The sequence below is a fragment of the Mytilus californianus genome, unplaced genomic scaffold, assembly GCF_021869535.1.
Source record: "Mytilus californianus isolate M0D057914Y unplaced genomic scaffold, xbMytCali1.0.p SCAF_8, whole genome shotgun sequence".
NCBI lineage: Eukaryota > Metazoa > Mollusca > Bivalvia > Mytilida > Mytilidae > Mytilus > Mytilus californianus.
The window spans coordinates 105,697,812-105,769,900 of NW_026262734.1; the positions used below are offsets into that span (position 1 = coordinate 105,697,812).

The window sequence follows — 72,089 nt, forward strand, 5'->3', positions numbered from 1 at the left end:
TATACACTTCCGTACATATTGTATGGCAAGCCTATCGTGATATTATTATGATATAACATCGTGCTATCATAGCTCAATATCACATACTTTCAACTGTACGTTGTGTAGTTTTAAATGAGCATATTGTATGGTAAGCCTATCGTGACATTCAAATGATATAACAACATGCTATCTTAGCATAACATCACCTAGTTTTAACTGAAAATCATGTAGTTTTAAATGAGCATATCGTGTGGTAAGCCTATCGTGACATTCTAATGATATAACAAAGTGCTATCTTAGCTTAACACCACTTACTTTCAGCTGTACGTGGTGTAATTTTAGATGAGCAAATTGTATAATAAGCCTATCGTGACATTATAATGATATAACATCGTGCTATCGTAGCTGAACAACACGTACTTTCAACTGTACGTCGTGTAGTTTTGAATGAGCATATTGTATGGCAAGCCTATCGTGATATTATTATGATATAAGATATTGCTATCATAGCTCAACATCACGTACATTCAACTGTACGTCGTGTAGTTTTAAACGAGCATATCGTGTGGTAAGCCTATCGTGACATTCTAACGATATAACAACGTGCTATCTTAGCTTAACATCACGTACTTTCAACTGTACGTTGTGTAGTTTTAAATGAGCAAATTGTATAATAAGCCTATTGTGACATTATAATGATATAACATCGTGCTATCGTAGCTTAGCATTACAAAATTTCAACTGTACGTCCTGTAGTTTCCGGTGAGCATCTTAGCTTAACACGTTGCATCGTGTTGTTTTAAGTCAACAAATTGTATGGTAAACTTTTCGTTTCAATATAGTGGTGTAGCATCGTGTTATCTTAACTTAACATCATGTACTTTCAACTGTGCATCATGGTGTTTTAAATCAACAGATTGCATGATAGACCAATCGTAATATCACAATGATATAACATCGTACTATCTCAGCTCAACATTTATTAATAACAAGTCAGCACCATACATTTTAGCTATTCATTTTATTTGTTATCATAGCTGTCGATGTGGATGACTGAGCAGTATCAATCTGCAAGCTAACATCATGCAACGTCAACTTTACATCATGTACTTTAAACCCAACGTTACGCGTGTTTGGCATATCATCACAACATCGTGACTTATCATTATACTTTCACAACTAAAGCACTTGTCATTGCAAGTCAACATTGCGCAAATTCAACTTAACATATTGTAATTTAGAGTTAGCATTTTGGTGACTCAATTCAACATCACGCTGTCTTAACTTTACATTTTAAGCTTCAGCATAACGTTTTGTAAATCTCTAATATATGACAGCTGAGGCTTTCCATAAGATTTTTCAAAGATCATTTAATTTAATAAGAGAACTTCTATTTGATACTATGGCGTGGTATTGTAGTGTACAGAGTCGAAAAATCATAATTGTCAACTGAATTGAACAGACCGTCAAACGCACGTAATTCATCAAAAACATCCAAAGAGTTTTTGACAATTCAAAAATATATATGTTAATTCCTTTATATTCATGTGCTTAATTACAAAAATTCATAACTAGTTCTTTGATAGAAGTAAGGGAACTAGTTAACAGTATAGAAAGGTTAGTAGTAGAACACTTACTAGAAGCTGAGATGAAACGAAATTTGAACGGATTTTGTGTAGTTTAGGGAACCAATACAAAGTAGGGACTTTTAAATTTTCAGAGAAGGCCTTGAAGCTGAGCTATAGTAGTGACATGATTATTTACTATTTGACTCAATGTGGAGCTCAGCGTATGGCCTTGCATGTAGTTGAATGTATAATTTCATTATTAAAGACTTCCGTGTAGTTAGTACATCATACCACCACCACAGTGGTGGTGGCTCCTTTGTCTGCCGGTACAAACTCAAAACGCTTTGCGAATACTTGAATTTTTTTCTAATCACAGAAACGGGCGTATGACTTACTCTTTATATGCTTTCTAGTGCACACACGTGTGAACAAAGCCAAATATACTACATTTAAGTGCACTCAAAGCGTTATCGAAACGTATAGTGTGTGCACATCTTCGGATAACGTCGACTGGACCTGCGCAGGTCTATTGGTAACGTCTATGACTTTTAAGAACGCCACAATAGCGCTCAGAAGAAACCTACTTCTCTGTTGTCTAAAAGGAGCTTTTACCTCACGACCACAAACATGAGCGTACATGATAAAACAAAACAGTCTTTGGAGATTTTGAGATTAGTTTTAAAGAAGAATTTCCATCAAGGACGAAGGTAAGTTGCTCTATCAACAGTCTTTGGAGATATTGAGATTTGTTTTGAAGAAGAATTTCCATCAAGGACGAAGGTAAGTTGCTCTATCAACAGTCTTTGGAGAAATTGAGATTTGGGTTTTGAAGAAGAATTTCCATCAAGGACGAAGGTAAGTTGCTCTATCTCACGAATAGACAGAAGATATAAGTTATCTGTCCTTATATAAATTGTTAGCTGTTTTGTTTGGTCTTGTCTTGTCTTGTTTGTAACTTATTCTGAACATTCGTCCACCACATGAGGAAAAAATCTGTAAAAGAACTAATTCTGAACATTCGTCCACCACATGAGGAAAAGTGTGTAAAAAACTAATTCTGAACAGTAAGGAAGAAAACGACAGAAGAAGAAAAACCAAGGGTTTTGGTATACCCTTCACATTTTAACTCGCTAATAGACCTAATGTTCATGTTTGTTCACTTTTATCTTGCTTTCCATGTTGCTCAACTGAAGTTTTCATCTTAATGTTATTTGTACAACCATGGGTTTATTGCTTTATCTTTTGCTGTTGTACTTCGGATTTGTTGTTAGATTTTAATTTATGCTTCGTTTACAACATGCTCTTAATGCCTGTTTAAAGTACCCCCTTTTTCTCTCTTAGGAATCTTTGTGATAATACACAAGAAGAACCACCAGACAAGCCTGAAATGTCAGACCAAGAGTTTGATTTGGAGTTTAACGATATGGTTGCGGATCAAGAATACAAGGACGAAGAAATGTTTTCCCAGTAAGTATATTCTTTTATCATGTATCCTGCAAGATGACACATAAGATAAGCAAATGCATCTGTTACTGTCGTTTATTTAGAAGAAAGGTACATGGTATGGAGTTCATTCTTTGAGAGTATAGAATGATCGATCATAATCAAGCTACCAATTTATTGTGGAAGATTGTCAAAAATTCTGGGAGAAAACAGAACTTGTCAATCATGCAATACTATAGTATTATTGGGGATGAATATCACTATCTTCTTGAATGTCAATAATTGTGATGCTTTGGATTTGAGGGGTATTATAACTTTTATAAATAAAAAAAAAAGTCAAAACGGATGGAAACTTGTTAATCTATTAGAATTATAAATGAAAGATGGGTTCCCTGGGCCAATAACTCAGTTCCCTGAGCTAATAACTCAGTTCCCCGAGCTAACAACTCAGTTCCCTGAGCTAATAATTCAGTTCCCTGAGCTAATATCTCAATTCCCTGAGCTAATAACTCAACCTTACATTCGTGTGTTACCTCTATATGATTATTGTTATAGACCATCTTTTTACATTTAAATGTAAAGCGATGCTTTCTTTGGTCTAGTAGATTCGTTACTACCACCACAATCTTTTTACATTTAATATTTCTTTCTTTGTATTATCATCTCAAGATCACTTGTATCTGTGTTTTATTTTATTTATTTTATTCAATGTATTTATTTTTGTCTGTATACCATTGTTCCAACAACAGTTAATAAGAATAAAGCATTAAAACACTTCAAACAAAAGCTCATTAAATAAGGTCATTGTTTTTCTTTTTTTTTTTACGCTGACTGCTCGCTATATGCACAAATAACCGTATTCTCGCTCTATGCACACACAACAAACAACGCTGATCCCTATATAGATATAAGAAGATGTGGTATGAGTGCCAATGAGACAACTCTCCATCCAAGTCACAATTTGTAAAAGTAAACCATTATGGGTCAAAGTACGGCCTTCAACACGAAGCCTTGGCTCACCCCGAACAGCAAGCTACAAAGGGCCCCAAAATGACTAGTGTAAAACAATTCTAACAGGAAAACCAACGGTCTAATCTATATAAAAAACGAAAAACGAGAAACACTTATGAACGCACAGGCAATAACACCCACAACAATGCATGTTGCATGAATAAACAGGCCATTTTGAAGTAAAAAATTAGAAATAAAAAAATAAAAACAGACAACACCACGACCCAAAGAAAAACGACGAAAAGACAAAAATATGTTTGTTGTTCATTGATGTAGTATAAATCAGGGCGTTGGATTTCTCTTGAATTGTTTTATGTTTAACATACTTTTTATATCTTACTATGCACGGTATGCGTTATTGAATATTGATCTTACGTCAGGCGTCTGTAAGACAGAAACTTAACGACGCAAACCAAAACTGAGAGTTCGCCACGATTGGAGAGTTTAACAATAGGTTGATGTTGGATATCGTCATGTGGGAAGTTAAGCAATGCGTTCTTTGGTCTAGTAGATTCGTTACTACCACCACCCATTAGCCGTGTAGTGTAAATGGAGCACCTTTCGCTCTCCTAGCAGTTACTGCCTCCCGGGCTCTCGGTCATGAAAATATACTCAGTACTCGGAGTACAAAATTTGTGCTTGAAACACCAAATCCAGGATTTTGATTGGTTGATTTCTGAGTCTGAGTACGAAAATCGTCCTCGAAAGTTTTCTGACCACAAGGCCCGGTCCCGGTTTAAATCAATTTTTGAGAAATATCATATTGTAAATGGCATATTATGAAGGTTTCCTTGTGACCAGACAATGACATTAACCATTATTGTTTGGTTCAAATAAAGATATCATAGGCATGCATTAATTAAAGATATTCGCTGTATACATGCAAAGAAAACATTTTCATAATTGACTTTTTGTTCAAAAGATGATGTAAAGTACATCAACATTTTGGAAAGCTTAAAATTGAGAAATGGGGAATGTGTCAGAGAGACAACAACACGACCAAACAGCAGAAAACAGCCGAAGACCACAAATGAGTCTTCAACAGCGAGAAAATCCCGCACCCGGAGGCGGGCTTCAGCTGGCTCCTTAACAAAATGTGTACACTCTAGTTCAATAAAAATGGACGTCACACTAAACTCCAAAACATATACATGAACTAAAATAAAAAAAAAACATACAAGACTAACAAAGGCCAGAGTCTCATGACTTGGGACAGGCGCCAAAATGCGGCGGGGTTAAACATGTTTAGTAAGATCTCAACCCTCCCCCTATACCTCTAGCCAATGTAGAAAAAACAAACACACAGCAATATAGTTTAGGTCTTCGTGCTAGTTTTTGAGAAACATGCATTCAAAAACTTAGAAGCATTGTTTGGTATGAATAAAGATATAATCGGCATTCATTAGTTAAGAAAACTGGCTGTATACTTTTCAACAGATAATGTATAGCATAACAACGTTTTGGAAAGTTAAATACTTACCCTTGTCCTCGTTTTGAGATACATGCATTTAACCTGCAAAAATAGAAGTCTCTGATTTTTCCATATGAATTGTATGGAAATGAAATAATGATTACCTGTATGAAAAAATACATGCATATAACGTAGTAACAAGAAGAGTGTCACATGTGGAGCAGGATCTGCTATCCTATCCGGAGCACCTGATACATGTATCACTACCAGTCTTGGTGGGGTTCTTGTTAGTCTTTAGTTATTTTTATTTTTTTGTGTTTTGTATACACTGTTGTCTGTCTATAGGTGGGTTTTCTTTCGATCTAATTAAAATATAGACCACTGATTTCGTTATACTACATAAGAGCTTATGTATAAAAATAAGAAGATGTGGTATGATTGCCAATGAGACAATTTATGTAGCGTAACGAAATCAGATGTTTATATTTTAATTAGATTGTTTTTCTTTTTCTTTTTTTTTTTGCCATGGTGTTGTCAATCTGTCTCTTCCGTCTCTATTCTACTATGAGTGTATTTGAGAGGCAAGTTTTCTAATAAAGAATATAGAAGTTGCTGGGAAGAAATCTAAATATACAGCATGAGAAAAAAGTCGGAGGAGTAAAACAATATTGAGGAAAAGTTCAAATATGTAAAGCTAACATTCTATAAGATTAGTCTCATATCAATATTACATACAACAAATTAGGTTTTTTTCTTTCAGGTCGGCATGGACAGATAAAGATCCAGAGTCAAATATTGAACAATTAAATATGGTTGAAGAAGAAATTAAAGAGAAGAATGAAAGAATAATTGAATTGGAATTGATGTTGGAAGAAAAACAGGATTGGTTTAACCTTAAATCACAAATGGTGAAGAGGCTTGAGGGAGAACTTAATTATGTCCATGCACGTCACCCAGAGCGTTTCACTTTTGATGAAATCGGAACAAGCTTAGCCCCAAAATCATTGGAACAAACATTCAAAGATCTAGAACGAGAAGAGAGAGAAGAAACATTCCGAGCAAAGTACATGCCAGTCTATCATAGAGAAATAGAAGTATTTCGTAAACATGTCCAATACCCGAAAAATGTCCCGTATTTTAACCAGGTTTCAGTGGCAACGGAATTCCTAAAACACAAATATTTAGAAACGTTTGGCGAATGTTTTTCCATGGATTACAAAAAGAAGTACTTCCCAATAAAACCAAATCCACCACCTCATATACACCTGAGACCATGCCAGTCATCGTGTATTCAACGAGAGGGTAAAAGAAAATTCTTGGTTTCCGGTCATCTTGGTAAGGTAGAGTTACTCCCAGCTGTCACAGAGGCATATGATTTGGAAAGGTTTTCCGAAATTCCTGCAAATCAGTCTTTAACCGGGTTGGATGTTGTCCAAGTAGTGTATTCCATAGAAAATTTAACCACGACCAAGAATAGTATGTATGATAAAGATTGCGGCTGGAAATCAATGATCTCGATAAACATTGCCTATGAACTCAAGTTTGATAGGCAAGTTAACTTTAAGGAGAATCAGATAAGAAAGAAGAGTGGTACCGGTGATAATGCTACAATATTAGGAAACAAAACAACCGAATCAGCTGAGAATAACTGGTGGGCTGATGGAGACAGTTATGACATGTGGAGAGCTACGAAAAGCAGACGGCGAGTTGTCATTAGAAGGAGGAAAAGGCCAAAGCGTGCACGCCCAAATACACCACAGCAATCAGATGACAGGACGCAAGGAGGAGAACATACTAATGCCGAAGAATTGTCCATTGGAAATAAACTATCTAGTATTGATATTGATAGTGGAATAAGCAAGAAACTTCCAACTGAAACATTCAAAGAATGCGTTACTAGTATTAAGAAATCTAAAAGTATGGAATCAGTTTTTGAAGGAAATGGTACGAAAATGCGTCACAGTTTTACATGGCGGATGGGCGATGAATGCGTTTCTCTAGAAAGGTACGTTAAAGTATATACAAGAAATCCAGAGGAATTATACGAAGCTGTTAAAAAAGGGGCTATTGAAGAACAGGCAGATGAAGACGACGAGGAAAAATTAATATATGAAGAAGAACTCAACGCAAGTCAAATTGGTACTGATAAAACTGAAATTAAGTCAAATTTAAGAATTCTGGATTAAATAATTAGAGAAGAGGAAGAACAGATAAAAGCAGTACTGCTCTACACTGGGGATGTTGGTGAGGCTGTAGATGTTACCCATGACGAGAAAATAAGAGACGAGGAGAAAAGGGTAGTTCTGCCACCAGTCCAACCTGGTAGTTTTTATGAGGATATAGACGGTACAGTTATGTCGGTTATGACGAGAAAATTGGTACTAGGTTTGACATAATTTTCGAAAAACCGAAGAAACGAATGTCTAAACCCAAACTCTCCTCCGAAAAAAGAAAAGCAGTCAAACTGATGACTAATGTCAATGACCAGAATATGAAAAGCAATGAAAACAAAGAAGATGTGAAACTGCAGGAAAAGAAAAATATCAGTTTTGATATTATGTTTGAAGGTCCAAAGAAACATATGACTAAACCAAATCTCACTTCTGGCGAAAGAAAGGCACAGTTTCAATCAAAACCTTCCATTGATGAAAAGAAAAATCACGAACATAAAAATGAACTTAAAGGTGCAACAACTGCTGACAGTGCAATTGCCGTTGGTGATCTTGATGGTGCATACAAAGAAAAAAATACTATGAAGAAAAACATAAGTTTTGATGTCTTTTTCGAGAGTCCAAAGAAACTGAAGTCTAAACCAAAGCTGACCCTTAGAAATAGAAAGCAGGAAAACTTAACCAAAAAAAACACTGGTGACCAAAAGAAGAGAAGAATGAAGAAGCAAAGTATGAAAAATCACACGAGGTACGAAGTAAAACAACAGAGGTAAAATTTTAAAATAGAAATCTCGGAGGAAACTTTACAAACAAAAGTTCGATTAAGAGGAGAGATGACAGTGAAGTCAGGTTTAGATTCTCGCTTCTTCATGGTACCACTAATATCCCAAGCAGAATCCCTGTAATGGTTAGGAGATAGATTTACAGAAGACTAAATAATGAAGGTACAAATGGTAACAAAACTAAAGGAAAGCCACGACTGATTTCAGCCAGACGCATTCCTTTCCGCGTATTGAGAATTACTGACACAAATCGGACAACATTAACAGGTCCGTTAGCTGTTAGATCGTTTCCGGAGGGTAAAATACCAGTAAGACGAGGGACTAATCTCAAAATTAATCAAAGAAATGCTAAAAGTCCGAACGGTGATGATAGTGGATCGCCTTGGAAAAGAGAGAGGGATACAAAATTACCAATAATCACAAGTAAATCTAGAATACCGGTCAGAATAAAGAGTTATGTTTGGAATAGTGATGAGAGTGCAAGATGTAGAGAAAAGCAAAAAAATTATGAAACTAGACGCTTCCTTGCACATGTAAGTAGAATTCCTATTCCGAACAAAAAGATACGTCGTCCTAGTGACTGCATTATACCCTGGCTCGATCCGAACGAACATTTACCCCAAAATTTTCGGAGTTTTTCAATGCGAGACGATCAACCTAAACTATCGGAAGCAAACCAAAAACCTGTTTCACCTATTCAGGTGGACATATCCGAGAAAGGCGAAAGAACTTGTCCAGGGTTAGAAATAATAGAATCAGAATTCCTGCAGTTACCGTCCATAATTACTAAGAATGCAATGGTAAAAACGAGGCATCCTTTATTAACATCGGGACTAACTCGACTAACGCAGAAAAATGAAAAAACGGAATACTTAGATGAAAACAGAATAGCATCCACTTCCGGTATTGCAACGTTACCACCAATAGTAAACAGAAATGACACTCATATAAACCGACCCTTGTCAGCCTCTGGATTCACAAAACTTCCGCCAATGAATAGCACAAGCAAAACAACAATTATGGATCGTCCGATGTCGCCTGCTCGGTTATTGCCTTTGTTAATTGCACATGAGAATACAGCAAACCGACCATTATCGGCCTCTGGATGAACAAAACAGATGGAAATATCGTAGAAATGTGCCGGCCTACGTCATCATTATCTGGGAATTCGCTACTCCCACCTATTACAAGATATAAGCTAGACTCAGTTGAGGAGGACAACGTGTCAGTTGAAGGATCGAACCGAGAGGAATTGGAATTAACATCAAACAGGGCAGAATAATTATGACGGGTTTTTTTTTGTTATTCTATGTTTCGTTTTTTCGAAATAAAGATATACTTTTTTATATAATGAATTTTTATATATATGAAAAGAAAAAGGTGAATGGTTGAAAACATACCGGGAACTTAAGCGTTTAGAAACAAGTGTTAATGGAACTGGAATTGATATCTTACATTTATTAGGGTCTCAAAGTGTGTCATTTCTGTACTTTTTATTTTTAGGCCATATTTCTCTATTCTTCGTTTATTTTGCCCATTATTCTCTTTCCCCTCTTAAATATAGATAAAAAGTAAATGATTTTGAAAGATTAATGACACATCTTATGCGGTACATGAACGTATATGTGAGGGTTTGGATGGGGTTTACAGAATAGAGAATAATGGGCCAATACTATACTGAAAAAATATGTGCCAAAAGATACAGAATAGAGAAAAATAGGCCAAAAAATAAACAATTGAGAATAGTAGGGTGGTTAAATATGAAGAATTGAGAATAATGAGTAAAATTTATAAAGAATAGAGAAAAAAATAAAATAACACTCTATGACTTTCGTGCGTCCGAAACGTTTTTCTTGATTTATCTTTGCCAAGAACGATCACGGCTAACCGAAATATATTTTGAAAGCCAGGGATGTATATAGATTACCGGCGGTAGATACGTTAAGAGCTATATAACATAAAGGGCCTATCAAAAGAATAGATGCCCTCCATGTTGGTTGTGCTGATATATATATGTATTTGGCGTAGATCACACGTCTCCATTTATTTAAGTTTGATAATTTTAACACTTTGTTCTATCTGTGGCAAGAAAGCACCCGATATCAATTCGGTAATTAATGTGATCTGTGCTTCTTTATATCGGTTTTTATGGGAGTTCCTATTGCCTCTCGATGTTGTTTACTGTGATCAGTGCTTCTTTATATCGGTTTTGATGGGAGTTCCTGCTGGCTCTCGATGTTGTTTACTGTGATCAGTGCTTCTTTATATTGGTTTTTATGAGAGTTCCTATTGACTCTCGATGTTGTTTACTGTGATCAGTGCTTCTTTATATCGGTTTTTATGGGAGTTCCTATTGCCTCTCGATGTTGTTTACTGTGATCAGTACTTCTTTGTATCGGTTTTTATGTAAGTTCCTATTGCCTCTCGATGTTGTTTACTGTGATCAGTGCTTCTTTATATCGGTTTTTATGTGAGTTCCAACTGCCTCTCGATGTTGTTTACTGTGATCACTGCTTCTTTGTATCGGTTTTTATGGGAGTTCCTATTGCCTCTCGATGTTGTTTACTGTGATCAGTGCTTCTTTATATCGGTTTTGATGGGAGTTCCTATTAACTATCGATGTTGTTTACTGTGATCAGTGCTTCTTTATGTCGGTTTTGATGGGAGTCCTTATTGCCTCTCGATGTTGTTTACTGTGATCAGTGCTTCTTTATATCGGTTTTGATGGGAGTCTTTATTGCCTCTCGATGTTGTTTACTGTGATCAGTGCTTCTTTATATCTGTTTTTATGGGAGTTCCTATTGCCTCTCGATGTTGTTTACTGTGATCAGTGCTTTTTTATATCGGTTTTTGGAGGAGTTCCTGTTGCCTCTCGATGTTGTTTACTGTGATCAGTGCTTCTTTATATCGGTTTTGATGGGAGTTCCTGTTGCCTCTCGATGTTTTTTACTGTGATCAATGCTTCTTTATATCGGTTTTTATGGGAGTCCTTATTGCCTCTCGATGTTGTTTACTGTGATCAGTACTTCTTTCTATCGGTTTTGATGGGAGTTCCTGTTGCCTCTCGATGTTGTTTACTGTGATCAGTGCTTCTTTATATCGTTTTTGATGGGAGTTCCTATTGGCTCTCGATGTTGTTTACTGTGATCAGTGCTTTTTTGTATCGGGTTTGATTGGAGTTCCTGTTGGCTCTCGATGTTGTTTACTGTGATCACTGCTACTTTATATCGGTTTTTATGTGAGTTCCTATTGCCTCTCGATGTTGTTTACTGTGATCAGTGCTTCTTTATATCGGTTTTTATGGGAGTTCCTATTGCCTCTCGATGTTGTTTATTGTGATCTGTGCTTCTTTATATCGGTTTTTATGGGAGTCCTATTTACTCTCGATGTTGTTTACTGTGATAAGTGCTTCTTTATATCGGTTTTTGAGGGAGTCCCTATTGAATCTCGATGTTGTTTACTGTCATCTGTGCTTCTTTATCTTTATATCTGTATTATGGGAGTCCCCATTGACTCTCAGTGTTGCACTGGTGTTTGTATTGCTTGGATATTTCGATGAGAGAGAATAAGTCGCGGACATAGAATGTCTTGGATATTTGGATGAGAGGGAATGAATTGAAGTGGAGCAATGGGAAATATTAATACTTTTTTTGCATTTAAATTCTGTATTTCATTCTGGGTAAACAATTATTTACTCCTGATCTGTTTATGAAGATGCTCTATATTAAATCAACTTTGGTATACAGTTATCGATATTAGAGTATAGGACGACTAGTCCAAATAATCATAACGTTTCAAAGAACTTTTTGTTTTTGCTGTAACGCCTTCCTACGACATACGTCATAACCTTGATAACGTCGAAACCATTTTTCGGCTGGACTTAATGTCCTCTCAATTTTGAGACGCAATTTTGAATATATAATAATTTTATAGTTTTACACCAGCCGAGATGTCAATATGTAAAAGAGTCTTTATCCATATATATGATTTATAGATTATTTTGTCATTTATTATAAAGACTTTAGAATTTAAGATTATACAACCATCAAGTTAAGTGAGTACTTCGCCTATGATCACTTTCACAATAAGAATAAGTTCAAAACCAATTACAAACATGTTAGTGTGTCAGCTCGTCAGTCCAATTTATAAAATAGTACAAGACAAATTAACATTACTATGATCAAATAAAATAAAACAGCCGCTACTGTTTTTGATAGATTCTTCTGCTTGGAACTGCGAAACCTAAATAGTCTCTAGTGGGCTGCGCCCCACACCCCCGCCTCGGTAATAACAAAGGTCAAGTTACGCCACTAGTGGAAATTATTGCAACAGCAATAAGACACTAAATAAGTTCAAATGGAAACGAATATTGACAAACAAACAAAAACAAACAACAAAGAAAACGAAAAGAAAGGAGTCCTTGCCGCCAAGCAGAGTAAGAGTGTGCAAATCTGTTTTCTTTTCCTTTTCTCTTGATCATATGCTTGTAATGAGTCCTTTGATAATGTTTTAAAATAACATGTTAATAGTGTATATAGTTTATTTATAAGAATGAGTCTGCATTTGTCTGCCGAATGCAAAAAAATAAATAAAAATAAATCAAATAGCGAGTATAGCGAGTCGAAAACATGTTTTGGATGATTTGATCCCAAATTATGATTTGTTTCGATTAAAGAGGAGCCGGGCGTATGCCCTTTAAGTCCGAGTCCCCTTCTACCAAGAATCTGCTACTAGCTACATGCATTCGGAAATACATAATAATTTTAGAACTATAGTATTATATGTATGTCTCTGGTGCAATGCAAAAATAAGACAATTGACTGTATAAACTGTGGCACATTCGTACAAAAAAGTAAGTGACCCTTGCTCGCCAACCCATCCTACTTGGACCTTGAAATTGTGGAAAAGGCATACAACATAAGGGTCTGGATGGGGTCTACAGAATAGAGAATAATGGGCTAATATAACAGAAAAATGGGCCAAAAAAGATAAAGAATAGAGAGGAATAAGCCAAACAAAGAAAGAATAGAGAATAATGGAGTGATAAAGTATAAAGAATAGAAAATAATGGAGTGTTAAAGTATAAAGAAAGAATAGAGAATAATGGAGTGTTAAAGTATAAAGAATAGAGAATAATGGAGTGATAAAGTATAAAGAATAGAGAATAATGGAGTGATAAAGTATAAAGAATAGAGAATAATGGAGTGATAAAGTATAAAGAATAGAGAATAATGGAGTGATAAAGTATAAAGAATAGAAAATAATGGAGTTTAAAGTATAAAGAATAGAGAATAATGGAGTGATAAAGTATAAATAATAGAAAATAATGGAGTGATAAAGTATAAAGAATAGAAAATAATGGAGTGATAAAGTATAAAGAATAGAGAATAATGGAGTGATAAAGTATAAATAATAGAAAATAATGGAGTGATAAAGTATAAAGAATAGAAAATAATGGAGTGTTAAAGTATAAAGAATAGAGAATAATGGAGTGATAAAGTATAAAGAATAGAGAATAATGGAGTGATAAAGTATAAAGAATAGAGAATAATGGAGTGATAAAGTATAAAGAATAGAAAATAATGGAGTGATAAAGTATAAAGAATAGAAAATAATGGAGTGTTAAAGTATAAAGAATAGAGAATAATGGAGTGATAAAGTATAAAGAATAGAGAATAATGGAGTGATAAAGTATAAATAATAGAAAATAATGGAGTGATAAAGTATAAAGAATAGAGAATAATGGAGTGATAAAGTATAAAGAATAGAGAATAATGGAGTGATAAAGTATAAAGAATAGAGAATAATGGAGTGATAAAGTATAAAGAATAGAAAATAATGGAGTGATAAAGTATAAAGAATAGAGAGTAATGGAGTGATAAAGTATAAAGAATAGAGAGTAATGGAGTGATAAAATATAAAGAATAGAGAGTAATGGAGTGATAAAGTATAAAGAATAGAGAGTAATGGAGTGATAAAGTATAAAGAATAGAGAGTAATGGAGTGATAAAGTATAAAGAATAGAGAGTAATGGAGTGATAAAATATAAAGAATAGAGAGTAATGGAGTGATAAAGTATAAAGAATAGAGAGTAATGGAGTGATAAAGTATAAAGAATAGAGAGTAATGGAGTGATAAAGTATAAAGAATAGAGAGTAATGGAGTGATAAAGTATAAAGAATAGAGAGTAATGGAGTGATAAAGTATAAAGAATAGAAAATAATGGAGTGATAAAGTATAAAGAATAGAAAATAATGGAGTGATAAAGTATAAAGAATAGAAAATAATGGAGTGATAAAGTATAAAGAATAGAAAATAATATGCAAAAATTCTAAAGATAAGAGAAAAGGGCTTAAAAACAGAATACAGAAATAAATGACCCCTCATCCAGACCCTAAAACATGATATAATACAAATCTTTATTATATCGAATTAATGAAAGATTAAAGCACGTACATCTTAGCAGTAGGTTAATTATTAATAAGAGGATTACGTCCATGTTATGTGCTGTGTGACCTTTCCCAGTGACCTATAGCTATAACTGGATTATATCCACATGTTTGCAATTACTGGCAGACAGTTTATCCACTCATTGTTTCAATAACTGGACAGGATAACATACAGAAATGCACTATTTTTACGGGTAATAACAATTTATTGTACATTTGATTAGTGTAAAACTTTAACCGATTATAACTGCTATTGGTCCCAACTGAATATGACAATATGATTTTAAAGTACAAATCGGATTTCATTTACTTTTTAGACTGACATGCTAATTCACTGACGTGATTGAAAATTGTCTGTCGAAATAGAAATGTATATTATCAAGAATGAAATTCGCAGACATAATTTTTTTTTTCCATTAATGCTTCTGTAGAATTTTACATGGCTTTTTTTAATGATGGAGTTTTGGTATCTTAGCCCAAGGAGGTTATATGATCTCATATAACCTCCTTGCTTAGCCCAAGGAAAAAAGCTCAGACAGAGACTCCTTATGTTTGATTACAGATTTATATCTCAGTTGTAAAAGCACTAAAAATAATTTAGGTTGGCAGTTTGAATCTGAAAAGAAAATGAAAACAACACTTTATAAAAATTATGCGTCCGAAGCGCTTTTATATATATATATATATATATATATCACAACATGTGTCATGGAGTAGAAGTTCCTTTACTAGTTCAAAACGGAAGAAATATTTGAGGATCTGTTCCACCTGGGACATACTATGAAATATATCAATATATATGGTCACAGGTTCCATCACTGACACCAAATTTCCCGGTGATTGACAAACTTGAACACACGATACACCTACAGACAACCGATCACCAGATTTACAGACACATCATCGAGCCGCAACAGAGAAAACACAGCGTTTTATTACTGCATTTCTCAGTGCCATTGAGGCAATTTAGTAATTAGTCCGCGAAACATTTTTCAAGACAAGTGCAAGATCGAATAGAACGGAGTAAGACCAGTTAAAAAAAATTTGCTTCATTAGTCCGATGATGTGCCTTTATGATCTTTTGTGATGTGCCTTTATGATCTTTTGTAGCATCTTAGTTTGAACTTGTTCACAACAATCCGTCATTACAAAAAGAGAGTATTATTTGATACACATTTTCCATCAAGTATTCATTTGTTCAATAAAAAAACATCAACAAAAACTACAATCCTAGTTGTATTTATAAGCTATAATAACTAAATTTTATATTTACCGCGCACGGAACTGTGGTGGGATGAAATATTTATTTTAGCAAGTTCGAAATTCGAAATTACTAAATAGTTATGACAAAACGAAACTAAAGAAAAGATAGGCGATATCAACAATTTTAAGAGATGTTTTTGATTAATTTACAATACACCAACCTAATTTAAGCTAATTTCTATATATATGATATAACAATTGATAATAATGACTTAATAACCTTTACGGCATTCGAAATCGTCAGTACACTATGTAAATCCGTAATTTATATTGACTGCACCAAATAACTGTTTCCCGTTGTTTTTGATCTGTCACTCGATATTGTTGATTGCTGATTTAAATCTAATGTCATTTAAATATCCAGCCATATGCAAGTTAATTACAACAAGACATCATACGAGGACTGGCTGGCACAAAGTTATGTGAAACAAATGAGTGGAAATCATCACAATAGACAGGCCGTGACGTGGAGGAAACTCTACCTCAGCAGGGCCAAGCTCAAAGCATCAAGTTCTACGTCAGCATTATTGTCAGGATTCGCAATGGTAAGAATGGAACTAAAATAAATGATTGAGATTTTCTGGATTATTTTGACCTTAGTGTGAAAATTGATTCTTTACCGTATGACACAGCTGTTCTACTGATCAATGCCAATGGGTCTTTTTATATCAATAATATAATTTTGTCATGAATAGAATAGAATAGAATATTTTTATTTCCCAAATCACAGGGCCCATAAAGGGCATAAAATCAGATACAATTGATTTACATAATTGGTAACAACAACAATAATAGTCACTTGAAAATATATATTTAGTATATTAGCATTGGTCAGAATCAGAGCCAAAAACCACATATATTGTGAATAAAAGAATAAAATTACATTATATGCATTCATTCTCAAATCATTTACTTGACTTAGTGTCAATATGCATACCTGATCTCCTTAATTCAAAACAGTCACAAATATAACAGCCCAGTTTTTCCATAAGAGTTACATTTTCTTGAGTCAAGAGCCATAAAAATTTAGAAGATTTATTTAAATTTTTAAAATTATAACAATTGTCAGATATGTATTGAAAAAAGTCTTCCCTTTGAGTATCATAAAGAGGACATTCTAACAAAAAATGAAGCTCATCTTCAACTTTACCAAGTGAGCAATTTGAACAAAGACGCTCAGATCTTTCTATATATTTTTTTGAATATCTGTCTGTCTCAATTTTTAAAGAGTGAGCACTTATTCTTAATTTACAAATTGACTGTCTTTTTTTAAAATCCTGTAGTTCTAAATATTTTTCTTTTTTAAAACAATTTTTTATAGAAAAATAAGTACCAAGCTTCCCTTTTTCAGAGTTAATTGTTTGATACTTCAGTCTATTCCAAAATGTTAAATAACTTTCACATAGTTTATTTTTAACATACTGACATACTGTCATGTAAATTGGCCCTTGTTTCATCTGTTTAAAAAAAAATATAAGATATTACATATTCAAAATGTAAAATATATTTTGAATTGGTTACAATTTAAACATTCATAGATATAAGAAGATGTGGTATGAGTGCCAATGAGACAACTATCAATCCAAGTCAAAATTTATAAAAGTAAACCATTATAGGTCACAGTACAGTCTTCAACACGGAGCCTTGGCTCACACCGAACAGTAAGCTATAAAGGGCCCCCAAAAATTACTAGTGTAAAACCATTCAAACGGGAAAACCAACGGTCTAATCTATATAAAAAACGAGAAACACTTATGAACCACATCAACAAACGACAACTACTGAACATCAGATTCCTTTTTATATGTAAAGGATCACTGAGCAGCCTCAGAGTGATTCATTCCAAAGGTGGATACATTGTACATGAAATGATGTATCTAGAGACAACCTGACAAATGCCTAAGATTTACGCAAAAATAACTCAAATCTCAAAAATAAAAAAATAAAAACCACATATATATGTAAGAAAAATGATTAAACATGTTTAATGTATCCTTGCTAGTGAAAAAAGAATGTTTTTGTTTATTTCAACATGAAATACTATGGAAACTTCATGGACTTCTACATAAGTGGGAAGCAAGACAAGTCGCCCCACTGCCAAACCGCCCCAATTTTTCACCAACTAGCCCACTCTTGTTTACCAACTCTCCCCACTTTATGAAAAAGGGTTAAATCCCGTTAAATTTACTCCTGCCAACTCGTCCCACTTATAAAAAAGGGTAAAATCCTGTCAAATATATAATAAAGGTCTGCCAACTCATGACCCAGTTCTGCAGAAGTTCGTCCGTTATGTCCACAAAACATGGATCACCAGCTCTTTCTACCAGATTACTACATGGTGTGTCTTCAACCAACCTACAAGGACAAACAATGACGTAGAAGGCTGGCACAGATGCCTCAACAAAAAGAACGACGACGAAAAGCCAGCCTTCTATATGACCTCATCCAGAAACTGCATGAAGAGTCGCAACAAGTCTATTACCCATCCAGATTAAGTTAGCGTCCAAGGGTAAGCTTACTCTGTACCAGGGCAAGCAAGCCTGCATTACCGGAGTTGGTAGGCCTTAATTCAGTACAATTTAATTCTTTTTTTCATTAGTGGGGCGAGTTGGTAGTCATTAATACAGGTAGATTTTATTCTTTTTTTTTCATAAGAGGGGTGAGTTGTCAGACCTATATTCAACGGGATCTTACCCTTTTTCATGAGTGGGGCAAGTTGGCAGGACTAAATTCATCGGAATTTTACTATTTTTCATAAGTGGGGCAAATTGGCAGACCTATATTCAACAGGATCTTACCCTTTTTCATGAGTTGGGTGAGTTGGCAGGACTAAATTCATCTGGATTTTACTATTTTTCATAAGTGGGGCCAGTTGGCAGACCTATATTCAATAGGATTTTACCCTTTTTCATATTAGTGAGGTGAGTTGGCAGACCTATATTCAACGGGATTTTACCCTTTTTATACGACCGCAAAATTTTTTGCGTCATATATTGGTATGATGTCGTCTGTGTCGTCGTCCGAAGACAAATTTGGTTTCTGGACAATAACTTTAGTTCAAGTGAATGGATCTCTATGAAATTTTACCAGAAGGTTCAATACCACAAAAGGAAGGTTGTGATTGATTTTGGGGGTTATATTACCAACAGTTTAGGAATTAGGGGCCAGAAACAAGAATTTTTGTTGTTTCCGGACAATAACTTGTGTGTAAGTGTATGGATCTTTCTGAAATTGTACCACAAGGTTCAATTTCAAAAAAAGGAAGCCTGGGATTGAGTTTGGGGGTAATTGCCTTAAACGTTCTGGAATTAGGAGCCAAAAACAAGCATTTTTCAAGTATCCAGACAATAACTTGTGTTTATGTGTATGGATCTCTCTGAAATTGTAATGCAAGGTACCATACCACAAATGGAAGGCTGGGATTGAGTTTGGGGGTAATTGCCCCAAACGTTCAGGAATTGGGGGCCAAAAAGGGGTAAAAAACAAGAATTTTTCTAGTTTCCAGTCAATAACTTGTGTTTAAGTGTATGGATCTTTCTGAAATTGTACAGCAAGGTACCATATGACAAAGGGAAAGCTGGGATTGAGTTTCTGGGTAATTACTAAAAGGGGGTAAAAAAATATTGGGGGGGGGGGGATTTTTTTTTTCTTAAAATTTTCCATTTTTGCATTTATTATATCTGATTGATATTTAAAAGCAAAAAATACTGATATGGCAGGAGATACACACCAAACATGACGTGTAAATTATATGAAGTATTGTGCAAGAGCACACTATTGCGCAATAGCACAATAGTGCCTAATTGCCAGAAATCTTCAATTGCATAATATTGTGCAATAGCAAGAAATATCCAATTGCACAGTTTTGTGCAATTGCAAGAAATCTTCGAAAATTATTACAAGTATTTCAACCCATTTCAAATTTTTAAGATTTTTCACCACATTTATTTTGTGTCAGAAACCTATATTATGAAAAAATGATCACAATCAAAATTCAGACAGTATCAAGCTTGAATATTGTGTCCAAACTTGTACCACCTGTTCAGGGTTCGACCTCAGCGAAGCATTTTATTCAAAAGTTGGATGAGTTGGTAAATAAGAGTGGGGTGATTTTTTTTTAGAAAGTGGGGCGACTTGTCATTGATTCCATAAGAATAATTATTAATGTCAAGAAAGATAACTGTTGAGACTGTAAAATATTTATTAGTGTACATGTAAATCAATAATTAGGGTATTTGAAGCCATTTTGATATCATATATATGCAATTAGGGGCCAGCTAAAGCCCGCCTCCGGATGCAAGATTTTCTCGCTGTTTGGAAGACCCATTGGTAGCCTTGAGCTGTTCTGCTCTTTGGTCAGGTTGTTGTTTCTTTTACACATTCCCTGTTTCCATTCTCAATTTTAATTATAGATAAGTATATGATCATGTTGATGATGGTTACAAATTCATTCAAGGTTTTCCGGGGACATACATGTAACGTGGTATAAGGTCCAAGCCCAAGGTTACCAAAAATATATGTATATAATTTAGTAACCCATCAGACATTGTTTTGGCAGAGACTGTGTATATATGTCTCTGGATTTGGCATTATATTAGGTTTAACATAATTATTTTGATTTAATTGACTTATTTTTATTAAAGTGTTTATTAGAGATGTTGAAATATATATTCAAAAACATACATGTAGTAAATGTGAATTCTATCACAATGCTAATAGTTTAAACACCCGGCTTTAATATACATAAAACCCCCAAGGGTGACTGGGGTATAGAAGTATGGTCACCATTGGTCTTCCTACGACCGGCAGTAAAACCCTCGCCAAAGTGGGACGTCCGTTTGACTGTGCGGGATGTACAAATTTGCAGCCAGGTCAGGTCAGAATGGGGACTTTAAATCCGATGCCTTGTGTAAAAAGAGTGCCATGCTCTTTGCATGTTAAGAACCCTTGCAACAACTCTTTGAGGGTTCTGTAGGTGACCTGTTGCAAGGCTAAATTTCTGTCCCTATCCAATATACCCTCATTTCCTGTGGCAGTCTAAATTTCTCCGACCTTAATCCTGGACGCCTCTATTACAGAACCTCCCTATTGTTTTAATTGTAAATTTGTTCTCGTCCTGAATATGCATGAAATATTTGCCACTGGACGTTAAGCAACCAACAATCAATCAATTTACATAAACGTTGTTACAGAGTTACTGACTGTTCTTGACACCTTTGAACACTGACCAGGTTAAAACATAAAATGTGTAGCAAATGCGTTTCAATTTTTATACGCCCGAAACTTTGGTGAATTGTTTATATTTATTGACGTGAGCTCCCTTTCGTTTTTTTATAAATTTTAGATTTTACGTTTCCGAGTTATGGAGGTTTTATTCATTAATAAAGGGGGATTTTCCAGTTTTCGGACAATAACTCAAAAACACTTTCATGAATTGTTTATATTTATTAACATGAGCTCCCTTTGATTTTTATAAATTTTTGATTTTACGTTTCCGAGTTTTTGGACAATAACTTTAAAGTGCTTTGAGCAGTTTTTGTGAAGTTTTGGTGACTGGTTTATATCTATTAACATAACCTCCCTTTAGTTTTTTTTAAATTTCTGATATGACATTGAGAAGTTATTGAACTTTATTCTTTGAAAAAGCGACGGGCGTATCATGCGCTCATGGCGCAGCTGTTTATTACACTAGAGAAACATTCCTCGGTTGAGTGAAATTTGTCCTCAATGTTGTAACAGCATGCACATTGTGAAGTTATTATGTGCAACCTTGCAGATGCTTCACTAGACACTTCAATCAAGTTTAGAGAGATTTTAATTGAAGGCTCTTGGTATTCCTTCATTTCTTTTTTTTCCCCTTTAGGGAGCTACCATTTGATTTTTATGGGGGGGCTAGGATGAAATTTTAAAAAAATAGGCAGGACAGGAGTTTTGAGTAAAAAAAAAGGCAGGATGAGATTATTTGCAAAAAAAAAGGCAGGATGACAATTTAGTTAAATAAAAAAGTCAGGATATTTAAAAAAAAAATGCAGGACCAAATGGAGTGAAAAATAAAAAGGCAGGACCGAATAGAGGGAAAAATAAAAAGGCAGGACAAAATTTTTCATCCTAGCCCCCCCCCCCCCCCCCCCATAAAAATCAAATGGTAGCTCCCTTAGCTTTGACATGTTTTTGATTCACTGTACTCATCAGTCTGTTTGTCACAAAACTATAATTCAGGTCCATGACTAACACTGCTATATATAGACCTATTAATTATTCTCTTCTTATTTGAAGATAATTTCTGCCATGGGGATAAAAAAAAGTATTTTGAAGTCAATGTCCTTCTGTTGATAAAAGATTTAATGACATATATATACATGTACAATATAGTTGGATATAGATCAACATTTCACTTGCTGCTGTAGGCCAATTGTAAACATTTATACTTTCATGAAAGCATGTCTTACAAGCATAAACTTGTGATATAGGTATCCGAATAAATATATACATTTTGTATTATGTTATATCGTAAAATATGAAACATATTTACTTTGGGAATGTAACTAAAGATCTTTAAACCTGAAGATATTCTACTTGTAGATGTTTTATTTGGCTAATCTCATAACAATAAATTTAAGTTTGGGAAACAATTTTGACCATTCCTGGACTGGCAGGACTTAATCCCTACATTTAAATGTATTCACTTGATAAGCAGGGTTATTACAAAGGTAATTTATATGCATAAAGGTAAATAAAGCTGTCCTACATCTATAGACAGTAATATTGTCATAGATAAAATGTTTATAAAAGTAAAGATTTGTGCATAACAATGTCCAGAGGGCATGGCAGACAAAGTAGATTGATGTAAGTGACCATTGAACAGGTGTTTGGTGTATTATTTACCTGTCCAAGGTTTTGATATTCACCTTTAATTAGCGAATTTGTCATTTGTATAGTGATTAATTAACTGTTAATTGACAAGTGAAAATTATGAACAATTTGTGATTACATACCTTGTGGAAATTCAATTATTATGTAAACAAGAAATGATTGATATGTCTGCTCAACTTGTTTAAAACTGACAAGCAATGGAATTAAAATGTTGGAGTATATATTCTGTGTTGACCTTGTACCATGATTCCAGTCAATGGAGAATTATTTATATGTAAATGTGTTTGATACCTGGGATTTTTTTATGCAAATTAATAACAAGTTTATTCAACAATATCAAATATTAAATGGAAATTATAATTATATAACTTAATAGGTACAGTGCATCAGTTTCATACCATCTGTGTATTGAAATGCATATTACCTCATAAACTGGTTGAGGAAATAAAACTCTTGTCAGAAAAAGATTGTAAAGTTGTGGGGAAGAAACTACTTAATAGATAAATGGAACATTCACAGTTTTGGTAGTACAAACGGATATTGAAAGTGGTTGAAATATTATGTACATGTCATGTAGATAAATTATAACTGGAGCATGTATTTGCATACATAGTACATGTATTAATTATCAGTAGATACATAAATACATGCAAAAGAAAAAGTTATCATATTGTTTCTGAGACAGATGGTTTAGAATTTACCATTATAATTTTGAATACAAATCATAATGAAGAAAAATTCTCAGGAGGTTGAACTGTGACTTGATCGGACTCATTCATGTCTTTCTTGTGATTGAAAACATTTTGATAAATGTTTAAACTGTGAATTGATTTTTATGAAATGGCCAAAATGGGAATAAATAAAGAAGGAAGAAATTGGTTATATTTACATCACAGTAAAGCCAGACTTAAGGCTTCTAGTCACACATCCTCTCTGTTGGCAGGATTTGCTTTGGTAAGTTTAGTTTAATAGTTTTGGGGAGTTTTCTGCTGGTTTTCAGCAGGGATACACTTATTAGTGAGAGATTCAAGCTACCTGCTTGTTCAAATTTATTTAGCTTGCACGGCTGCTAGGACATATGGTCAGATCATATGTTTTCGTACGTCATATGAATTCGTACTATGCATGCTTTTTCAATGGAAATTGTGATGTCACAATGCATTCTTAATGGCATGAAAACCCATGAGACGAGGATAAATCTGTTTTCCTTCTAAAGTGCACGCACGTATCTGGCAAATTTACAGTTATCTTGAAGATTGTTTATAGATGTTCTTTGTGGTGTTGTTTCATTCTGTCATTGGATTGACATATTCTTCACATATAATTTTTGTCTTTTTGTCACAGAATGGGAGACATAGGTATGTTTTTAATACTGAAAGCATTAACTATTTGTATAAAGCTTTATAATTCAGACAGTAAAAGACTTGATACTTTAGATGCCTTTATATATTCTGACATTTATAACCAGTATATTTTAGATGCAAGAATGTCAAAATGTAGAATTCAAAGATTTGTTATAATTCAGTATTAGTTAAGATATTTAGCACTAGCTTAAGAATTAATTTACTTGATAAATAGTTAATATAAATCTTCACAATTTTAGATAAGTGTAAAGCAAATTATTATGTAATCCCCTGAGGGTTAAATGACAATAGAGAATTAAGGATTAGAGAAGTGTTATATACAAAAGGGATTTCTTACTTTTTAAGATAATTTAGGTTATGTCACAAAGACTTGATATTTGGGAAAATAGATAAACTAGCATTATTATGTAAAGTAAATATATTGAGTATTAATGTTATTTAAATTGAATAATGAAAAACAACATATACTAGTTGACCATGTAGTTTGGGACAGTCATGTATAGGACACTTGTGTTTTAGACTTGGATTTAGACAGTTGTATTGAATTGATATTAGACATGCTGTTTTAATATGTCTCATGAACTTATGATGTGATTATTGTGATTGATAACTATACTGAATGCTGATTAATAAACATTATATATAGAACTTGAATCTGTGTTACGTTGACATGTATTCAAATGAAAGCTACCTGCTAGTTCCCCCAACCTAGCAAGATGAGTAACCAGGTCAGGGACAAGCATAGTACTGGCCTTGGTTATACGTGGCGGAGTGACCCAGCTTTCCGGTACTGAGGAGGGATTCATGTAGGATGCGAACCTGAATACCGAGACAAGAGTCAGCATATCTCCATATAGGAAACAGTGGATTTTCCTGAGTATGCAGAGGTGAGTCAACCTTTTATTTGTGATCTTATATGACACCAAATCTTTAAATTTTACTTTATTTTGTAATTAAAGTTGTCAAGATCTTTTAATAGGATTTTCCCTCTACAAAGACTCAACATGTCTATTTCAGTTTATCCTGACCCCGCCTTAGCTCTAATAGCCCCCCTTTCAAAAAATATTATACATTTGCAATTAGGAAATAAAACAGTTGATTCGTTAGTTGATACAGGTGCTTCAATTTCTTGTATATCATTAAAGTGTTTACAAAAATGTTTGAAAAACATCAAAATACAAAAAAGTACGCAATCTGGAATTTTTACTGCTTGTGGTATGAGCTATCCAATTTTAGGAAAAGTAGATGTTGAATTAAATATAGATGATTTAATTATATACCAAGAATTAACAGTACTTGAGAACTTAACTTTTAATATAATTTTAGGAATAGACTTTCTTAAAGCTAATAAAGCTCATATAAATTTTGAAAATAATACCTTAGCAATTCAAGAAAATTTATTGAATGTACCTTTAAATAATATAGAGACTATAAATGAACATTATGGACATGTTAAAACTATAGCAGAAGAGGTTATTCCCCCACACTGTGAAATTATTATACCTGTTAGGCTTTCTGTTAGGCATAGTAAAAACAGTACAGTAATTCTTGAACCAAACTTTTCAAATGATATTAAAAATTTGGTTGGTTCGAAAGTGGTAGTAAATGTACAAAATGGAAAGGCTTTGTACAGAATTCTAAATCCTACTGGATTAAGCATAAAATTATATAGGAATAAGAAAATAGCCAAGGCTTTTGAAATAGACAAAAATGGTATTTTTGCCTTAAATGATAATGATTCAATAGATAAATCTATTAAAGTTAATAAATATCAGAATGTTGAAAAAGAGTTGGGAATAAAAATGAATGAAAACTTAAATGCAAATCAAAGGAAACAGTTAACTGAACTCTTAACAAGGAATAGAAACGTTTTTGCTAAAGACATTACAGAGTTAGGTAAAACTAGTTACCACTATCACAGAATTGATACAGGTGATGCACCACCAGTTCAATCAATGCCCTACAGACAAACACCACAAATGAGGGAAGAAACAGAAAAACATATTGATATAATGTTAAAAAATGACATTATAGAAGAATCAAACTCTCCATGGTCATCCCCAATTGTATTAGTTCGCAAAAAGAAAAGTAATATGGATGCAAAGCAAGAGTATAGGTTCGCGGTAGACTATCGTAGGCTCAATAAATGCACATTAAGGGCAAAATTTAGTATTCCTAGGATAGATGATGTTTTTGACACAGTTGCTAATTCAAAAGCTGTAATATATTCAGTACTGGATCTCATGAGTGGATTTTTTCAGACACCCTTAGATCCAGAAACAAAACACAAATCTGCATTTGTAACACATCAAGGTATTTACCAATTCAAAAGAATGAGTTTCGGGTTAACAAATGCACCAATGGCGTTTCAAATGCTCATGACAAAAGTTTTAAAAGAATTGAACTGGAAAGTTGCTTTAGTATACATAGACGACATTTTGATTTTTAGTAAAAATTTTGAAGAACATTTAAAACATTTACAATTAGTTTTTGACAAATTAAAACAAGCAAATCTTACACTTAATCCAACAAAATGTCATTTTGCAAAAGAAGAAGTTCATTATTTAGGTCATATTTTGTCCAAAAATGGTATTAAAGTAAACCCTGAAAAAACATCTGCTGTGCAAACATACCCAATACCTAAAAATATCAAACAACTACGCAGTTTCTTAGGATTATGCAATTATTACAGGAAATTTGTGCACAATTACTCAAAAATTGTAACTCCACTTACACAATTAACTCAGAAAAATAAGAAATATATCTGGACACAAGATTGTCAAGCAGCTTTTGAAACATTGAAGCACAGCCTTGTCTCAGCTCCAATCTTAGTGTTTCCAGACTTTGATAAACCATTTGTTTTGTCAGTGGATGCTTCTGATTATGCTATTGGCTATGTCCTTGGACAATTAAATCCAAACACAAAACTTGAACATGTCGTAGCTTATGGTGGTAGATCACTGAATAAAAATGAACAAAAATGGCACATAAACGAAAAAGAAGGGTTAGCACTTAAAGAGGGAATAAAACATTTTAATCCATATTTGGCCACACACAAATTTACAGTTTATACAGATAATATAACTGTTCGTTGGATAGATACAATTAAAAATATACAAGGGAGACTGGGTAGATGGGCACTTGAACTTCAAGGATATGACTTCGAAATAATGCATAGACCTGGGAAGAAAAATAATGCAGATGCCCTGTCAAGAAGAGAGTATGAAAAGATAGGCCCAGAAAATTTTCCGCAGAATGAAATTGAACAAACAGTTGCAGCCATGGGCAATAAGAAGTACGAAATCATAACATTTGATTATATAGGAGATGACGAACAGCGACCAAACATTCTTACAATAACAGATACTAGTAATGAGGATGATGAAACATTAGAAAACATTGACCCAGAACAGTTTAAGAAACGTAAAACATTTCGGCACCTTCAAAGACATTGCCCAGATTTTGTTGAAATTTTTAGTTACAAATTAGAAGGCCAAGTACCTCAAGAAAGACAGAAAGCTAGACAACTGGATGCGAAAGCCTTCCATTATGAAATTGATAATGGCATACTTTATCATTTTTTTAATGCAAGATCAAGAAGTCTACCAAAAGGCCAGAACATGGTTAAGCAGCTAGCAATACCAAGAACCCTACGGAAGGAGGTACTAGAAGCTTTCCATGACAATATTGTTGGATGTCACCAAGGAGAAGAAAGGACATATGAAGCTGTACGTCAACGATATTACTGGCCAAACATGTACACAGATATCAAGACATACATTAAGACGTGTGAAATCTGCCAAAGATCTAAAAGGGATACACACAGCCATCCAGTGCCATTAAAACCAATGCCAATAGAAGAAGTTTTTTCAAGATGGCACATGGATATTTTAGAACTACCAGAGACTCCAGAAAAATATCGTTACTTGCTGTTGGTGGTTGATAGTGGATCCAAATGGTGTGAAGCCTTTCCCATGAGGACACAAGAAGCAACAGAAGTAGCCAGCATCCTTTTTAGGGAGATAATTGCCCGTTTCGGTGCACCCCGCTGTATTGTGTCTGATCAAGGAGCCAATTTTCTTTCGAAGCTTGTTGCAGCTTTATGTGAGCTTCTCCAAATCAAACGCCACTATACAAGTGCATATCATCCACAAACAAATGCAGCGTGTGAACGGATGAACTCATTTATTGTGCAATCATTGAGAGCTCAACTGGAAAAACAGACAGATTGGCCAAACTATATAGCACCTATAATGATGGCTTATAGAATGACACCAGCTACTCAGTCTACTCAGTACTCACCTTTTCACCTTCTCTTTGGACAAGAAATGAGAGCACCTATTGATGTTGCCTTAATTCCAAAGTCAACATTGCCTAAAAACCACAGAGAATACCTCAATAAATTTATTAAGGACCTCCTATTAACAAGGGATGTTGCTGCAGAAAACACAAAAAGAGCACAAGCAAAATACAAAACACAGCATGACAAAAGAGCAGTAAAACCCACATATTTACCTGGTGACAAAGTAATGCTATTTTGTAAAAAGGTTAAAAAAGGTCAAAGTCCAAAATTAAAAGTTAGGTGGACAGGCCCATTTACAATAACAAACCTTGGCCCCCCAGAATGTAATACTTTTAAGCTAAGAAGGGACAGCGATAACAAAATCTCAAAGAAATTAGTTAATGCAAGTCGTCTGAAAGTATTTAACAGTAAAACAGACCGCCCTGACTACCTCCTAGATGACACTGATGATCCATTTGAAGAAGATGAGGATGATGAAGGTGAAAATCAACAAGTCCAGAATGAAGGCCCTGAAAATCTAACACAAGACAGAATATCGAATTCTCAACCCAAAAATGCACCCAGGAATAATCAAAACAAACATTGTCAATCAAAACTTTCAAAGCAAAATAAAGCAGTGCCTCCTGACAATTCTATAGAAAACAAACAAAATACAAATAAAACTGCTCAACAAGCTACAACAGAAATACAAATCACACCTGATGATGTTGAAAAGATTATATCATCGGCATGGGTAAACAAGAAACTATGCTACAAAATAAAAATTAAAAACATGTCAAAAACAGAATGGGTACACCAAGATAAAATCTCAGAAAATATGAGAAGAGAATTTCATGAAAACAGAACGCATACTGGTAAAAAGAGAAAAAGACCATTACTAGAAAACAAACATAAATTTTTTGAACCTTCAAATGAACCACAAAATGTAACTGCAATAGACCAAAACAAAGATGTAAAATATAAACAAAGACCAAAAATAAATTGGGATAAATTTCCAGTACAAGCTGTTAAACTGGAGAATAACAGATTTTTTGTCAAAACCATATTGAGAAATAACAGAATATCACATTATCAACCTTTAAACAGAGTAAATGGGGAAGATCAGCATGCTTTTACAAATTTGCTTGCTTATTTTTATGGTGACCAGTTTTATAACATTATGTTGACCCTTACAGGGAATTCACAAACAAAAGATATGGGACCAGCATGTTTTGTTTCAGGCTCTCACATTACACATTTTAAAATAGAAAATAATGTCCCAAAATGTTTCATACACTATGAGCAAAGACATATTTATGATCCAGAATGGGTTCCTTTTGAAACTTGTCCCCCAGGACTTCTTAAAATTTTTCAAGATAAATATGAAGATGAGTGGATGAGATGTTATAACTAAAGATATTCAAGTAGTGTTATAAGCATTCATAAATGCAATGTGACAATGCTTATTCTTTTGTATCGTTGAAAAGTGTTATTTTTGTTCTGAATTTCTGGTTAAAGTACACAATATTCAGAAGTTATAGTGTCTGTTAATTTAATCCTGCTGGACAAATGTACTCATTACATTAGTAGTTCTTACTATTAGATCCTTAAATATTGCAGGTAAACGGCACATCTACTGATGTACTTTAAACCAATTTTACTTCAGATTATACAAAATGTACTTTATCAATGATACAAATAGAACTATCAAGTGGTCCCTATACATACATTGTATATAGGCATCACTATTTTTGAACTGTTGTCTTTTTTTATTATGACTTAAATATTTTTAGTGGAAGAGTAACAAATAATTAGGGAGTACCTAAATAGGAAGTACAAAAATAAACTGGCGTACAGTTGTTATATAGATAAATTAGAAATAAGAAGACAAACGTATAGGAATTAAGCTAGAATATAAAGAAGGGAAGATAATTAGAAATTCTTACATGTTGTATGTAATTTATGTTGATATTAATAAATAGGTAATATATATATTGGCCTAAAATTGTGGTATTCTAATGAATATTTGAGAGATAAATAAAAATTCCCCAAATTAAAATGAACTTAAGATAATAAGGTATAAGGGTTTTTGGTGTCATGTATGATTATGCTATTGGTTGCACTTACATTGATGAAGTAAAGTACCAATACCCACAAAATGAAGAAATGGTGGACCCGCAAAATGAAGAAATGGTGGACCCACAAAATGAAGAAATGGTGGACCCGCAAAATGAAGAAATGGTGGACCCATAAAATGAAGAAATGGTGGACCCGCAAAATGAAGAAATGGTGGACCCACAGAAGTGACCAAATTGTGCATTTAAAATTAAAGAAAGACAAACAATGATGGACATATCATATTAGCTAGTGAAAATTTATTTGATATTATAAAACTTATTAGCAGAGATTTGTGACCCGAAGTGACATTTTATTAACTTTACATGAATATTGATGAAGATTAAAAGACAATGTGATATGAAAGTTGATAATGATATCTGCAAAATTACTATGACAATCAAACAGAAGAAGAAACCAGGTGGACATGTATCATGATGTATAAACAATATGGTTGAAAACTAGTAACTTTTTTTTGACTACCAATGGTGAAAAATGTGAAGATTGTACTGTTGGACATTAATTGTCTATATTGAATATGTGTACAAAAGACACTTATATTTGCTTATTGAAATGCTTGCTTGTTTTGATATAGAATGCTTGCATGTTTTGATATTGATTATTAATATTTTCTTTATTGTTATTTTAATTATAAATATTTTCTTTCCAAATTATTCACAGGTTAATCATATACAAATGTATATTTCTAAATATGTTTTATGTCCATTATATAAGAAGGTAATATGATTTGAATAATTATGTGTTTAACTTGCAGATGATGACCAATATGGATAATATTAATAATCTTATATTTCAGTTATATATTGCTATTGTTATGCCCCTTTATGCACCTAGAAATACTTCATGAAGTATGCAATGAGCTCATTGTCATTAATTATGTAGGAGTTGGACTTGTCAATATTAGTGAACTTCAGAGAACTTCCCTGATATGGACAATCTAAACTTGACCATTCCACATCCAGGAACATGTACATGTATATATATTTAGTAATGTTTTATTACAGGAATTAGTGAATTAATTAATGTTTTCACAATATTTTTTTTCATATATATGTAATATCTTATTGACAGGAATCAGTGATTCCATTGTTTCACAATATATTGTTTTATTTTATTGACAGGACTCAGTAATTAAATTGTTGCTATATAATATGTGTAAAATATTATATTTTTTTTTTTTAATGATGCATTTTGTATTTTAATTGAAGATTGCAGGAGCAATCTTGGCGACGAAGGGAAGGGTATAACCAGTATATTTTAGATGCAAGAATGTCAAAATGTAGAATTCAAAGATTTGTTATAATTCAGTATTAGTTAAGATATTTAGCACTAGCTTAAGAATTAATTTACTTGATAAATAGTTAATATAAATCTTCACAATTTTAGATAAGTGTAAAGCAAATTATTATGTAATCCCCTGAGGGTTAAATGACAATAGAGAATTAAGGATTAGAGAAGTGTTATATACAAAAGGGATTTCTTACTTTTTAAGATAATTTAGGTTATGTCACAAAGACTTGATATTTGGGAAAATAGATAAACTAGCATTATTATGTAAAGTAAATATATTGAGTATTAATGTTATTTAAATTGAATAATGAAAAACAACATATACTAGTTGACCATGTAGTTTGGGACAGTCATGTATAGGACACTTGTGTTTTAGACTTGGATTTAGACAGTTGTATTGAATTGATATTAGACATGCTGTTTTAATATGTCTCATGAACTTATGATGTGATTATTGTGATTGATAACTATACTGAATGCTGATTAATAAACATTATATATAGAACTTGAATCTGTGTTACGTTGACATGTATTCAAATGAAAGCTACCTGCTTGTTCCCCCAACCTAGCAAGATGAGTAACCAGGTCAGGGACAAGCATAGTACTGGCCTTGGTTATACATTTCCGTCTGCCATATGTCCATTATCCTTGACCTCATTTTCATTGTTCAGCGACTTAGTAATAAAATATAATCACATGGATTTTGACTTATTATGAGAAATAGTATAACTATATTTGGTTTATGGGATCGTTGCAAGGTACAGATAAATACATTTTGGGGACAATCAGAAAATAGACCTTGTCAGTTTTATTTAACTGACTGTAGAGATCTGTCAGTACAGTAACTAATTCAGATATAATGTCTTAACAGTGACAATAAAGAATGAACAAAACTTTTCAGAATGAATTTGGATCAAACTTTTTGTTTTACTGATTATTAATTCTATGTGATTTTAAACACTGACAGGCCGATAAAATGATATGACAGCAGATGTCAACTTTAACCTGAAAATGGACTCACTGTCAGGATATTTTAACAGTAACATATTACTTTGTCCATGAAAATACATCAATTTTATTTTCACAATAGACAGTTAGGCCAAATCAAAATGATTTTGATCAAAATAATGTTATAAAAGTTCCTTATTTCTTTTCACACATACTTAAACCAACTAGTTAAGTATTAGATGTTAGCACATACATGTAGTTCTCAATTTCAAGTGTGAATTCACAAAGATATATATATTGTAGTTTTGGATTGTGGTTTTTGTCACCCCTTGATGGAGTCAAAAAGCGAGACATGAATATGCTGTTTTTGGCGGCGGCAGCGGCGTTGTTGTCGTCATTGTCATCAACAATGTATTAGTTTGTGATTAGGTCAGTTAATGGGGAAGCACTATTGGTAGGTCATTGAGATTTGGTATGCAGTTGTTTTAGCATTGGCACATCTCATTTCCATGCAGATTTTGCCCCTTCCTCTCAGTCATAGTCTAATGACTTTGAAACTTTTGGCTTAACTTACTAGTAATTAGTTTGTGAGTAGGTCAGTTTATGGGGAACCACTAGTGGTAGGTCAATGATATTTGGTATGCAGTTGTATTAGAATTGGTACATCTCATTTGAATTCCATTGGCCCTGTAGCTTCCATCATGGTTCATTGACTTTAAATATTTTGCATACTAACTTTACATGTTAAAGTATATCTATTTTAATTTCAACATTTGCATTTTACTATCAAAATAACAAATGGGCGAGACATATCTCTGTGTTAACAGTTTATGTTGATAAAAGATTAATTATATGAGAGTTGTTGCAAGGTTTATGTTATGTGCAGAGTGTTTGGCACTCACCATATACACAGGGCATTTGATTTGATGACCCCATTAGGACAGGAATTATAACCATAATAGCCTCTTGTATTGGCAGCTTTGCAGCGTAATAATTTTTATGCCCTGTCTAGGATAGTAGAGAAGGATTACATTTTTAGTCCCCTACTGACAAGTCGAGGGAGACTTTAGGTTTGCACTCCATCCATCTGTCTGTCCATCTGTCAGTCCGGCAAATCAGTTTTCCACACTTTTTTTCTTCGTGCTTGAAGATATTGATTTGATATTTGGTTACAGGTATATGGTTTTATCATGACAAGTTACAGATCAAGTTCGTATTTTCTTCTGGTCTGAAGATTTTGTGCAGAGTTATGGTCCTTGAACTTAGAAAATTCACTCAAATAATCAGTTTTCCACACTTTTTTTGTCATGCTTGAACTTTCCAAAAACCAAACAGATGAATGGTCGATGCCTTTAAAAGTGCAAAGTCAATATATATATACTGAATATACATATATTTTTAAAAATCTAGTCTTACACTACGCTTTTTATTTCAGTACGGAAAACAATATATCTAATTAATATTTGAACACTTTAAATAAATATTGTATTTGTCCTTTGAAAACTTGGAGATGACCGCTGCTCTGTAGACAGTATGCTGACTTTTGTCTGCCTTTTCTGGTGTCTATGCCCCTCCCCTACTCATTCTTTTAATGTGTAGTAGGCGATATTCAGCTGTTTTAATCTGAATTTGTGAGATTGGTATGGTTGATTAATCTATGTTTTTTTTTAAAGTTTAACAACCAATACTTTGGCATACTCTCACAATTTAATTGTTTGCACGATCATTAAACGTTCTGCTCTAATGTTTGACCTTTAAGCCTTTGCCGTCCGTCCGTCCGTCGTCAGTCTTGTAAATCAGTTTCATCAGTTTTTTCTTATGTGCTTGATTATATTGATTTGATATTTGGTTTATAGTTTTATCATGACAAGTTACTTACAGATCAAGTTTGAATTTTGTTCCGGTCTGATGATTTTGTGCAGAGTTATGGTCCTTGGACTTAGAAAATTCACTCAAATAATCAGTTTTCCTCACTTTTTATACGCCCGTTTACGGTACGATTATGGTTTACTGTTGTCCGTCTGTCGGTCCATCCGTCTGTCCGTACGTCGTCAACATGTCGGACATTAACTCAAAAACGCTTTAACCAATTTGCATAAAACTTTGGTGAATTGTTTATATCTATTGACATGAGCTCTCTTTCGTTTTTTATAAATTTTAGATTTTACGTTTCCGAGTTATGGGGTTTTATTCATTGAAAAAGGGGGATTTTCCAGTTTTTGGACAATAACTCAAGAATGCTTTCACCAACTTGCAAGAAATTGTGGTGAATTGTTTATATCTATTGGCATGAGCTCCCTTTTGATTTTTATATATTCTAGATTTTACGTTTCCGAGTTACATGATTTTATTAATAAAAAAAGGGGGATTACAGGGTTTTATTAATACAAAAAGGGGGATTTTCCAGTTTTCGGACAAAAAATCAAAAATGCTTTCAGCAATTCTCATGAAACTTTGGTGAATTGTTTATATCTATTGATGTAAGCTCCCTTTACATTTTCATAAATTTCTAAAATGACTGAGAATTAATTGAACTTTATTTGTTTATAGTCTGACAACAGATTTACTAAGTATTGCACAACAACACAGTGTATTGCACAACAGCAAGAAATCTTTAATTGAATATCAATTCAATTCATATAACCAATTTCAAGTTCTTTGACTACATTTATTCAGAAACCTATAATATGTCAAATATTTAATACAATCCAAATTCAGACCTGTATCAAGCTTGAATATTGTGTCCATTTTTGCCCCAACTGATCAGGGTTGGACCTCTGCGGGCGTATCCAGCTGCGCTCAGCGAAGCAGTTTATTTTTGTTATGCTTGAAAATATTGATTTGATAATTGGCATATAGTTTTATGATGACAAGTTACAGATCAAATTCAAATTTTGTTCCGGTCTGATGTTATGGTCCTTGGACCCTGAAAATTCACTTAAATAATCAGTTTTCCACACTTTTTTTGCGTCATGCTTGAAGATATTGACTTGATATTTAATGTTATATAGTTTACACCATGACAAGTTAAAGATCAATTTTGTTCCACTCACTCACAGTACAATGAATTTTTAACTGGTAGGGGACTATGTATTGCTATGCAATACTCTCAGAATGCATGTTTAGTCTGCATTTTGTCCGTCCTTTAGTCTGTCTGTCCTGTATCAGGTTAAATTTTTGGTTACAGGTAAAGGTTGGTTAAAGTTTTGGTTTCAGGTTTTTTGTGCTCACATCAACTCAAACTTAGTACACGTTTATGTGTGGTGAACTATTTACTTGTGCAGCTGGGCATTATGGACTTAGGACACATATTCTTGTTTTACCATGTTTTTAATATCATTTAAACATAGATGGTAGCTTTGTTTTTATAGAGCAGTAACCAGAACATTTTTGAGAATTTTGTTTGTCTGTAAGCCACATTTATCATGATGGGGAGGAAATATTAGTATTAGTATAATGCCACATTGCATGTAGAATATATGGCACCTCATTCTTGGTTCATTAGCTTGTAAACTTTTCAAACCAGTTGTTTAGAAGTCAATATTTGCATTTCTCTATTGAACTACTCACAGACAAGACATATTTCTGTGTCAATAATTCGTCATTCTGTTTATTTATTTATTTTAGTCCGCTATTCTTTGTATGATTTTAACTAGATCTGAGTATCTGACTTTTAATTTTATGTCCATAATTATTTTTCAATTATTACTTTGTATTTGTGCAGAACTGCATGATACGTACTAATGAGTTACGAGTATTTTAGTCCTAAAAATGGTCTGGATGTTTTGATTATTAGATCACCCAAAATATTTATGTATTTGTCACACAGATTAAAGTACCTGGTGTTTTTAAATCCATTTGTAGTTGGTATGAATGCATTAGTAGTTCATTCATTAGGGAAAAAAATGGTTTAAAAACTTGTATGGTGCACAAATGTTGAACATGGAGAACTTTTGTTAAAATGCACGTAGCTCAGGTACAATTATCTGAGTGAATTTTGATATTATAAAGGGGCTTTTCATTTGAATGTTTGTGTGGAAGCTGTTTTTTAATGGCTATATTATGAGTTCATAAAAGATAAATTATTTTAACAATTAAGTGTTAACTGTAGCAGTGCGTATTACAAAATGTTTACTGTTTATACCAAATTTAAATTAGTATGTGTCCTTGATGTTAAAAAGATTTAGTTATTTGTAAATTTTGTGGTTTATAAAGAGTACTTATAACAGTGTAATACATGAATGTGAAATACCAGATGAGGATCCAAGATTTTGAAAGGGGGGGGAGGGGGCAAACTAGGCAATGTTTGGAGTGGGAAATGTAAAAAGTCTATACATCAACCATATTGATTAATTTTCTCACTCAGTTGGCCAGAAGGTGATTTAAAATGTACTTTTTTTATGCCCCACCTTCAATAGTAGAGGGGCATTATGTTTTTCGGTCTGTGCGTCCGTTCTTTTGTCCATTCATCCGTCTGTCCCGCTTCAGGTTAAAGTTTTTGGTCAAGGTAGTTTTTGATGAAGTTGAAGTCCAATCAACTTGAAACTTAGTACACATGTTCCCTATGATATGATCTTTATAATTTTAATGTCAAATTAGAGTTTTGACCCCAATTTCACCCTCCACTGAACATAGGAAATGATAGTGCGAGTGGGACATCCGTGTACTATGGACACATTCTTGTTAACAGTTAATTATAACTTTTAGAAGCATCTTCCAAGAGAACTTTTTCTTATAATTTATGAAATATAACTAACCCATAATTTCTATTCATATAATGCTAATGGGAAACAGATATACTTAGTATAGAGACTCTGTTTTAATGATTCACAGTTTATCCTTTTAATACCCTACCTGTCCTCAAAATCACACACTCCCCAAACCAACCTGCAAAAAACTCAAATATTGCACAATAAGATGTTTAATATAAGTACTTACTACGGACACAGTAATTTAATATCATTTCACAGTTAACTCATTGTAGCATCAGGAGGCCTCGGTAGCAGAGGGGTCTAAGTAGTTACTACTGTAATCACTAGCCAGTCAACACTGAGGTTGTGAGTTCGAACACCGCTTGTGCGGGTGCACTCGACTCCAATCTTAATTTACTAGGATTGCCAGTTTTCCTAACGAAGGTCATGGTTTTCTCCGGGCACTCCGGCTTCCTAAACTGGCCGCCACGAAATAGCCCAAAAGCGGTGCTTAAAAGTGGCGTTAAAACACCAAAAATAAAAATCAAATCATTGTAGCATCACTACAGTTTGACAATTTGTTTATGCATTGTTATATTTTCAGGTTGCTTTGGTAGAAATTCAGATTGAAGAAGATGTATCGCCAGCTCTTCTGATTGTGTTTAGTGTGTGTACCACGTTACTTGTTTCCGTACATCTCCTGGCATTGATGATCAGTACATGCATCTTACCAAACATAGAGGCAGTCAGCAATGTACACAATGTCAATGCAGTCAACGAATCTCCACATGAAAAAATGAACATTTTAATTCAAATGGCATGGGCTTTTTCAACAGGACTTGGAATATTGTTGTTTTTGACGGAAATAGTGCTGATATGCTGGGTAAAGTTTGACGTGAAGAAAATCGGAAATAATAAAGGAGCAGCATGGGCGTCAACAGCTGTGGTCATTCCAGTGGGAGTTATTTTTATTATATTTTCATTCCATTTTTACCGACAGTTAATTTCACATAAAGTTGAACAGAAAGCTAAAGATATAGAAGAGTTAGCCAGACTGGCCAATGATATAGATATGAATAATCATAACAGTGGTGGCATCCAAATTGTCTAAATGTTTTTATCTATTTTGTTATTTTACATTGATTTTGTACTTGTTACTTGTTGTTGCAAAATTTATTTAAGAAGGCATTGTTTGAAATTGTGGGATTGTTTCCACTAATTTGTAGATATTTAGTACCTTGTACCCATGGTTACAGTTGTGTAGTATGATATTACTGCTTTGCATTTTTAATATTTGTTACTATCATTTCCTTTTTTAACAGGTATATGGTGCACTCTGTTGATTGAAATTAGATTTCAATATTTAGTGTGCAAAAATGATGGTTTTGTGTTTGTGTTTTTTCTGAAGTAATCTGCCTTATCAATGCTTATAGACCTTTTGTTACAATTTCCATGTCCAGTAAGTATTTTTGCTATGAAAACTCCCCATAAGGTTTTAAATGATTATTCTTGTAAATTTTGCATTATTAAGTTACCTCAAGTAGTTCAATACTGGGCATCAAAGGGCTAACATGTATATGTCAGGTCTTATGTGTTACTAGTTATCAGTCTGTACCTACTTGCGCATGGCCCTAAATGATTGACATTTGTGTTTTTAAACAGCGGATTATAAAGATGATCATACATTTTGTGGTTAGCTTGATTTGGTAAGGAAATTAGATTGTTTAAAAATGTGTAAAATCTTTTTATGAGTTCGTGCACCGAATATGTTTATATTTTGCCTCATTTTTGTGAATATGAAGAAGACAAATTTAATACTTTTATACTGGTAATGTATAAAATTTTGTGTTCTTATGATGTCTTTTGATTTATGTACATTGTCAACTGTATTACAAAATTATTACAAATTGAGATATATTTTTATGAGGATCTGGATGGGGGTCCTTCGTTTCTGTTTTCTTTAATTATTAGGTCATTTCTCTATATTCTTTATATTTTTGGTCCAGTTTTCTCTATTCTTTATCACTGTTTATATTTTAGCACCCCTTTATTCTGTATTCTTTATTTTATTGGTCCATTTTTCTCTATTCTTTATTATATTAGTCCATTTTTCTCTATTCTTTATATTTTTGCCCATTATTCTCTATTCTGTTAACCCCCATCCAGACCCTCTTTTATGTAAAGAATATTGATCAGTTTGCTCAACTATTTGAGACAACGAAGTAGGATGCAATATATATACTGATGCATTATGGGATAAAGAAATTTGATGTCGACTTATTTTTTTCTTTACCTTTTTAAATTTTATTCTCATATCTATTTTTGTTGAAAAATAGTTTAAGTAGAAAGATTAAATTTTACATATATTTTACTACTGCAAACAAGTTAATAGCTTTATTCAAACATTTATAACATTGCCTTATGCTTGCCAAACTCTCCACTAAGTTGACATATGTTGTATTCCTTGATTATAACTTTAACATCCAACACATTTTTAAAAGCACTTACTCAAATAACACTAATTCCAAGGGTTTAACATTATATGACAAGTGGGAACAACTTTTTTAATAATTTCGTATCTGTAAATAGTAAAATATTTCACACTTTACTTGATTTTAGGCCAAATAGAAACACTTTTTATTAGGCCAAATAATTTTATTGGTTTTGCCAATGTTAAACAGACCATTGGAAAAATTTCTCACAGTCGACTTAAATCTACCTGTCCTGCAATAAACCTTCAGTCTCTAATTTCATTAGATTAATTTTCTTAAATATTTTTCAACAAGGTTATTGTCTCAGTAAATCCCCTGTTTTTCTCTAGTTTAGGTTCAAGAAATATGTCTACTAGTCTTGCTACTAACTCCAGTTAAACTGAACAATTAATGTGATTATAATAATATAGAAATTTAAAAACTTAAAAAATCAATCAATCAATCTTATTGTAAGACTAGATAATAATTATTTCCCTTTTGAATAGATCTCACACTGATTATATTTAAAATGGAAAGAAAAATAAGAATTTTCCCATGTATCATGTGTATATTTGATATGTTCCCATGTATCATGTGTATATTTGATATGTTCCCATGTATCATGTGTATATTTGATATGTTCCCATGTATCATGTGCATATTTGATATGTTCCCATGTATCATGTGTATATTTGATATGTTCCCATGTATCATGTGTATATTTGATATGTTCCCATGTATCATGTGTATACTCTAGGGATTACAGTCAGTAAATAAATAGCATTGCAAAGTGCAAAATCTTTAATAAGAAAAGCATTCCAGAAATTTATCATTCGTTTTCTTCAAAAATGGGAAATGATAACTGATATTAGTTTTCAATGTCCACCTCTGTTATAGTAATGTTTTTCTACAATTCTTTGTGTATAGCATACTATGTAAGTTATTTCATTGAATATTGTAAATATTATTTATTTATAACTCTTCCTATATTTCCTGTAAGACAAATGTGCTGACAGATTGTACAGATTTGATGGTTTATTGTTGTAATTTTTTCTTTTATCTAATATTTAACATTAAATGTGCCCAACTCTGACAGATCATTAATTTAAGATAATGCATTAATATTATCATTCTATCATGTTTATCTTTTCTTTATCTTGTAATATTTTATTATGAAAGATACTACTTGTTAGATTCATGTTAATTTTGTGGTGAAAAATGAAATTTTTAAATATGTCTCCTGTTTACGATAAAAAAAGATAGACAAAAATTGTTTTCTCTTTCTATTGTAAAATATCTATCAATTTGGTATTTAAACACAGTTTTGAGCTATGAAGAATTTATAGACAACATCATTGAAGTTAATCTCTATCAAGAATTTGTTTTGGAAAGTTAATATTTCAAGTGGTCAATTGATGTACATGTCCCTGATAAAAGGACATTTTCCTTGAGATTATAAGTACTTAACTAAAGATATATCAGATAATAAAGGCTGATTGTCACTTTAAACATCGTAAGGACAGAAGATATATCAGATAATAAAGGCCGATTGTCACTTTAAACATCGTAAGGACTAAAGATATATCAGATAATAAAGGCTGATTGTCACTTTAAACATCGTAAGGACAGAAGATATATCAGATAATAAAGGCTGATTGTCACTTTAAACATCGTAAGGACTAAAGATATATCAGATAATAAAGGCTGATTGTCACTTTAAACATCGTAAGGACTAAAGATATATCAGATAATAAAGGCTGATTGTCACTTTAAACATCGTAAGGACTAAAGATATATCAGATAATAAAGGCTGATTGTCACTTTAAACATCGTAAGGACTAAAGATATATCAGATAATAAAGGCTGATTGTCACTTTAAACATCGTAAGGACAGAAGATATATCAGATAATAAAGGCCGATTGTCACTTTAACCATTGTAAAAGACTAATGTACATGTACCTACAAATAAACCGGAAAACTAATTTTACAAATTTTGACTTTTACACTTTTTGAGGAGTTCATGTTCAATTTATGAGATATAATTATAAGTTCTATATAATGCATTGAAATTCTGGGTTGATAAAGTACTGTAAAATTTAGAAATTGTTGCGAGGTTTTCATTAATGCGAAGAATGTGACAGGGTGATGATCGCAATAATAAGAACTTGCATTCCGATATCTAATGCATATACCTGTATGCAGATTTTCCCTAAATTGCAATAATTAATCTTGCATTTTTGTCCATTCTTCAAAAATCGCAATAATACATGTACACAATTAATTGCTGAATTTACAGTAACTGAGTCCATTGGATGCTTATCATTACTTACTTAGTGGACACTGGAAATTTTACTGGAAAGTCCAAAGTTAAATACTTTAAACCAACTAATTTAGCAAAACATTTATTTACCTGATTTAGCAAGTAGGAAAATAACAGGAGTAGTTATTGTCATGATAATTTCAAACTTTCATCTTCAAGTAAATTTATAAAGTAAATGGTCAAATGATTAATTAGTAAGGACTAGATGCAGAAAAGGTTTTCGTAAAAATAGATTTATTACATCTATTTTGTCAGTTTATTATCGACTTATGAGTTTGAATGTCTATTTGATATCTTTCGCGTTCTTTTACAGTATTTGAAAAAAATTAGATATTACTTTCCTTGTTCAATATGAAAATAAGGAGATATGGTATTATTACCAATAAGACATTATCCACCAAATACAAAGGGACGTGGATGTAAGCAACTATAGGTCACAGCACTGCCTTCAACAATACAAAGAAACAGACATCATTCGAAATTTCATAAAACCCTTAAAAAGCTTCAAATACATGTGTTTTTGTAAAGTCTCTAAACAATTATTTTCTAAATTCTTATATTTGAATCTAAAGCATAGTAAAATGATGTGGTATGTGGAAATGACAAGAAGTGTGTGTAGATTTTATGTATCCTTTCTATTGTTTTGAGTGGTTGATGAAAAGCAATGCTTTGTTTTATATTTAGTGCATGTATTTTATTCTGTGAATGAAGAAAATATGTTTCTTAGATTTCAGTCGAGAAAGAAAATATAAATATTCTTTTGGTAAGCTTTGTTGTTGGATTGTACCTTTAAAGCTTCCCTCATGCATCTTTTATTCATTCTTACATTCTATTTAACAAGCAAAGAGGATACAAATATTTCATGAAAGTTAAAAGGCATTTCCTTAGTAGTTTTCCATAATATCAGCTCTTTCTTTCATTTTTTAACACATACAGTTACTTGTTTTTAATTGTGGTACATAAGTTAAGGTGGATTTATTTTCATGGATATCAGTTTTCGTAGATTGAGGAAAAACTATATATATTTTCAAGAATATTTAATTTTCTGGTTTTGCCAGTCTCCACACAAGCCTATATATAGAGAATGTATACTTCATTGAACATTTAAATTCCTGATTTACCTATACCCACAAAATCCACCTAAATTGGCATCCATCCCATAATAATAAATCCACAGTATGTTTTAATTTGTAATATTCATTTATGAATCAGAATATGTTACTTTAATCATGAAAAACATAAATTATTGTTTAATGTTTTGTAATAACACAGTTCATACTGTTTATAAAAAGTAAAAGAAACTATCATTCAATTTTAAAGACTTCATGTTTTTTTAGCCAGAGGCAAGAGAAAGTCTTATAGCTCAAGTGCTTTGTCTGTGTCTGTCCAAACCACAAAGAGCAGAGGTAGATTTAGGGGGGGCAGAGGTGCCCCCCCCTTTTATTGAGAAAAATTTTTGGTTAATGCATTGACTTTTTACATGTCGCACTCCAAACGTTGCTTAGTTTGGGGGCCTGGCACCCCTTTTTTCAAAATCCTGGATCCGCATCTGTTGAGAGTACCGTTTTTGTGATCTGTCTCACACAGTTATCCTAAGACATATTATCAACTTTGTTCAGGTTGTGAACATAGTGTTATGGACAAATTTTAAAATTTCATATACCTTTTAAAATTGGTGTTATAGTGCATACTACAGAAAAGAATGACTTCTTATTTGGTCAGCACCTTGACTGTGATGAGTTGTAACATGTGAACACTTTTCAGATCTGTCAGACATCTGGTTCCCATTTACCAGAACTTAAAATTTTTGCATTATGTTGAATGAACTTTAATTTTTTTGTCACACTTTTGTCAAGTACTACTGAACAAAATGACTTCATATTTAATCTGCAGCATGGCAATAATGAGTTTTAATGTGTGAGTGCTTAACAGATATGTCTGACACCAACTTCCTGTTCTACAATACTTTGAATTATAAGTCTCATATGAGCTCAGCAACCTGTGTATTCTTGTTTTTGGGGTAAAGATTACATGAAATGCAATCAAAACCCTTATGGTACTGACTTGATATCTAGATTTTCCAAGGTTTATCACTACTTTTGACAGTTCAAGCAAAATAGTGCAGTGAGGTGATCATTCTTTAGATCCTATCCAGTCAATGTCATGCAAGTTATTTATAATATGTTATACTATTAGATATTCAACTTACAATATGATGTGTATTTGATTATTGATACTTGTCAAGAAAAACTTTTTTTTTAATTGAATGCATGGTGTATGAATCTGTTATAATAATAGGTTCAACTACAAATGTACAACCATGAAAATTGAATAAAGGAAGATAACTCCAACTCGAATTTGTAATTTGCCTAGCTAAATATAATTCAGTGTCACAAAATTGCAAAATGAAAGCAATATTTTGCCTTCAGTGTTCACAAGCACTTTGATTCAAGGTTTCCCATGTGTGGAACTCATTCTTATTTTTTTCCCGTACTATAGAGAGTACCTATTTTGGGTCAACCATATAAACTCCAACATTATTACTCAAACATTATTCAACCTTTGCACAGAGATTGAAAATGTGCACCACTTTTTTTAATACTGTATACTCAGAAATTAATGCATGCATTTATTATTGCGAATTCTTGACATCTGAAAATACTGCGAAATCTAATTATTGTGATTGCAAAAACAAATTATGAACAGTGCAATCTGGGATAAAACCCTGATTTGACATATTTATATTGAATGGTTCACTTCATAATGAACATATGTACTAAGTTTCTAAGGATGTGACCACAAACTACCATAGACCAAAACTTTTACCTACCTTGAACCAAAACTTAAACCTTTCTTAAACCAAAACTTTCACCTACTTTAAACCAAAACTAAAAAAAAATAAAACCTAACCTGTCACATTTCCTTGTTCAATGGATGTGAGAACAAACTATTTGACCAAAACTTTAAGCTCATAAGGAACAGGTGGACGGACGCACAGACTGGAAAACATTATGCCCCTCACTGAGTACCATCATAAGCACTAGGCAGGGCATCAAAAGTCCCTTTTGTAAAAGCATATCTTAAAATTAATGAGACAAGAGGAAACCTGGATGGTTTTACAAAGTTTGTTTTGCTGGAGAATGTTGCTCAAAAAAGATATCGAAGTTTAATATATTAATGTTATTACAAGATGATGAAGTTCCAACTGCAAAACCGATTAGAAGAATTGCAGTCTATTGCTACCAGCTAAGACCTTTATTCCTTTGTAAAATTCAATAGGTTTCTTCTTTTCCCAATTCATATTGGGTATAATTGGTGTGGAAGAAAGGTCATGTTGTCAACTTGATGCTTGTAAACTAAAATTATTATAATATTTTTGTCTATTTTTATGTCAAACATTGGTACTGAAGAAGTACCGTAATTCTTCCAAATTAACTTGAATCTTTTACTCCTAGAAGTTAATTGGCATCCTCAATTTTGCAATATTGGGTTTGATGATGACTTTTGTGCTGTGATCTAAAACTTCCACCAAATGAGCACAAAATCTGCATTAGCTCCCAAAATTGGGATGATAACATCTTTGTGTGCCTAAAATCTAAATCTTCAATTCTTGTCAAATCAACCATTAATATTGTAAGGTCTGTTGTAAAATTTAAGGTGTCAGAAATGTATTATGTTTGATGTTGATGATGATCTGGATGGGGTTTACAGAATAGAGAATAATAATGGGCAAAATGTGCAGAATAAAGGGCTAAAAAATAAAGAATAGAGAAAAAAAGGAAAAAGAATACAGAATAATGGAAAAAAATAAAGAATACAGAATAATAGGCAAAAAATATAAAAAGAATACAGAAAATAACCTAAAAAATTAAAGAATATAGAAATGAAGGACCCCCATCCAGACCTTCGTGTATGTGTTGCCAGTGCAATATCGCAGTTCTTCATCCTGTTAAGTCGAATTACTCAGAAACTGAAATATTAGGAATGTCATGCAATCAGAGTTACGAAGCATAGGTAGCAAAAATTGCCAAACTATCTAAAATTAAAAAAAAAATAATTAAAATAACATTTTTGTTGCGTCCGAAGTGCTTTTCTGGATTTACCTGCATAAGGAAAGCTCATTCCCGGAAAAAAAATGAAAGACACATGATTTATAAATACCCAAACAAGTGAAGAGCTATGTATGATAAATAGGGATCTAAACGAACAAGCATTCTGAGGGTATTGCAGGGCAATACATAGTCCCCTACTGGTTATAATTCATTGTAATGAAACAAAATGACAAAACAAAAAAAGTGTGGAAAACTGATTACTTGCATGTATTTTCTAAGTCCAAGGACTATAACTCTGCAAAAAATCATCTAAACAGACCAAAATTCGAACTTGATCTATAACTGGTCATGGTAAAACAATATACCAAATTTCAAATCAATATCTTCATCCATGAGGAAACAAATTGCGGAAAACTGATTACTTGCGTGAATGTTCTATGTCCAAGGACCATTACTCTGCAAAAAATCATCTTAACTGAACAAAATTCGAACTTGATCTACAACTGGTCATGGTTAAACAATATACCAAATATCACATCAATATCTTCAAGCATGACGAAACAAAGTGCGGAAATCTGATTACTTGCGTGAATTTTGTAAGTCCAAGGACCATAATTCTGCACAAAATCATTAGACCGGAACAAAATTCAAACTTGATCTGTAAGTGTAGTTTGTCATGATAAAACTATATACCAAATATCAAATCAATATAATCAAGCACAAAGAAAAAAGTAATGAAACTGATTTGCCAGACTGCATGACGACGGACGGACGGACGGCAAAGGCTTAAAGGTCAAACATTAGAGCAGAAAGTTTAATGATCGTGCAAACTATTAAATTGCGAGAGAATGCCAAAGTATTAGTTGTTAAAGAAAAACCACAGATTAATCAACCATACCAATCTCACAAATTCAGATTAAAACAGCTGAATATCGCTTGCCACGCATTAAAAGAATGATTAGGGGGAGGGGCATAGACACCGGGACAAAAGAAGACTGGAAAAGGCAGACAAAAGTCAGCATACTGTCTACAGAGCTGTGGTCAGCTCCAAGTTTTCAAAGGACAAATACAAAATTTATTTAAAGTGTTCAAATATTAATTAGATATATTGTTTTCCATACTGAAATAAAAAGCGTAGTATAAGACTAGATTTTTAAAAATATATGTATATATTCAGTATATACATATTGACTTTGCACTTTTTAAGGCATCGACCATTCATCTGTTATGTTTTTAAATTGGGAAATCCAATTATTGCATATTTGTTTCAATAACATTACAGAAACACGATTCATTTTTTACTCCCTTCTGTAATATTGTTTTCTCTCTCGAGAAATTGAGAAACAAACAATTTAATTAAAACCAAAACAATACAATCAACTTTTGGAGGAATATTAATGAATAAACAGCCTTTAAAAGTTTATAAATTGCATGTGGACATATAAGTAAGTAAGGTTTTTTTCTAAATTATAGTGAAATCGGTGAAATAACAGTTTAACAAAATACAAATATGTTACAAAAACAATAAAATACACCCGACCCATTTGGTCTATAAGTCACTTTCAAAATCATAAAACGTTTTCTTTCATCACGGATTATCAAACAAAAATTAATGAGGGAGATAAATTCAAATAAGCTTTGATTTGGTTAAGTGCTAAAAATGCTCATAAGTGCTTATAATTAATGCTTTTACCAATGCTTTGTTCCAGATGCTATTTGTTGGTTTATGTATGCATGAAACCTGAGACTATTTTTTGTTTCTGATGAAACCCATGTGTGTTTTATTTGTATTGTATTGTCGTTGTATGTGTTCCCTAAAAAGCGCTATAGATCGAGCTTATGTTACTTAATTTATTTAATTCTTTATTTATGATTTCAATGAAAAATTAACAAAATATCTGAGATTAATATCTGTTATAGCAAGGATTTACATAGCAAATCCTTGGTTATAGTAATCTCAGATAATATTTAGCAGTCCATATTCGAAATGCTTTGTTTAATTAACAATATAATTAATCAATTATTATGACTTAAGGTGGCATACTACGGAAAATTGTAAAAAGCTTGTATTTTTTAACCATACTATAACTAAAGCTATATTGGCGGTTGCTCCCAAAAAGAAAAAAAAAGATAAAAAAGAAGAAATTACAAATTATGACTGAAAATATTTCTCAAGCAATATCAGAGAAAAAAATTGCGTTTTTTAAATGGAAACAAAATGGTCGTCCACCTGACCCCAACAATCCCTTTACTATTGAAAAGAAAATTACAACCTCCTCACTTCGGAAACAATGCAGAGTATAGAAGCTGCACTTCACAGAATACAAGAACGTCAGAAAATCATAGACGCAGGGTATAATGATCCGGTACTTTTCTATAGCCTTATAAAAAAACAAAGAGGTAAACTTTCACGATTTATTGAGGAACTAACTGTAGATGAAGAAATTTTCCAATCCCCTGTAAATGTAATGAAGGGCTGGAATAAGCATTTTGGTGATCTTGCAAAAAAATCCAACAATAACTCTTTTGACACTAAATATCTAAATTCAATTGAAAAAGAAGCTACCCATATTATTAAAATGTGTAAAGATAAATATAAACATCAGGAAATCACAACTGAAGAGATAAAAAAGGCTGTTTCAAAACTCAACACAAACAAAGCTGAGGACTTCTATGGTTTAACTGCTGAACATTTTTTACATGGAAGCGAGTCTTTATTACAACATTTACAACAACTTTTGAATGTTTGCTTTAAATACTGTTACATACCAGATTTACTGAAAATTGGAACTTTATTTCCGGTGTTTAAAAATAAAGGGGATATAAAAAATGCCAAAAATTATAGAGGAATTACTATAACTCCAACATACTCAAAAATTATAGAAAAGATATTAAAAGAAAGAGAAAACCCGAAAATTATAATTTCTCAAAACCCGCTTCAAAAAGGATTCACTGAGGGCACTTCTCCACTGATTTGTGAACTTTTCATAGAAGAATTTGAAAGAGAAAGTAAAGACCTTAAACTTCCAGTCTGCATAGCCTTATTAGATGGCAAGTCAGCTTTCGATGTTGTGGTACATGCTAATTTGATCCGTCGTATGTTCCAGATAGACTTTACGGAACAATCCATACTATTACTAAATAATCTATATGAAAATGCATCTTCTTTTATTAAATGGAATAATCTAATGTCGAAACAGATGTTCACTATTGACCAAGGGGTCCGTCAAGGAGGTGCATTCAGCGCTGACTTATATGAAATCTACATTAATCCACTGCTTAACATTTTAAGTACATCAGGTTTTGGTGGAAGAGTAGGGAACATCAATTGCTGTGCTCCTACATGTGCTGACGATGTAGCACTTGTCTCCAATAACCCTCTAGAACTACAAACCATGATTAACATTGCTTTGGATTTTAGCAAAAGGGAAGGATATTTATTGCAGCCTACAAAAAGCGTTGTTATACCAGTAAAAACCTGCCGTAAAATTTATGTAATCGAAGATGGATTTTGGAAATTAAATGGAAAAAATATGCCAATCGTTCAAAACGCCTCCCATATTGGAATTCAAAAATCTGATAAAGACTCTGCTGACACTACAGTAAACGAAAATATAAAAAAAGCACGTAGAGCGATGTACAGTTTAATGGGTACAGGCCTCCATGGAGAGAATGGATTAGATAGTAAAACTTCAATATCATTAATAAGAACTTATATTCTGCCAATATTAACTTATGGTCTGGAAATTTTATTACCAAAAGGAAAAATACTTTATAATATTTCTATTCAGTATAAGAAATGGATCAAACAAATTTTGTCTTTAAATTCCAATATAGCTGATTCTGCAGTTTATACCTTATCTGGTTTACTCCCTATCGAAGCTGAAATCAATGTCAAAGCTATCAATTTATTTGGAAAGATATCTAGAGCGAAATGTGATACAATTGAATGGCGGCTAGCCGAAAGACAGCTACAGATAAAACCCCACAATAGTCACAGCTGGTTTATTGAAATCAAGGAATTATGCTTAAAATATGAAATTACTGACTTGTATGCTTATTTAAACAACCCGTTATCAAAATTTCAATGGAAAAAGCTAGTTAATTCCAAAATTCATGACTATTGGACATCAAAAATTATCGATGAATCAAAAGGATATTCAACACTCAAATTCATGGACCATAAATATAACATTGGATCCGTACATCCTTTAGCAATTTCGGTCAGTGCAAATCTAAAGGACATCAGAAAAATTCCTGTACGTCTTAAAATTGTAACTGGGAACTATATCCTACAAACCCACAAGGCATCATTTTCAAAGAATCATACTAGTTCAACTTGTAAACTCTGTAGTAAAGCGGATGAAACTGTGGAACATTTTATCCTGTTATGTGAAAAGTTAGATGAGGCAAGAATACCAATTATGTCAAAAATCCTAAATAATGGAAGCCTGATCCTAGCTAAAGTTACAAATTCGGTTCCAGTTGATCTTATCCAACTTATTATCAACCCGTTCTGTTATGTAGACATTAATATAAACAGAACTGCTTTTGAGGAAACCAGTAACATTTTAGAACACCTGTGTAGACAGTTGCTTTACAATTTGCATAACAAGCGCTATGCTTTATTAGCTAATATAGATAACCTAGGCAGCAGAAAATCTAACTTCTAAATGCTAACTAGCGTAGTATAGGTAGCTTGGCCTTGCAATGACATAAAGGGCACACATGGTCCCAGAATGAGTTGATTTCACATTGAAAGAACATTTTAATTTATTTCTATCAAAAGAATTTATTGTTTTATTTGTGCTGTGTAATATAATAATTTATGAGGTGGCGGAAATTTTTTATATTTTAATATATACTGAAGTGATGCGCGTTGTATTGTAAATTATCGTGTATTGACTTTTTCCTCTATGTGATTGGAGGTGTGCCTTGATTGGCAGAATTACGATCACAGATTACAGATTACCGAAACGTTATAGACATTTTCAAGTGTAATTCAAGCTGGGGTAATATTTCTATTTCGTTACTGATTTAATTATATTGAAGACGTACACGTTTGACATTTAGCGGTAAAAGGGAAGTAACTTCGATTCGGAGTAATTTCCCTTGGACATTTCCGCCAATGTCATGACAACACGCGTAAACTCCCGATGATTTATTTTTGTCAACACATGGAAAGGTGACATTATTTGTTTACATTTTTCAATCCGTAAGTCAAGCCAGTAGAATGCCACATTTGAAGGAGCCGAAAGAGAAAGAACCTTTATGGAAAGAATGGGATTACTTGGCACAGAAGAAAGGCATCCGACACACTGTTTATTCTGTGAATGGTGATCAATTTACTGGAGAATGGCTAGACAATAAAAAAGACGGTGAGATAACATGAAGCTTTTTCCTCATTTCCACAGTTCTGTTGCTAGTTCTAGACCTTAACCGAATTTGTGTATTTGATTAACATCTATAAGTCCTGCATAATCTCCCCTGATTGTTTTATACCAACGTGGGACCAGACACATTCATTTATGAATTCGGTTCCTTTCTCGGAAGAACCCAAAAATATTGGGATTTGGAGAACAGAGCTTTTTTTTTATTTTGATTTGAGGCAAAATTAGGAAATAACAGGTTTGAATTCAGATTCCCAATACATGTATGCCATCCTTACAACATTTAACAATTCTAGCTGTTCAAGTTATTTAAGAAATGAATGCTTCTATTTGTAATTTTATTGAGGTGTAAAAGTGTTGACCGAAGCACATTTTGTATGAAGCGAAGAAGCGCTTCATTCTAAAAATGTGTGCATGATCAACACTTTTACATGTTTTACACCCAAATAAAATTTAAAAAAAAGAAGCATTCTTTTCTTATAATTACATTTTTGTCGAGCCTTCGACTTTTGTCGAAAAAGCGAGACATAGCGATCCTACATTCCTCGTTGGCGGCGGCGTCCACAAATGTTCACTCTGTGGTTAAAGTTTTTGAAATTTTAATAACTTTCTTAAACTATCTTGGATTTCTACCAAACTTGGACAGTCTCCAAGCTTGTTTATGATCATAAGATTATATTCAAAAGTAAATTTTGTAAAAAAAAATTCCATTATTTCCGTATTTTACTTATAAATGGACTTAGTTTTTCTGCCAGGAAACATTATATTCACTCTGTGGTTAAAGTTTTTAAAATTTTAACAACTTTCTTAAACTATCCTGGATTTGTACCACACTTGGACAGAAGCTTGTTGATGATCAAAAGCTAGTACAATGAATCTAGAAGGAAATTTTGATAAAATTTTGTTCCATTTTTTCCGTATTTTACTTATAAATGGACTTAGTTTTTCTTCCAGTCAACATTACATACATTCTGCCGTTTAAGTTTTTAAAAAATTTATTAGATTCATAAATTATCTTGGATTTTTACCAAACTTGGACAGAAGCTATTTACAATCAAAAGATAGTATAGAGAGGAATAATTTTATTAATTTTTTTCCTCATTTTTGATTGAACCTGTGATTAACAGCAAAAGTAGGCGAGACACTGGGTTCCGTGGAACCCTTACGAATTTTTATGCTAATAAGACCATGAACAAAAGTTTTATTTCATGGTTTCATCTGTCTCTCTTCAACTAACATGACTAATGAGTTTCGATTGTTCCTTTTGCAATGTATGTCATCCTCCCCTTTCTTTAATATGATTTATTCTAATGATTCGTTGAGATGCTGTCTCATTGACAAATATTGAAAATCTCAATAAAGTAATAATTAAATATTCAAATAAACAAAGATAATGTTTGTGTATATATATGTCTCAAGCCTACAAATTTTATCTTTATACAGTAGCAATTGTTTTTGTGCAAAAATGTAATTGCAGACGAATTAGGAGGATGGTTTAGCAGCAGCAAACTAGTTTAAATCCGTCACATTCTGTATGTGCCCGTCCAAAGTCAGGAGCCTGTAATTCAGTGGTTGTCGTTTGATGCTGTATATCATATTTCTTTATTCGTTCATTTTTTTGTACATAAATCAGGCCGTTTAAGTTTTCTCGTACAATTGTTTTACATTTGTCATTTGGGAGTCTTTTAAAGCTGACTATGCTGCATTGGTCTTGCTCATTGATGAAGGCTGTACAATGACTTATAGTTTTTGTCTCGCCTGCAACGAAAGTCTCAGTATCGTTGCAGTATACGAGACATAGGTAATACTATCCGACGGCGTAAACTATTTGTAGAAAGCTTTATATTTCAGAAGGTAGAAGACCTGGATGCTTCATATCTTGTATGCAGATACCTTATGTTACGAAGTTTACATCTGTCATGTGTCCATTGTCCTTGAACTCATTTTCATGGTTCAGCGACTGCTTGTAAAAAAAATTGAGATTTAATGTTAAGTTTTTGTGTTTTGGTCTGTTTTCAAGTACTATCAGCAATAGGTCAACTATATGTGGTGTATGGAATGATTGTAAGGTGTACATGTCTGTCTGGCAGGTATCTTGTGACCTTGACCTCATTTTAATGTTTCATTGGTCAATTTTAAGGTTTTTTGTTTTGGTCTGTTTTTCAAATGCTATAAGCAATAGGTCAACTGTATTTGGTGTATGGAATGATAGTAAGGTTTTGTGTTTTGGTCTGTTTTTCAAGTACTATAAGCAAAAGGTCAACTATATGTGGTGTATGGAATGATTGTAAGGTTTTCATGTCTGTCTGGCAGTATAATCTGACCTTGACCTCATTTTCATGGTTCATTGGTCAATGTTAAGTTTTTGTGTTTTGGTCTGTTTTTCAAGTACTATAAACAAAAGGTCAACTATATGTGGTGTATGGAATGATTGTAAGGTTTTCATGTCTGTCTGGCAGTATAATCTGACCTTGACCTCATTTTCATGGTTCATTGGTCAATGTTAAGTTTTTGTGTTTTGGTCTGTTTTTCAAGTACTATAAGCAATAGGTCACTATATGTGATGTTTGGAATGATTGTAAGGTGTACATGTCTGTCTGGCAGTTATCTTGTGACATTGACCTCATTTTAATGGTTCATTGGTCAATGTTAAGGTTTTTTTGTTTTGGTCTGTTTTCAAGTACTATAAGCAATAGGTCAACTATATTTGGTGTATGGAATGATTGTAAGGTGTACATGTCTGTCTGGCTGGTATCATCTGACCTTTACCTCATGTTTTTGGTTCATTGGTCAATGTTAAGGTTTTTTTGTTTTGGTCTGTTTTTCAAGTACTATAAGCAATAGGTCAACTATATTTGTTGTATGGAATGATTGTAAGGTGTACATGTCTGTCTGGCTGGTATCATCTGACCTTTACCTCATGTTTTTGGTTCATTGGTCAATGTTAAGTTTTTGTGTTTTGGTCTTTTTTTCAAATTCTAACAGCAATAGATCAGCTATATTTGGTGTATGGAATAATTGTAAGGTGCAGATGTCTGTCTGGCAGGTATAATCTTACCTTGACCTCATTTTCATGGTGCATTGGTCAGTGTTAGGTTTTTGTGTTTTGGTCTGTTAATTACCATAAGCAACTACATTTGGTGTATAAAAAAATTGTAAGGTGCATATGTCAATCTGTCTGACAGGATTTATCTGTCCTTGAACTCATTGTCATAGATCTTTAAAAATGTTAAGTTTATGTGATGCTTTTAGCAAAATCTTTATCTTTAAGACTTTCAACATAAAATCAATGGTCAGTAAAGCAGGCGAGACATTTCAGCGTGTGCACTCTTGTTAAATTCTATGTCATTTTTGTCTTGGGTGGAGAGTTGTCTCATTGGCAATCAGACCACATCTTCTTATTTTAATATCAAATGTGAAAGTTTGTAACACATTGGTCCTTGCAAGGAGACTGATACATGTATAATCTTCCTGATTCTTATCCTGTTTTCTGCAACAGGGAACACACAAATATATATTTTATTTGGCTTATGGAAATGAAATTAAACCTTTTAGGGAAAAGTTGTTATTGATACTTCCTGTCTGCTACCTACATTCATACATGTATGTACATGACATAGAAAACATGTTAAGGAAACAAACATCTAATAACTTTAAGTGGATAGTAATGACCTTGAACTTCCAATACTTCATCATTTCAGTGTTGAATCATACACTGAAGTCACCTAGTGTATTGTAAAAAAATTACAGTTTACTCAGTGAGTAATTTGATAAACTATATCAAACAAACCAAAATGAAATGTTTGTTCCAACATTTTTATCTAAATATCAATATTTATTTATTTTCAGGTAAAGGTACATACAAGTGGAAAGAAAATGGTGCAATCTACGACGGTGATTGGAAGAAAGGGAAGAGGAATGGGTTTGGTACATACAGTGTTCCTAAACCTAATAATGGATATAGAAAAGAATACTCAGGAGGATGGAAAAATGATATGAGACATGTAGGCATACACAATTTTACAAAAGACATTTTGAATATACAATACTCGCCTAGAGATATACATATATGTAGGAACATAAAATTTCTCCAAACCAAATCTTTCTCTACACAAAAATTTGAAAAATATAAAATTGTTATTACATGTATTAAAAATGTGGGAATATAACATATCTCCTGTACACATGTAGAATTATGTACAGAAAAAGGAATTTTTATTTCTTCTAAAGATTTGTTAGAGAACTTCTTGTACATTTCTTCTAGAGACATACAAAATGTATATAAATACAAATTTCACCTAGAAACAAACTCATACAAAGTTCTTCTAGAAACAAATATGAGCTAAAAACTTTGCCCAGATAGAGAAACATGTGGAAACATAAAATTCCTCATAGGAAAATATAGTTTCTCCTAGTCATGCAACAACTGAACAATAAAGAAACACAATTTCATACAGAGACATGAAGAATGTCAATTTCTCTCAGAGAAATGCAGTATGATGATACTCAATTTCAAAACAAATGTAGAAATAGGATATTTTCACTAAAGAATGTTGGGAACATAGAATCCCCCCCCCCCCCCTTTCCCTTTTCAAAGAAATTTTAATGTGTAGAACATTTAGTTTGAAGGATACTTAATTGCTTTATAGGGCTATTCCAGAAAAAAAAAATAAGGGGGGAGTTGGGGTTGGAAGGCACTTTATTTTTATGGCCATCACCCATACACTCGATTTTACTTGTATACATAACCACACAATTTAAACTTCATGACCTGCCATCAACCTTACAAAAATAATTCTAAGTGCTATCCCCTCCCCCACCACCCACAATATATTGTTTTTCTGGAATAGCCCTTGGGTTAATCATTATATTACTGAATTGTCCGGTTTGCCTTGCAAAAATCATTTTTGAATGTGTACATATTTTTTTTTTTAAATTTTGTCAATCATTTTCTTTCATGCTGGTTTTGAAGGTAAAAAAGCAATAAAAAATTAACAATTTTAGCTCTGAATAAACGGTGATAATTGATTGACTTTCAGGGTTATGGTACACAGTTTTATGGTGATAATGAATACTATGAAGGAGAATGGTATGCAGATAAAAGAAGTGGATGGGGTCGCATGTACTTTAGTGATGGGACAATTTATGAAGGAGAATGGTTTGATGATCAAAGAAATGGACAAGGAATGGTTAGATTAAGTGAGTTATTTTATGCCCCCGTCGCAGCGGAGGTGGTATTAAGTGTTACCCTTGTATGAACTTACGTCCAAAAATTGATTTCCGTTCTCTAACTTTAGTTTGCCTCAACCAAATGGGATAAAAAAACTTATACACAATGCTTATTGCCACAAAACACAGATCAAGTTAGAATTTCGTTGGTGTCACTTTTACTGTTCTGGAGTTATGCCCCTTTGTAACGTTATTGATCCAAGTGGGGGCATCATCTGTGTCACATTTTCCATTGATTTAAGGTTATCTTTACATCAGACACTTTTCAGTCCCTTACATATACATCCAATTCTAATATCGCGTAAAAGAAAATAAGAAGATATGGTGCCAAAGGGACAGCTCTCCACCAGAGATCTAATATCTTGTGCTGATTTTGCTTTGTTACCTAAGTGTTATAATTTCTCGATATATCTATATTTAGCACAGACTCACAGATGTACATATTAATGGCTGAGTTATAATAACAGTTTACCTCCCACGTAAATCCACATGTATCGTAACCTATGTGCAAACAATTTTTCAAATTTCACCGTGTTAAAATTGAAATTATGAAAAAAACTACAGAACTATTATTACTATTCTAAAGTATAGCAAAAAGAATTAATGAACTAGACATTGGAAGAATGTATTGAAATAAAATAAAATTCTGGGAAATTTAATGAATGATCGTGGGACATTAACGTCATGTCAAAACATGACGTCATACAAATGAAAACACTAAAGCTGATGGTTATTCCTTTACTTGTATGCTCTAAATTTGGATAATATCTCATTACAATAGGGTTTTGAGGTAGGCATTGTTTAATTTTCTATTCTATTGCATTATTGTATATATTTGCACATTTATAGATTTCAACAAGTCAACATGGTTACTCACTCCTTAGATACCATATGTCAACTGTGTTACTTAACACACTTACACACCTACTTCCCTACTCCTTCCAAAAAACATTGAAATTTTCACTATAAATCAGGTAACAATAAGACTAATCTCTTTCTTCTTCTAGTTATGTGTATGTTATATTCCTATTACTTGTAAATGCTATTAGTTTGTAACTGCAAATTCATGATTTAATTATTAAAACATATTTGAAATCTACATTTTTTAGCAAACGAAAACCGTTATGAAGGGTCATGGAAAGATGATAAGAAGAATGGTCCAGGTAAATTTTTCTACCTGACAAAAGGACAGGTATATGAAGGTGTATGGAAAGACGATATTGCTAAATGTGGCAACATGAGAGATTTTGACAGAGAGGGAGCACCTGAACCTACTAAATACCCTATACCTGATGTAAGTTATACAAATCTTGAAACAACCCATACATTTTGGGATCTTTTAGGGGTTGGCACTTTTTGAAATAGAACTAGAAAGGAAAATCAGAGCTTGGAATTGAGTAGCTCTTGAAGGCAATTTAAAAACAAGGAGATATTGTATGATTGCCCATGAAACAACTATCCACCAGAGACCAGAGGTTAAGGCTGTAAACAACTAGGTCACTACAAGGCCTTCAACAGCGAGCAAAACCCATACCAAATAGTAAACTATAAATTGCAAAGAAAAAACCAATGTCCTCAATTTTTTTTTACTAAAAACAATACACTAAATACAAATATGACAACAACCACTGAATTACAGGCTTCTGACTTAGGACAGGCACATACAGTACATAAAACAACAACCACTGAATTACAGGCTCCTGACTTAGGACAGGCACATACAGTACATTAAATGACAACAACCACTGTATTACAGGCTCCTGACTTAGGACAGGCACATACAGTACATTAAATGACAACAACCACTGAATTACAGGCTCCTGACTTAGGACAGGCACATACAGTACATTAAATGACAACAACCACTGAATTACAGGCTCCTGACTTAGGACAGGCACATACAGTACATTAAATGACAACAACCACTGAATTACAGGCTCCTGACTTAGGACAGGCACATACAGTACATTAAATGACAACAACCACTGAATTACAGGCTCCTGACTTAGGACAGGCACATACAGTACATTAAATGACAACAACCACTGAATTACAAGCTACTGACTTAGGACAGGCACATACAGTACATTAAATGACAACAACCACTGAATTACAGGCTCCTGACTTAGGACAGGCACATACAGTACATTAAATGACAACAACCACTGTATTACAGGCTCCTGACTTAGGACAGGCACATACAGTACATTAAATGACAACAACCACTGAATTACAGGCTCCTGACTTAGGACAGGCACATACAGTACATTAAATGACAACAACCACTGAATTACAGGCTCCTGACACATACAGTACATTAAATGACAACAACCACTGAATTACAGGCTCCTGACTTAGGACAGGCACATACAGTACATTAAATGACAACATCCGCTAAATTACAGGCTTCTGACTTAGGACAGGCACATACAGTACATTAAACGACAACAACCACTGAATTACAGGCTCCTGACTTAGGACAGGCACATTAAGTACATTAAATGACAACAACCACTGAATTACAGGCTCCTGACTTAGGACAGGCACATACAGTACATTAAATGACAACAACCACTGTATTACAGGCTCCTGACTTAGGACAGGCACATACAGTACATTAAATGACAACAACCACTGTATTACAGGCTCCTGACTTAGGACAGGCACATACAGTACATTAAATGACAACAACCACTGAATTACAGGCTCCTGACTTAGGACAGGCACATACAGTACATTAAATGACAACAACCACTGAATTACAGGCTCCTGACTTAGGACAGGCACATACAGTACATTAAATGACAACAACCACTGAATTACAGGCTCCTGACTTAGGACAGGCACATACAGTACATTAAATGACAACAACCACTGAATTACAGGCTCCTGACTTAGGACAGGCACATACAGTACATTTAATGACAACAACCACTGAATTACAGGCTCCTGACTTAGGACAGGCACATACAGTACTGTAAATTCAGAAATTATTGCGTGCATTTATTATTGCGATTTTGTCATTTTAGACTTAAATGCGATTTTAATTTTTACGATTTTGAGAAAAATCCTGTTTATTTCATATAAAATATTGCAAAATGCGAGTTTAAATTATTGCGTTAACAACTCTGTCGCATTTGTCGCAATAATTAAAACCTCGCAATAATTTCTGAATTTACAGTACATTAAATGACAACAACCACTGAATTACAGGCTCCTGACTTAGGACAGGCACATACAGTACATTAAATGACAACAACCACTGAATTACAGGCTCCTGACTTAGGACAGGCACATACAGTACATTAAATGACAACAACCACTGAATTACAGACTCCTGACTTAGGACAGGCACATACAGTACATTAAATGACAGCAACCACTGTATTACAGGCTCCTGACTTAGGACAGGCACATACAGTACATTAAATGACAACAACCACTAAATTACAGGCTCCTGACTTAGGACAGGCACATGGAGTACATTAAATGACAACAACCACTGAATTACAGGCTCCTGACTTAGGACAGGCACATGGAGTACATTAAATGACAACAACCACTGAATTACAGGCTCCTGACTTAGGACAGGCACATACAGTACATTAAATGACAACAACCACTGTATTACAGACTCCTGACCTAGGACAGGCACATACAGTACATTAAACAACAACCACTGAATTACAGGCTCCTGAATTAGGACAGGCACATCCAGTACATTAAATGACAACAACCTCTGAATTACAGGCTCCTGACTTAGGACAGGCACATACAGTACATTAAATGACAACAACCACTGAATTACAGGCTCCTGACTTAGGACAGGCACATCCAGTTCATTAATCAACAACCACTGAATTACAGGCTCCTGACTTAGGACAGGCACATACAGTACATTAAATGACAACAACCACTGAATTACAGGCTCCTGACTTAGGACAGGCACATACAGTACATTAAACAACAACCACTGTATTACAGGCTCCTGACTTAGGACAGGCACATACAGTACATTAAATGACAACAACCACTGTATTACAGGCTCCTGACTTAGGACAGGCACATACAGTACATTAAATGACAACAACCACTGAATTACAGGCTCCTGACTTAGGACAGGCACATACAGTACATTAAATGACAACAACCACTGAATTACAGGCTCCTGACTTAGGACAGGCACATGGAGTACATTAAATGACAACAACCACTGAATTACAGGCTCCTGACTTAGGACAGGCACATACAGTACATTAAATGACAACAACCACTGAATTACAGGCTCCTGACTTAGGACAGGCACATACAGTACATTAAATGACAACAACCACTGAATTACAGGCTCCTGACTTAGGACAGGCACATACAGTACATTAAATGACAACAACCACTGAATTACAGGCTCCTGACTTAGGACAGGCACATACAGTACATTAAATGACAACAACCACTGAATTACAGGCTCCTGACTTAGGACAGACACATACAGTACATTAAATGACAACAACCACTGAATTACAGGCTCCTGACTTAGGACAGGCACATACAGTACATTAAATGACAACAACCACTAAATTACAGGCTCCTGACTTAGGACAGGCACATGGAGTACATTAAATGACAACAACCACTGAATTACAGGCTCCTGACTTAGGACAGGCACATGGAGTACATTAAATGACAACAACCACTGAATTACAGGCTCCTGACTTAGGACAGGCACATACAGTACATTAAATGACAACAACCACTGTATTACAGACTCCTGACCTAGGACAGGCACATACAGTACATTAAACAACAACCACTGAATTACAGGCTCCTGAATTAGGACAGGCACATCCAGTACATTAAATGACAACAACCTCTGAATTACAGGCTCCCGACTTAGGACAGGCACATACAGTACATTAAATGACAACAACCACTGAATTACAGGCTCCTGACTTAGGACAGGCACATCCAGTTCATTAATCAACAACCACTGAAGTACAGGCTCCTGACTTAGGACAGGCACATACGGTACATTAAATGACAACAACCACTGAATAACAGGCTCCTGACTTAGGACAGGCACATACAGTACATTAAACAACAACCACTGTATTACAGGCTCCTGACTTAGGACAGGCACATGCAGTACATTAAATGACAACAACCACTGAATTACAGGCTCCTGACTTAGGACAGGCACATACAGTACATTAAATGACAACAACTGTATTACAGGCTTCTGACTTAGGACAGGCACATACAGTACATTAAATGACAACAACCACTGAATTACAGGCTCCTGACTTAGGACAGGCACATACAGTACATTAAATGACAACAACCACTGAATTACAGGCTCCTGACTTAGGACAGGCACATACAGTACATTAAATGACAACAACCACTGAATTACAGGCTCCTGACTTAGGACAGGCACATACAGTACATTAAATGACAACAACCACTGTATTACAGGCTCCTGACTTAGGACAGGCACATGCAGTACATTAAATGACAACAACCACTGAATTACAGGCTCCTGACTTAGGACAGGCACATACAGTACATTAAATGACAACAACCACTGAATTACAGGCTCCTGACTTAGGACAGGCACATACAGTACATTAAATGACAACAACCACTGAATTACAGGCTCCTGACTTAGGACAGGCACATACAGTACATTAAATGACAACAACCACTGAATTACAGGCTCCTGACTTAGGACAGGTACATGGAGTACATTAAATGACAACAACCACTGTATTACAGGCTCCTGACTTAGGACAGGCACATACAGTACATTAAATGACAACAACCACTGAATTACAGGCTCCTGACTTAGGACAGGCACATACAGTACATTAAATGACAACAACCACTGAATTACAGACTCCTGACTTAGGACAGGCACATACAGTACATTAAACAACAACCACTGTATTACAGGCTCCTGACTTAGGACAGGCACATACAGTACATTAAATGACAACAACCACTGTATTACAGGCTCCTGACTTAGGACAGGCACATACAGTACATTAAATGACAACAACCACTGTATTACTGGCTCCTGACTTAGGATAGGCACATGCAGTACAGTAAATGACAACAACCACTGAATTACAGGCTCCTGACTTAGGACAGGCACATACAGTACATTAAACAACAACCACTGTATTAAAGGCTCCTGACTTAGGACAGGCACATGCAGTACATTAAATGACAACAACCACTGAATTACAGGCTCCTGACTTAGGACAGGCACATACAGTACATTAAATGACAACAACCACTGAATTACAGGCTCCTGACTTAGGACAGGCACATACAGTACATTAAATGACAACAACCACTGAATTACAGGCTCCTGACTTAGGACAGGCACATACAGTACATTAAATGACAGCAACCACTGTATTACAGGCTCCTGACTTAGGATAGGCACATACAGTACATTAAATGACAACAACCACTAAATTACAGGCTCCTGACTTAGGACAGGCACATGGAGTACATTAAATGACAACAACCACTGAATTACAGGCTCCTGACTTAGGACAGGCACATGGAGTACATTAAATGACAACAACCACTGAATTACAGGCTCCTGACTTAGGACAGGCACATACAGTACATTAAATGACAACAACCACTGTATTACAGACTCCTGACCTAGGACAGGCACATACAGTACATTAAACAACAACCACTGAATTACAGGCTCCTGAATTAGGACAGGCACATCCAGTACATTAAATGACAACAACCTCTGAATTACAGGCTCCTGACTTAGGACAGGCACATACAGTACATTAAATGACAACAACCACTGAATTACAGGCTCCTGACTTAGGACAGGCACATCCAGTTCATTAATCAACAACCACTGAATTACAGGCTCCTGACTTAGGACAGGCACATACAGTACATTAAATGACAACAACCACTGAATTACAGGCTCCTGACTTAGGACAGGCACATACAATACATTAAACAACAACCACTGTATTACAGGCTCCTGACTTAGGACAGGCACATACAGTACATTAAATGACAACAACCACTGTATTACAGGCTCCTGACTTAGGACAGGCACATACAGTACATTAAATGACAACAACCACTGAATTACAGGCTCCCGACTTAGGACAGGCACATACAGTACATTAAATGACAACAACCACTGAATTACAGGCTCCTGACTTAGGACAGGCACATCCAGTTCATTAATCAACAACCACTGAATTACAGGCTCCTGACTTAGGACAGGCACATACGGTACATTAAATGACAACAACCACTGAATAACAGGCTCCTGACTTAGGACAGGCACATACAGTACATTAAACAACAACCACTGTATTACAGGCTCCTGACTTAGGACAGGCACATGCAGTACATTAAATGACAACAACCACTGAATAACAGGCTCCTGACTTAGGACAGGCACATACAGTACATTAAACAACAACCACTGTATTACAGGCTCCTGACTTAGGACAGGCACATGCAGTACATTAAATGACAACAACCACTGAATTACAGGCTCCTGACTTAGGACAGGCACATACAGTACATTAAATGACAACAACTGTATTACAGGCTCCTGACTTAGGACAGGCACATACAGTACATTAAATGACAACAACCACTGAATTACAGGCTCCTGACTTAGGACAGGCACATACAGTACATTAAATGACAACAACCACTGAATTACAGGCTCCTGACTTAGGACAGGCACATACAGTACATTAAATGACAACAACCACTGAATTACAGGCTCCTGACTTAGGACAGGCACATGCAGTACATTAAATGACAACAACCACTGAATTACAGGCTCCTGACTTAGGACAGGCACATACAGTACATTAAATGACAACAACCACTGAATTACAGGCTCCTGACTTAGGACAGGCACATACAGTACATTAAATGACAACAACCACTGAATTACAGGCTCCTGACTTAGGACAGGCACATACAGTACATTAAATGACAACAACCACTGAATTACAGGCTCCTGACTTAGGACAGGTACATGGAGTACATTAAATGACAACAACCACTGTATTACAGGCTCCTGACTTAGGACAGGTACATACAGTACATTAAATGACAACAACCACTGAATTACAGGCTCCTGACTTAGGACAGGCACATACAGTACATTAAATGACAACAACCACTGAATTACAGACTCCTGACTTAGGACAGGCACATACAGTACATTAAACAACAACCACTGTATTACAGGCTCCTGACTTAGGACAGGCACATACAGTACATTAAATGACAACAACCACTGTATTACAGGCTCCTGACTTAGGACAGGCACATACAGTACATTAAATGACAACAACCACTGTATTACTGGCTCCTGACTTAGGATAGGCACATGCAGTACAGTAAATGACAACAACCACTGAATTACAGGCTCCTGACTTAGGACAGGCACATACAGTACATTAAACAACAACCACTGTATTAAAGGCTCCTGACTTAGGACAGGCACATGCAGTACATTAAATGACAACAACCACTGAATTACAGGCTCCTGACTTAGGACAGGCACATACAGTACATTAAACAACAACCACTGTATTACAGGCTCCTGACTTAGGACAGGCACATGCAGTACATTAAATGACAACAACCACTGAATTACAGGCTCCTGACTTAGGACAGGCACATACAGTACATTAAATGACAACAACCACTGAATTACAGGCTCCTGACTTAGGACAGGCACATACAGTACATTAAATGACAACAAAACAATATATACAAGTTATAACTAAAGACAACCCCTGATGAGTTTCCTAACTTTGAACAGGCACATTTACTGTGTTGGGGCTAAACTCTACCTCTTCGATTAGATGAAAAACAATGAAGCACTTAAAAATAAAGATCACATTCAAATCCTCTACCAATAAGAGAGAAAAAAAATTAATAATCTAAATAAAATTGTCATATAGAGTAATATAAATATTTTTTGTTCTTTTCAGGTTAAATTATTAAATGCAGAGTCAGTATTACAAGAAGCCGAAGAACAATTTTTACAAGACCATGATTAGGACACAAATATTATATTGTATTATGTTACTGCCAACTGATAAGAAATATGCTGCATTACAGAGCCAGTGATTGATTTTGATCACGTCAGAAATGCTTGTTATTTAAGATGTTACTCCATATAAATGTTTTTTCTTTGAAGTTCTGATAATTTTAAATGAATAAATTATGATAGCTATATATTTTACACATTTTTTTCAGATGCAACATAAATCTTTCAATTTTACTTGTTATTTCAAGTTTGATAAGTTTTTATCAAGGTGTTGACATTTCATATTTTTTTTTTTCTAGCACCATTTGCCTTTTCTCTTTTCTTAAAATAATCTCTCTCATGTTTTCTAATCAGGTTCTGAGTTCATATGATAATCATAGAGGTCATATATTTTCAGTGGTCAAGGGAAATAACTCACACTAAATTGAGTTCTTACTCTCGAGAACTTGAGTTCTGGTGACAAAAATCATGGAGTCACTTATTTTGAAATGTTTATTTACTCAGTAGAGACATTAAAACTATTTCAATGTTAAGGTTGGTAAAACATTAATTAGACCTTTATTGATTATTCAAATTTTGATAATGAAAAGTACTTTTATACATGTAGTTTAACATTTTAAATTACTTCCCTTTGGTCACAACTTTGGCTTTGTTTACAAATATTCTACTTCAGAAATATGACATTTAAACCATATCCAACAAACTGTAAGTTCAAAATATCATTCTTGTTGAAAATAACTACTGATAAAAATAATTTCAGTTGCTATGCCTACAAGTTCTCCATACTGTAGCAGTTCATTTCTATTTTATACTATGAATTTAAATGATTTTCAGAGGCCTTTGAATGTGATGTAAAGGCTAAAATTTGTATATTCTTTATAAAGAAATATTATCAGAGGATGAGTGCTGATTTAGGTAAATAAATGACTGTGATATGTGTGAATGGTGTCAAGTATGTGTATATGTTTAAATGAGAATGATGGATTAAAATATTGGTACATACAAAATGTGTTGATTCTTGATAAAATTAATAACATTTCCAGTACCAATTTTAATGCTCCACTTGATGACAATTTTGATTATGAATGTTTTTAAGTGATGCTCAAAGCCAAAATATTTAAAAATCCGAAACAAAATAAAAATAATGCAAAGGTTATAAAACCAAAATCACTTTATAAAGTGTAGCCAAAAACATACATAAAAATTAGAGCTTCGCATGAGGGAGATATATTCCTTTATTTGATATGATATCCAAACTTTACACAGCAAATTTCAATCTAACAAATTGAATATCCTTATTTTTATACCAGTACAGAATTAATGGCTACTAGGCTTGTGATAACTCCTGGGACTTGTCCTTGAGCAGAAGTAGTATGACCCATTGGTAGTAACGGCAAAAGCAGTATCAAGTTTACTTGAGCATTTTGACAAATAATGTAAAATTGTAAGTTGTTCCGCTGCCAGCATCATATAAGCATACAACATACAGCTGATATCAGCAATGCTTCAATATGTTTAATGCAAAAAGATATCAAATTGTGAGGGTGAGGAGAAAGATACTCGAGGAATATTCAAACTCACTAGTCAAAAACAATGGCAAGAATAATAATACAATCAAAAGACAAACTACAGTACCGTTATACAAAACACACATAGAAAACCAAAGACTGAGCAACACAAACACCACCTAAAGCCGGTTGGGATTTCAGATGCTCTGGAAAGGTTAGCATTATCTGTTGTTTATAGAAGGTGAAATGTTTTGGAACATTTACAATATTAGAATAGATGTTAACCTTACCATTGAATTGGGCTTGTTTTGAGAAATCTGTATTAAATTTTTCAAAAGGATTTCAGCGAACAGAAACCTACAAATTTACTGGCATATGCTGGTTAAGACCTATGTACATTATAACAATTTTTTTAGGGTCTCTGTTCTTAAGGCTTAATGTTCAGTTCAGTTTACAGTTAGGGTTAGCTATTGGTTTGTTTAATGGTTATGGCCAGTTTTAGGGTTAGTTTAGTATAGCTATACAGGTTCGGACCCTGAGAGTAAGAGACGGTTTCGTTATAAGTCCATGCTTGAATAATTGGGATAAGATGAATATATTCTTGAAAATAATACAGGGAATAATTATTATGGCCTTGTGACTTTGTTGCAGAAAGCAGGTAGAACAACCACTTACAAAGGTCACTCCTAGTGGTTGAAATATCGTCAACTTGGACTTCCTAAATGCAACAGTTAAACCTTTTACTAAGGTAGCATCAATTTTGCTTTGTCCAAATAGTAAGAATATCAACATTAATTTCGATGCTTTCTGCACATTAAAGAACCCTTGTACCAACTATTAAGAGGTCTGTAGGGAGCTAGTTGAAAGGTCACTTTTTCGTCCTGTTCTTCATACTTTTACCATTGACAACACTGAAGGTTATATTCAAAATCTTCATACTGTTCGACCGACTTTGCAAAATCTACTTGTTAGATTTATTATTAATTTGTTCTCGTCATGAATATATATACATAAAAGTTTTTCACTGGGTGATTAGAAAACACCAATCAATTATTCTGTTGGTAAAGAAATTGTTGTAACTTGAGTAAAACACCAGACTAAAAACCTCTACAATGAGAAAAACTGCCTTGGTTGGTCTCGTGGTAGCTTGTTCGCCCTGAGTGTTGGAGGTTTTGTATTTGAGCTCATGTCAAATAAAACCAAAGCCTTAAACATTGTATTTGTTGCTACTTTGCTAGGCATGCAGCATTTAGGAGTAAAAGTTGGCATTAAGTCAAAATAATGTGTATGTGTACGGTCCCTGCAGACTTACCTTGTAACATTGTCACTGATTGTACTAGCACATTAAATATCCAACTCATTGTGTGTGTCTAGTACAAATCCCCCAAAATGTAGACATCTGTCATTTGAAATCCATGCCAAAAACATTTTGAATATACTACTCAGCATTTCCGACTTTATATTTTTATACTATCTTCACTACTCTTGTGGATTCATAACTTTTTTTCGATATGTTATATGGTATTGAGGTCTTCGACAGGATATATAATGTGACAACCTAAGGTATATATATGGTATTGAGGTTTTTGACAGGATATATAATGTGATGTTTCCGTCCTAAGGTTTATATGATATTGAGGTCTTTGACAGGATATATAATGTGAGGTTCCCGTCCTAGGGTTTATATGGTATTGAGGTCTTTGACAGGATACATAATGTGACGTTCCCGTCCTAAGGTTTATATATGGTATTGAGGTTTTTGACAGGATATTTAATGTTTATATGATATTGCGGTCTTTGACAGGATATATAATGTGACGTTCCCGTCCTAAGGTTTATATGGTATTGAGGTCTTTGACAGGATATATAATGTGACGTTCCCGTCCTAAGGTTTATATGATATTGAGGTCTTTGACAGGATATATAATGTGACGTCCTAAGGTTTATATGATATTGAGGTCTTTGACAGGATATATAATGTGACGTTCCCGTCCTAAGGTTTATATGATATTGAGGTCTTTGACAGGATATATAATGTGACGTTCCCGTCCTAGGGTTTATATGGTATTGAGGTCTTCGACATGATATATAATGTGACGTTCCCGACCTAAGGTTTATATATGTTATTGAGGTATTTGACAGGATATATAATGTGACGTTCCCGTCCTAAGGTTTATATGATATTGAGGTCTTTGACTGGATATATAATGTGAGGTTCCCGTCCTAGGGTTTATATGGTATTGAGGTCTTTGACATGATATATAATGTGACGTTCCCGTCCTAAGGTTTATATATGGTATTGAGGTTTTTGACAGGATATATAATGTGACGTTCCCGTCCTAGGGTTTATATGGTATTGGGGTCTTTGACAGGATATATAATGTGACGTTCCCGTCCTAAGGTTTATATGGTATTGAGGTCTTTGACAGGATATATAATGTGACGTTCCCGTCCTAGGGTTATAATGGTATTGAGGTCTTTGACAGGATATATAATGTGACGTTCCCGTCCTAAGGTTTATATGATATTGAGGTCTTTGACAGGATATATAATGTGACGTCCTAAGGTTTATATGATATTGAGGTCTTTGACAGGATATATAATGTGACGTCCTAAGGTTTATATGATATTGAGGTCTTTGACAGGATATATAATGTGACGTTCCCGTCCTAGGGTTTATATGATATTGAGGTCTTTGACAGGATATATAATGTGACGTTCCCGTCCTAGGATTTATATGGTATTGAGGTCTTCGACAGGATATATAATGTGACGTTCCCGACCTAAAGTTTATATATGGTATTGAGGTTTTTGACAGGATATATAATGTGACGTTCCCGTCCTAAGGTTTATATGATATTGAGGTCTTTGACAGGATATATAATGTGAGGTTCCCGTCCTAGGGTTTATATGGTATTGAGGTCTTTGACAGGATATATAATGTGACGTTCCCGTCCTAAGGTTTATATATGGTATTGAGGTCTTTGACAGGATATATAATGTGACGTTCCCGTCCTAAGATTTATATGATATTGCGGTCTTTGACAGGATATATAATGTGACGTTCCCGTCCTAGGGTTTATATGGTATTGAGGTCTTTGACAGGATATATAATGTGACGTTCCCGTCCTAAGGTTTATATGATATTGAGGTCTTTGACAGGATATATAATGTGACGTTCCCGTCCTAAGGTTTATATGATATTGAGGTCTTTGACAGGATATATAATGTGACGTTCCCGTCCTAGGGTTTATATGGTATTGAGGTCTTCGATAGGATATATAATGTGACGTTCCCGACCTAAGGTTTATATATGGTATTGAGGTTTTTGACAGGATATATAATGTGACGTTTCCGTCCTAAGGTTTATATGATATTGAGGTCTTTGACAGGATATATAATGTGACGTTCCCGTCCTAAGGTTTATATGATATTGAGGTCTTTGACAGGATATATAATGTGACGTTCCCGTCCAAGGGTTTATATGGTATTGAGGTCTTCGACAGGATATATAATGTGACGTTCCCGTCCTAAGGTTTATATGATATTGAGGTCTTTGACAGGATATATAATGTGACGTCCTAAGGTTTATATGATATTGAGGTCTTTGACAGGATATATAATGTGACGTCCTAAGGTTTATATGATATTGAGGTCTTTGACAGGATATATAATGTGACGTTCCCGTCCTAGGGTTTATATGATATTGAGGTCTTTGACAGGATATATAATGTGACGTTCCCGTCCTAGGATTTATATGGTATTGAGGTCTTCGACAGGATATATAATGTGACGTTCCCGACCTAAAGTTTATATATGGTATTGAGGTTTTTGACAGGATATATAATGTGACGTTCCCGTCCTAAGGTTTATATGATATTGAGGTCTTTGACAGGATATATAATGTGAGGTTCCCGTCCTAGGGTTTATATGGTATTGAGGTCTTTGACAGGATATATAATGTGACGTTCCCGTCCTAAGGTTTATATATGGTATTGAGGTCTTTGACAGGATATATAATGTGACGTTCCCGTCCTAAGATTTATATGATATTGCGGTCTTTGACAGGATATATAATGTGACGTTCCCGTCCTAGGGTTTATATGGTATTGAGGTCTTTGACAGGATATATAATGTGACGTTCCCGTCCTAAGGTTTATATGATATTGAGGTCTTTGACAGGATATATAATGTGACGTTCCCGTCCTAAGGTTTATATGATATTGAGGTCTTTGACAGGATATATAATGTGACGTTCCCGTCCTAGGGTTTATATGGTATTGAGGTCTTCGATAGGATATATAATGTGACGTTCCCGACCTAAGGTTTATATATGGTATTGAGGTTTTTGACAGGATATATAATGTGACGTTTCCGTCCT

General features: G+C 33.8%; 2 protein-coding genes across 2 annotated transcripts; both read left to right on the forward strand.

Moving 5' to 3' along the window:
* The first annotated feature begins 16,362 nt into the window (after nt 1-16,362).
* Nucleotides 16,363-43,768, forward strand: LOC127711148 (calcium release-activated calcium channel protein 1-like). The gene is made up of 2 exons (XM_052217099.1): nt 16,363-16,625; nt 38,269-43,768. The coding sequence occupies exons 1-2, from the start codon at nt 16,449-16,451 to the stop codon at nt 38,773-38,775; spliced, it is 684 nt and encodes a 227-aa protein (XP_052073059.1). The 5' UTR covers nt 16,363-16,448; the 3' UTR covers nt 38,776-43,768.
* Nucleotides 43,769-51,631: 7,863 nt separating this feature from the next.
* On the forward strand, nt 51,632-67,079 carry LOC127711146 (MORN repeat-containing protein 3-like). Its single transcript, XM_052217098.1, has 5 exons — nt 51,632-51,886; nt 55,748-55,902; nt 56,938-57,097; nt 58,237-58,421; nt 66,142-67,079. Exons 1-5 carry the CDS (start codon nt 51,742-51,744, stop codon nt 66,208-66,210), a joined length of 714 nt encoding a protein of 237 aa, XP_052073058.1. The 5' UTR covers nt 51,632-51,741; the 3' UTR covers nt 66,211-67,079.
* The last annotated feature ends 5,010 nt before the right edge of the window (nt 67,080-72,089 follow it).

Excerpts from the sequence above, each read along its gene's own strand:
- LOC127711148 (XM_052217099.1), top strand. The coding sequence starts at position 16,449 with ATGCAAGTTAATTACAACAAGACATCATACGAGGACTGGCTGGCACAA. Across the intron at positions 16,626-38,268 it reads TATTGTCAGGATTCGCAATG|GTTGCTTTGGTAGAAATTCA; the intron begins GTAAGAATGGAA and ends TTATATTTTCAG.
- LOC127711146 (XM_052217098.1), top strand. The coding sequence starts at position 51,742 with ATGCCACATTTGAAGGAGCCGAAAGAGAAAGAACCTTTATGGAAAGAA. Across the intron at positions 51,887-55,747 it reads GCTAGACAATAAAAAAGACG|GTAAAGGTACATACAAGTGG; the intron begins GTGAGATAACAT and ends ATTTATTTTCAG. Across the intron at positions 55,903-56,937 it reads GGAAAAATGATATGAGACAT|GGTTATGGTACACAGTTTTA; the intron begins GTAGGCATACAC and ends ATTGACTTTCAG.